Below are 72,089 nucleotides of genomic sequence, written 5' to 3' on the forward strand. Positions count from 1 at the left end.
GAACACACTGTCATCTGTGACATAATGTTCTGTTACTAAGCTGTGTCTGTGACAGATGTAATGTGAATGAATACTTATGTAGCAGTAAGGAGACCAGCCAGGTTAGAACAGTGACTATGTAATGTGAAAATAAAATTAGCTTGGAAGAGAGGAACCAAATTGGGAAACCCTTAAAACCCAATCAGAAGAATCTTATATACAGTAGGAAAGAGGGAGCTATTGAAGGGTTTTGATCAGGAGGCAGATATGGTAAGAGCAATATCTGAAGAAGATCAATGTGACAGTGGTATGTAGGATGGATTGGAATCAAGGAGACTAGATAGATGGTCTCAGACAAGAGTAAGTGTTGATTTTTCTTTTATTCTCATGAGTGGCTAGTTTGGGGTATGAAGGAGATGGATTAAAGATAATCTAAGACTTCTAGTCTGTTTGACTGGGAGAATGATGGGTACAAAGAAAATTAGGAGGGACCTTTGGGTTGCAGGAAAAGAGAAATAATGAATTTGGCTTAAACATATTCAATTTGATGCTGACACAGTGGTGCACACTAGCAATCCCACTGATTTGGGGAACTGAGGCAGGAGGATTTTAATTTTGAAGCCAGCCTCAGCAACTTAGTGAGACCCTGTCTCAAAATAAAAATTAAAGGGTTGGGAATATAGCTCAGTTGGTAGAGTTGCTCAGAACCTTGCTAAGTTGCTGAGGCTGGCTTTGAACTCTTAATCCTTCTGTCTCAGCCTCCTGAGCTGCAGGGATTACAGGTGTCTGCCACTGTGCCCAGCTTAAATTTTGATAATGATAAAATTTTAGAAAGTGTAAGGAGATGAAAATGCTAATTACCCTGATTTGATGAGTACATTGTATATATGTATCAAATTATCACATTGTACCCCATAAATATGTGCAATTATGTGTCAATTAAGAAGACAAAAATTAATAAGAAAGCAGCTGTTCTGACTTTTTGTTGAGACAAGTGAGTGAAATTTGACTAGATTATGTTATGTTCATATATTAATGTGTCACATGAATCTCACTATTATGTTTAATTATAATGTATCAATAAAAATATTAAATAAAAAAGTGAGTGAGTCTTAGGTACAAGCACAGTGCTGGATGTGACAGTATGTTGAAGGTTGAAGTATCAGCAGGGCCTGCAAGATTTAGCTCTTTGGTTTTATTGTCTGTTCCTGTAGTCTAATCTTCATCTCAGAAACCATGGTATCTGGCAAGAAAAGACTGGAAAATATGGTATGGTAAGGGATAGAATCAACTGAGCTATATTTATTTTTCCTTTGTCTCTGTGTGCAATGTGTTATTTATTAATACATTAAATAACCATATTCAGTAGCATGTCTAATAATTCAAAACTCCATCATAGCAATGAATGTGAATAATATTTCAAGATATAAAAATATATGGCTGGGTGCAGTGGCACATGCCTATAATCCCAGCAACTGGGGAAGCTAAGGCAGGAGGATTGCAAGTTCAAGACCCAACCTCAGCAACTTATTGATGCCCTAAGCAATTTAGCAAGACCCTGTCTCAAAAAAAAAAAAAATAAAAATAAAAAGGACTGGGGATGTAGCTCAGTGGCAAAGCAAAGCATCCCAGGGTTCAATCCCCAGTACCATAAATTAATAATAAATAAATAAAATAAAAATTTTAAAATCTGCAATTTCTGTTGCTAGCAAATCACACATACTGAAAATTTCATTTTGGTTCATCGTCCACTGTAATAGTTGAAGGAAGTGCTAAATTTCAGTTAGAGATTGTGGACATGAAAATGTTCATAGAACCCTAAATTTTATCTCTGGACCCCAGATTAAGAAACACTTAATTAGAGGGTAAAATAAATCCCTGAGCAATATTTAAAATCAATCAATTGAGCTGTATTTATTTATTTTTGTTTGTGTGTGCAATATGCTTCTTTATTTATTATAGGAAAATTAATTGATGGCATATAATTTATAACACAATGTATCAAAATATATTAGTATATTTTTCAAAAGAAGAAAGCAATTCTTTCAGCTTTTTCTGAGGTATAATTGGGAAATAAAAATTGTATTCATTTAAGGTGCTCCACATGATATTCTGATGAGTTATTTTTATTACATTCTATTAAATCCTTAATAAAGGGATTGGCTGGATGCACTGTCTTCTTGCAAAACCACCAAATATTTACATGATCAGTCATCTGGAAAAGGAAATAAATAAGGCTGGACACATGGCATATGCCTGTAATCCCAGCTGCTCAGAAGGCTGAGAAAGGAGGATCACCAGTTTAAAGCTAGACTCAGCAACTTAGCAAGGCGCTAAGCAACTAACTCAGTGAGACCCTGTCTCTAACTAAAATACAAAATAGGGCTGGGGATGTGGCTCAGTGGTCGAGTGCCCCTGAGGTCAATCCCTAATACCAAAAAAAAAAAAAAATTCTGCAACAAGTGGCTGCCATCTTATACCAAAGGGCTGCCTGCAACCTTTTCAGTCACACTTGCAGAGAAAGGTTATTGTCATTATTAACAGTATCATTAAGGGGCTGGGGTTGTAGCTTAGAGCACTTATCTATCACATGTGAGGCACTGGGTTCAATCCTCAGCACCACATCAAAATAAATAAATGAAATAAAGTTATTATGTCCGTCTACAAGTAAAAATATTTTAAAAAATAGTGTCATTAAGGGTGAGGTAAGAAATTCTGAATCTGACATCTCTCCTCCAAACCCCTACTGCAAAGGAAAAGAAGAATATGATATTATTTCCATTATTTCTTAAGCAATGCATCATTTTGGAGTTTGACAGCTCATAGTGTCTTGGGATTATTCTTTTTTATAATCTATTGAGCAGAAAGAGCATATGGAAATCACAGTGGAGAGCTGAGTAGGGGTGGTGTGTGGTGTGTGTGTGTGTGTGTGTGTGTGTGTGTGTTTGAAAGAAAGACATAGAGAAAGAAATAGCCAGAATGCAATGCCAATCAAAATCCCAATGGCATTTCTTGTAGAAATAGATAAAGCAATCATGAAATTCATATGGAAAAATAAAAGACCCAGAATAGCAAAAGCAACTCTAAGCAGGAAGTGTGAATCAGGTGGCATAGCGATACCAGATTTCAAACTATATTACAGAGCAATAGTGACAAAAACAGCATGGTACTGGTACCAAAACAGGCGAGTGGACCAATGGTACAGAATGGAGGACACAGAGACTAATCCACAAAATTACAACTATCTTATATTTGATAAAGGGGCTAAAAGCATGCAATGGAGGAAGGATAGCATCTTCAACAAATGGAGCTGGGAAAACTGGAAATCCATATGCAACAAAATGAAACTGAATCCCCTTCTCTCGCCATGCACAAAAGTTAACTCAAAATGGATCAAGGAGCTTGATATCAAATCAGAGACTCTGCATCTGATAGAAGAAAAAGTTGGCTCCGATCTACATATTGTGGGGTCGGGCTCCAAATTCCTAAATAGGACACCCATAGCACAAGAGTTAAAAACGAGAATCAACAAATGGGACTTACTCAAACTAAAGTTTTTTTTTTTCTCAGCAAGAGAAACAATAAGAGAGGTAAATAGGGAGCCTACATCCTGGGAACAAATTTTTACTCCTCACACTTCAGATAGAGCCCTAATATCCAGAGTATACAAAGAATTCAAAAAATTAAACAATAAGATAACAAATAACCCAATCAACAAATGGGCCAAGGACCTGAATAGACACTTCTCAGAGGAGGACATACAATCAATCAACAAGTACATGAAAAAATGCTCACCATCTCTAGCAGTCAGAGAAATGCAAATCAAAACCACCCTAAGATACCATCTCACTCCAGTAAGATTGGCAGCCATTATGAAATCAAACAACAATAAGTGCTGGAGAGGATGTGGGGAAAAGGGCACTCTTGTTCTTTGCTGGTGGGACTGCAAATTGGTGCGGCCAATTTGGAAAGCAGTATGGAGATTCCTTGGAAAGCTGGGAATGGAACCACCATTTGACCCAGCTATTGCCCTTCTCGGTCTATTCCCTAAAGACCTAAAAAGAGCATGCTACAGGGACACTGCCACATCGATGTTCATAGCAGCACAATTCACAATAGCTAGACTGTGGAACCAACCCAGATGCCCTTCAATAGATGAATGGATAAAAAAATGTGGCATCTATACACCATGGAGTATTACGCAGCACTAAAAAATGACAAAATCATGGCATTTGCAGGGAAATGGATGGCACTAGAGCAGATTATGCTAAGTGAAGCTAGCCAATCCCTAAAAAACAAATGCCAAATGTCTTCTTTGATATAACAAGAGCTACTAAGAACAGAGCAGGGAGGAAGAGCAGGAGGAAAAGATTAACATTAAACAGAGATATGAGATGGGAGGGAAAGGGAGAGAAAAGGGAAATTGCATGGAAATGGTGGGAGACCCTCATTGCTATACAAAATTACATATAAGAGGTTGTGAGGGGAATGGGAAAATAAACAAGGAGAGAAATGAATTACAGTAGATGGGGTAGAGAGAGGATGGGAGGGGAGGGGAGGGGGGATAGTAGAGGATAGGAAAGGCAGCAGAATACAACAGTTACTAATAGGGCATTATATAAAAATGTGGATGTGTAACCGATGTGATTCTGCAATCTGTATATGGGGTAAAAATGGGAGTTCATAACCCAATTGAGTCAAATGTATGAAAGATGATATGTCATGAGCTTTGTAATGTTTTGAACAACCAACAATAAAAAAAAAAAAAAGAAATAGCCGGGCACAGGGATGCACACATGTAATCCCAGTGGTCTGGGTGGCTGAGGCAGGAGGATCTGAAATTCAAAGCCAGCCTCAGCAATTTAGTGAGGCCCTAAGCAACTTAATGAGATCCTGTCTCTAAATAAAGTATAAAAAGGGGATGGGATGTGGCTCAGTGGTTAAGCACCCCTGGGTTCAATCCCTGGAGAGAGAGAGAGAGAGTGAGAGAGGAGAGAGAGAGAGAGAGAGAGAGAGAGAGAGAGAGAGAGAGAGAGAGAGAGAGAGGGGAAGGAAGGGGGGAAGGAAGGAAGGAAGGAGGGAGGGAGGGAGGGAGGGAAAGAAAGAAAGAAAGGAAGAGGAAAAAAAGAAAGAAAAGCTCAGAAAGAGACAAACACATAGCTAAGGAGAAAGTAGAAGTGGTCAAAGTGGAAGTTAGAACTTCGCCAACAGCAGCTGACTAGGATAGTGGAAAAAAAAGCACATATCCTGCCACTTTCCCTAATGTGACACAAATGGAAAAAAAAAAAAGCCTGGGAAATAAGCTGGGAAGATCCTTTCACCTGCTCAGCACTGAGATCATATGGTCTCCAAAAGCCAGAACCTATTCTCATGTTTTCTATGTATTCATTAATTCAAAAAACATTTAGTGATCACTTACTATGAGAACAGATTAGTGGAAAAAAATGACAACACTCTCTTCCCTACAGAAGCTCACATTTGGGCTGAGGTTGTGGCTCAGTGGTAGAGCACTTGCCTAGCACGTGTGAGGCACTGGGTTCAATCCTCAGCACCGCATATAAAAAAGTAAACTAATAAAATAAAGTTTAAGAAAGTAAAAAAAAAAAAAAAAGAAGCTCACAACTGCTACAGGGTCTTCACCAGTGAAGGAAAATTACCTGAGCAACATCCAACACATTGGAGAACACATAGTCTAAATCTCTGGACTTGATCTTGGCTGGTTAACGAGGCTTCCTCTGCCAAAAGTCATGTTGCCTGAAGGAGGAACAGGATTCAGCTTGGTGGGGAGAAGGTGGGAGGAGAAGGAATGTGCTCAGCAGAAGTAGGACTACAGGTTGTTTTAATTTTATTTTTATTTTTTATATCTAACAGTGTTTTTAAAATGTTCTTCATCCAACATGAATTACATTTATATAAAAAGAATTATAAAATATGAAGGGTAAGAATGACTCTCAGGTCAACATGGGTGTCTTAATTTGTGTGTGGAAGGTCCATCAGATGCACAAAAGACGTGAAATGGTTTTCCTAAGGTTGCATGATAATTGGATGGCTGAATGGGTTCCAGAAATCTAGTTCAGCATCAGAACTGCTATATCCTGCTTTGCTCTGCTGATACCAACAATGTTTATCTTGTGGTACATCTCCAATTTCTAAAACTCTGACATAAATCTCAATGGTTACTTAAAATTCCCTATAAAATAGCTGGGCACAGTGACCCACACCTATAATTCCAGAGACTTTATACACTTTAGCTTCTGTTGTCCCCACCCCCCCAACCTGGGAAGTTGCTAAAAAAGCAGATTCTAATGCTCTCCTCTCCTGCTCAAATTCGCAGTGGGGCCCTTCAGGTGACTGTAATGCAGGCTCAAAGGTGAGAAACATGTCATTCTAGCAGATTAGCTCAGATGTTTACTAGGGGAGGTTAAAGAAAATCCTTCTGGGGAAAACAAATGAAAAATGGCATACCTCCATTTACTCAGAGAGCATTTTTAGTTGTAGATGGACATGATACCTTTATTTTGTTTATATAGCTTTATTTTTTTAATGTGGTACAGGGGAATTGAACCCAGTGCCTGACTTGTGCTAGGCAAGCATTTTACCACTGAGCCACAACCCCAGCCCTCTGTTTTCTGCCAGGCATGGTGACACTTGCCTATAATCCCAGCTGCTGGGCAGGCTGAGGCAGGAGGATCAAGAACTAAAAGCCAGCCTCAGCAACAGCAAGGTGCTAACCAACTCAGTGAGACCCTGTCTCTAAATAAAATACAAAAAAAGGTCTGGGGATGAGGCTCAGTGGCTAAGCACCTCTGGGTTCAATTTCTGGTACAAAAAAATCCTATAAAATAAAATGGTGGTGAGTTGGGTGCTGAGGTTCCAGGTACTCAGAGGGCTGAGGCAGGAGAATCACTTGAGTCTAGGAGTTCAAGGCCAGCCTGGGCAACATGGCAAGATTCTATCTCAAATAAACAAAACCAAAAATAAACCAAAAAAAATTAATAAAATGGTGCAGTTCTGTGATACAATTTTTATACTAACCACATGGTGATGCTGCAGATAGGCCTAGATGTAGGGATTTGTTGGGGGGGGGTAGAATATTTTTAAAATAAATTATAGTAGAGCTATACAAATAAAGGTTATGGAGCCATTTAAAAGAATGAGGTAGAAGGGGCTGGGGATGTGGCTCAGTGGTAGAGCCCTTTCTAGTAAGTGCTAAGGCCCATGGATTCAATCACCTGCACTGTGATTGAAAAAAAAAAATGAGGTAAAGCTATATGACTTATAAAAAACATCTTAAAGATAGGCCACTAAGTGAGAAAAGCAAATAACTAAGCAATATTAACATGCTCGTATTTGTCTAATTTTAAAAAGGATAAAATGCTGGTGTGTGCATACGTTTTTTCCAAAGAGTACATAAAGAGAAGCTGTTAACAGTTGTTGCTTTGAGGAGAGGGAATGGGATGCAAGGAATGGGAAATGGTGTTTTCTTTTGATTTTATACTTATTTCTTTTTAAAATTAATTTAATTTAATTTTATTTTATTTTATTTTTTTTAGAGAGAATTTTTAATATTTATTTTTTAGTTCTCGGCGGACACAACATCTTTGTTTGTATGTGGTGCTGAGGATCGAACCCGGGCCGCATGCATGCCAGGCGAGCACGCTACCGCTTAAGCCACATCCCCAGCCCCTTAATTTTATTTTTTACATAAATGGAGCACAGCTTTTCATTCCTCTGGTTATTCATGAATTTTATACTTGTTTCTATATTTTTATTTTTGGTGCTGAGGATTGAGCCCAGAGCCTCATACATGATAAACAAGTGATCAACCACTGAACTACGTTTCCAGCACACATACTTTCCAAAATTATTTGATTTTTGAAATGATTTGCCTTAACTAATTTAAAAATCATTATTATAAAAACAATCCATTTGTTATACAAATATAAATACTGCAGAAATTAATATAAGTCCCCCACTTTTTTATTAGAGCTTTATGGTTATACATAGTTTTGGGGTTTTTTTTTGTTGTTTTTTTTAACAAGTTGAATTTTTTTCCTTTTTTTTTAAAAGAGAGAGAGAGGAGAGAGAGAGAGAGAGAGAATTTTTTAATATTTATTTATTTTTTAGTTATTGGCGGACACAACATCTTTGTTTGTATGTGGTGCTGAGGATCGAACCCGGGCCGCACGCATGCCAGGCGAGCGCACTACCGCTTGAGCCACATCCCCAGCCCTAGTTTTGGGTTTTTATGATAAATTTATATGTGCATGGAATTCAATTTCAGTTCATGATCCCCTCTATTCCCTATCTCCTTTTCCTTCCTTCTTCCCCCAATCCCCTTTTCCTTCCCTTCCCCACTTCTTAATCACATCCTCCAAGGACAGGGAATCCCTGATGAGTTCAGGATCCCAGGGTTCAGAGTGTGGTCACCAGTCCAGCAGTGTCACCTGGGAAGTTGCTAAAAAAGCAGATTCTAATGCTTTCCTCTCCTGCTCAGATTTGCAGTGGGGTCCTTCAGGTGATTGTAATGCAGGCTCAAAGGTGAGAAACGTGTCATTTTAGCTGATTAGCTCGGATGTTTTCCCAGGGGAGGTTAAAGAGAATCCTTCTGGGGAAAACAAATGCAAAAACAAAATGGCATACTTCCATTTTCCCAGAGAGCTCCAGCTCAAGGGTTGGCAACCCCTCCACCCCATCTCTCTGTAGGATTTGAGTGGTCACCACACTGTCACAGCCTGAAGGCATTATCCAGAAAAGGAGAAAATGCTAGAAAAGAAAGGGAAGAGAGAGTGTAAGATAAATTAAAAGGAGGATGAGAACATAAAAAAAGAGAGAATGAAAATTAAAAAAATAAAGATCACATGGTAGCAAGTAGATGACACTATTCTCTCACAGCCACTTGTTTATTTAATGTGTTCATCATTTTTCCAGTTTTAATCTCTGCACCTTTAAGTTCATTTATTTTTCCCATCCCTACATTTTATTGTCTATCATTTCCAAAATCCAATAGGCTCAACATTTCTTACACTATTCAGTGCCTTGACATTTAAGGAAGAGTTTGTCAGTGATCCCCTACTCTTTGGTCCAAAATTCTTTGGTCATGAACACTCAAAGTTACTTAAAAGAGTCATATAGTGGTTGAGGCAGGCCTGCTGAGGAGTTTTGTGCACTGAAAAGGTATGAGGTATGGTCAAGAAGCACATGGAAGTGCTTTGGATACAGCAGTATCAGCAAGCGAGTGAACAGATGTGAAGCTTGCATAAGAGAGAATCTCTCCAAATTACTCAAACATGGACCTTGGTCCCATGTGTAGATCTTCCTCTACCACAGAAAGCCCAGGAAAAATTCCTTCAACCTGGGGCAGGGTAATGACATGCAGAAAATGAAAGATCTGAGTGTTTCAAGGGTAAAGCATTAAACAATTGTGAATATGAAACTCGGACCCAACAAAGATTTGAGAATTTTTAGCCTATTTATTCTGACAAAATGTCTACCATGTCCAGAAACATCAGTCTATCTCATGAGGGCACATATACCAGTCAATTTTTTTTCCGGGGGGTGGGGTGGCATAGAGACTGAACCCAGGGGTCCTTAACCACTAGCTACGATCCCAGGCCTTTTTATTTTTTATCTAGAGACAGGGTCTTGCTAAGTTGCTTAGGGCCTCATTGAGTTTGCTGAGGCTGGCTTTGAACTTGTGATCTTCAGTCTCAACCTCCCAATTTACTGGGATTACAGCCATGTGCCACTGTGCCCAGCCTTATTGCAGAGAAACAGAATTTTGTTTTTGTTTGAGTTGAATGCTTACCTAATGAGACTGCTCATATTTTACTGAGTTCCTTTTCAAAAATTATGCTAGGCAAGTACTCTACCACTAAGCTGCATCCGGAGCCCCATCTTTTGTAAATTTGATGACATTTGCAAGAGATAAAGGGCAGCAATATATTAAACCAGGTATCTGACTGTTTGAGACACCTAGTTCCTTATATTTTAAATAAATAAATGAGTGTTTACTTATATAGAACCCTGGAATGGTAAAGCTTTACCATTGAACTACATCCCCAGTCCTTTTTACTTTTCATTTTGAGACAGGGTCTAAGTGGCTGAGGCGGGCCTCACTGGTGATCCTCCTGTGTCAGTCTCTTGAGTCACTGGGATTACAGGGATGCACCACTGTTCCTAGCTGCCTTTGAGGGTTTTGAGATTGCCATGCCGTGTTCTGACTCCAGAGCAATCAAATCAGGATCTCAAAGGATGCGACCAAGAGGCATCTCTATTTTAAAGCTCCACAAGTGATTCCAATGTGTAGCCAGGATCGAGAATCACAGTTCTAGTCTTACTATTTCATTTTATAGATAAGGATACAGAAGCTTAAAGAGATGGAGCAACTTTCTCAAGGTTACGCTTCTAGTAAGTGGTGTCTCATACCCAGCTCTCAGTGAATCTAATATTCTTTCCACTAGGCTCTTTTGTCTTTTCCTCTAGAACATAGAGTTTTGCTGAATATTAAAGTTATGCAACTTGCTTTGAGAGAGAAGGGCCAGAGTCCATCAGTAAGGATTGGTGGGGCAACTTCTGAGGGCTCACCTCAGTCATGCGTTCTTTGATTCAGCACAGCTCTAGCTGAATCTTATTGATGGCGAGGCAGTCAAATGACATCTTGCTTAAAGCAATGACTAATACTGAGTGTATATTAGCCTGTGTTGGGCAAGTCACTTGCTCATGAGTTAGTTTCCCCATCACAGTATTCTCACTTTCAGGAGTTAACCAAGTTAAAGTAAATGATAGTATAGGCAGATCAGTGGTGTTTTTTTTTTTTTTTTTTTTTTTTTTGGTGCTGGGGATTGAACCCAGGGCCTTATGCTTGCCAGACAAGCACTCTACCAACTGAACTATACCCCCAGCCCCCATCAGTGGTTCTTAACATTTGGGTTAGAGTGAGGACTAGGGTGGGGAGTCACAGGTTCCATTAGTTAAAGCTATAAAGTTCCCCAGAAAAATACACATACATAAATGTCACATGTAAGTTCTAGGAATTCACTGAATTCACTGAAGAGCCTTCCCACATTCTAAATCTATGACCAAGCACATTTACAGACCCCAGGTGAAGATCTCCTGAACTAGAGGATTTTGAAGTTGTATTTTAGTGTTTTGCAAAGTGTGGCCCAAGGACAACAACATGAAGACAGTGTTTGTTTAAAGATAATATCAGATTTTTCCTTGTGTGGTGAAGGATGCCTTCCCAGCTAGTTTGGAGGCTGAGACAAGGGGATTACAAGTTAGGGGCCAGCCTCATCAATTTAGCAAGTTATTCTATAATTTAGCAACTTAGACCTTGTCTCAAAATGAAAAGCAAAAAGGACTGGAGGGGTTGGAGTTGTGGCTCAGTGGTAGAGTCCTTGCCTAGCACATGTGAGGCACTGAGTTAGATCCTCATCACCACATAAACATAAATAAATAAAATGAAGATATAAAAAAAAATGGTATTCAGTTTTAATAAAAAAGGACTGGAGATGTAGGTCAGTGGGTTCAATTCCCAGTCCAAAAAAAAAAAGGGGGGGGGGGAAGAAAAAGTAAATAACAGATATGTAGGCCTACCATAGATTTTCTATTTCAGAATCCCTGGGAAATGAGATACTGGTATCAGTTGTTTTTAAAAACATTGAGATGATTCTTTTGAAGACTAACATTTGAGAATCAGCATTTTATTCCAACTTGAGATTTTTAGGGTGTTCGAATGCTTTGATCTGTTGCCTTAGGTTTTGTCTTTTCACTTGGCAAATATACCATTACAGAATACATGTATAGAATGTTAACAGGTCTATCTAGGTAATAATATGAATGATCTTTTTAAAATTTTTTAGCTGTAGTTGGACACAGTATCTTTATTTATTTTTATGTGGTGCTGAGGATCGAACCCAGGGCCTAGCAGTGCTTAGGTGAGCACTCTACCGCTGAGCCACAATCCCAACCCTATGTGAGTGATCTTTAATTAACCCTAACCCTTAATCCTTCTATGTCTCTCTTTTTTTTTTTCTTCCTGTATTTAAAAAAGACAGTTCCCAAGCTGGGTGTGGTGGTTCTTGCCTGCAGTCCTAGAAGCTCTGGAGGCTGAGGCAGGAGAATCGCAACTTCAAAGCCAGTCTCAGCAGAAGCAAGATGCTGAGTAATTCAGTGAAGACCCTGTCTCTAAATAAAAAATTCAAAATAGGGCTGAGGATGTGGCTCAGTGATTGAGTGTCCCTGGGTTCAATTCCCGGTACAAAAAAAGAAGAAGAAAGAAAGAAAGAAAGGAAAAAAAAAAAAAAGACAGTTCCTCTTTCTGAGTTCAATTTCCCCATCCGAAAAACAGGGTGTTGTAACTTGGTGAACTTTAAGACCACGTCCTCCTCTGGTGGTCAGTGACTCCATACTACCCCCTAGCTTCTGGCCCATCTACTAGTATAAACTACATAGTTAACAACAGCGTTTAAAGAATAATCATATATTATTTTGTATGCCTAACACTGCTTTTTGTAAGCAAATCTCTTTTTCTTCCTTAAAGAGCCAGAACAGAAATAATCTCTTATCTACAGTCCTCAAAAGTTCATCCTCTCTCCTTAGCTTTGGAAAATACCGTCCGCGCAAATCTCCTAGTAACTCTAGAACGGTTGTGAACCAAAAAGCCAGGGCGTGGTCGCCCCGCCCACCAGCCCCTACATCACCACCCCTCTCGCCGCTTTCAAGCGTGGGGATTGGCTGAACGCAAGAAAGAGCCCCGCCCCTGGTCTTATGACTCGGGCTGAAGCGGAGATTCTTGGCTCTCACACCGCTGTGGTCGGTGGTCACCCGTGCGCTGTCCCCAGGTCCAGTGAGCCCTTTCGCTGGTGTTGCTGCCCTTGTTGTCACCGCCGCCTCCAGCCCTGTAGGATCATGGTGTACTTCCGTCCCTCCTGGCTTTCAGGCTCCGGGCTCCTGCTGCTCTGTCTCGTCCTGGGTGAGTTGTCCGGGCCCTTGAGATTAGTTTCTCAGTTTGGGCCCGGGGCGCAGGTTCAAAGGCCACAACCTGAAAGACTGGACTGAGGGGGAGGGAGCTGAGAAGCTCAGCAGCTGACACTGGGCGGCGGCAGTTGCCCCTGGGAGACGAGCCATGACCTAGAGAAGGCCTGACCGAGAATGGCGGGGAATAAGGGCCCATGAGGGTAACAAGGGGCAAGTAGGGGTGGGGGGTGGACGTCAAGGGAGCAGGCAGGAAAGAGTGAAGAGTGGAGGAGGTCGGGGTAGAAAGTGTAACTTAGGGAAGACACTGAGGAGTGAGCGCTGGAGGGCGGTACATGCAAATTCTGGGGCGGCAAAGAAAATTAGGGGATTCTTGGTTTCCAAGGATCAGGGAAGACTTTTGAAGATGGTGGAAAAACTATACGGTGAGAAGGAGATTGGGAGGGAAGACACTGTACCTGCGTGAAATAGCTGGCAGCCAGGCTGTGGGGCGGCGGGGAAGTTTGGGTGGGGAGAAGAGAGGAAAGTAGAGCTGGAGGGCAGGGAGCTAGGGGTTTTGTAGGTAGGAATTTGAGGTTGTGGAGTAAAGGGTGAGTGAAGACATGAGGAATGATACTGGATTTGGCTTTTGCTTCTCAGAGTTTTAAGGGTAAAGGGACGTAGGTTGGTTGGGGGCAATTTTCAGGAGAGAAAACTTGGACCAAGACTCAAAGGATGGGTGAGGACTTTGGTGGGGAATGAATATCCGACTTGGAGGTGTTGCGAATGTCGATTTTCTATCAGTTTTGCTACTTCCTCCCAGCCAGACCCTGATCAAAAAATCCCCAGATGCTTCAGTTGGGAAAGCTTCCCAGATGAGAGGTTTTGGTGGTTGTGTATCTAAGTTTTGTATACTACCTTTTTTGCTCTCAGAATCTCTTGTTTTCTTCCTCCCCATCACTCAATTATTCTGCTACCTCTTTTTTGGAGGAAAGGGTAGGTAATTTGGGTTGTTATCAGGTCCTAAGAATGTCTGGGTGAATGAATGTTAGCTGATAGTGCTGTGCCCCAATAGACCTTGGGCCCTTAACAGCTTTAATGCCTAAACGGTGCACTTTGACCAGAATGGCTCTTCCTGACCTGATTTGTACAGAGCTTGTTACCCACTGACTCTTTCTGTTTGTGACTTGAAAGAAAAGAAGGAACAGACCCAGATGGGAGTGGGAAAGAAATAGACCTATTTGGAGGTCTGAGAAGGCAATGAGAGGTAAACATTTTGTAATTCAAATTTTAGTAGAATAAAATCAACACCCTGAAAGAGTGGATTCTCCACCAGGGGATATTTGGCAATATCTGGAGATATTTTTGGTTGTCACAACTGGGGGATTGCTTTTGGCATCTGGTGGATAGAGGCCAAATATGCTGCTAAATTTCCTATAGGCACGGGGCAGCCCTTCTCAACAAAGAATTGTCTGCTTCAAAGTGTTAATAGTATCCAGGTTGAGAAACCCTGCTTCAGAATCATAGCATCAGAAGGAATCTTGCTTATCTAATCCAGTCATTCTCAAGGACCTTTCTTAGGGGTCTCTGAAATCAAAACTTTTCAGAATAATACTAAGAAGGTGTTTGTCCTTTTCACTCTTGTCTTTTCACCAGGGTACAGTGGAGTTTTCCAGAGGCTACCAAAATGTGTGATATCACCATCCTGATGGCTCTAATGTTCTTGTGTATTATTTATTTCTCAATTTTAATTTCTATTACAGTGAATCCCGATAGTTATAAATCACATAATCCAAATCTTTGTGAGGTCCTCCATGGATAGGAAAGTAAAATGTTCCCGAAACCAGAATATTTGCAAATCCTTGATCTAGTCCAGCTGGTCATAGGCTCAGCACCACATACAAATAAATAAAATAAAAAATTTCATCAACAACTAATAAAAAATATTTAAAAAGAGACATTTGTAGAATGGAGGTGCTCCCACCAGTGAAGTACACACTAAGGATATTTATAGATTTTTCTCACCCAGAAGAGCATCAATTCTCAAAGAAAGCCTCACTCGGCCCTGAGAAAAACAGAAGTCAAGCTAGTTATGAGAATCAATAACCAGTGAAAAATTCTGCTTTTTTTCTTACAGCTTTTGCAGGAAACTCCTAGCACTTTTGAAATGGGACCATGACGCTTTGCTTGAATACTTAATTTGAAGCCTTAGCTGTACTGCAAAGCCCTTACTGAGGGCTAACTGACCCTAAGAGTTCCTTGTTTACAATAGAAAGCACCTTATCAGTGACTAGAACACATCTGACCATGACATCTGGTAACCAGAGGTTCCCTGCCAGTTGAATCTGTGCACAAAAACAACATGGCTATTGTTTAGAGAAAGGGAGAAAAAAAGTAATAGTTGTCCTACTTGTTGGCTTTCAAGTCATTAAATATTTTTTTTTTAATGAAAGCTTTTTTTGTTTTGTTTTTATGAAAGCGGTGCTGCTCACTGCAGAAAATAAACAGGCAAAAAGAAGCACATAAAATAACCCATCAGCTCATCTGCTAGTTTGCCATTTATTGATTAGGACTAACTGGATTCATCCTCTTGGAACGTTTCCAAGATTGATTCCCTCCACCTCCCAAGTTTAGAACACTATTTGGAGCAGTAAAAGTTATAATGTAGCTAAATCCCATTTTTAAGGGTTCCAGGATGCAATGGTAAATATCTTTCTGCACAGCTGCTTTTTTTCTTACAGCTTTTGGTTCAGTGTGGAGCTCAAAGCCCTTCCATGTACCTTTTTCTGTTAAGAATTTAGCAAGTCTTTACTTATTTGATGGGTTTTGTACATTATTTTTCTATACCAAAATGGATACCAAGAATAAGTTCTTGATAACTCAATAAATAAATATTAGTAAAGTACTTACTATGTATCTAGTGTTATACCAGGGTACTATAGAGGGTACCATTGTAGGAGAGTCTGTCCTGAATTTATAGTCTCATTAGCATTGGTGTACTAGCTGCCAATTTTACTTTGTAACTTTATAACTATCCCAGCTCTATCAGAAGCCTTTTAAAAATAGCTACTTTAGGACTTGAAAATGTATCTCAGTGGTAGAGCACTTGCTTGATATGCATGAGGCCTTGGGTTCCATCCCTAGCACTGTGGGAAAAAAGCAAAAAAAAAAAGTTGTTTTACAATAAGACTGAAAAATAATTCTTAGTCTATGTATTGATCTTTTTCATAAAAATTCAGTTATGTTGATATTTATTTGAATGAATGATAACTGATCAGAGAACATTCTGGAAACAAACTATGTAACTTAGAGTCATTATAAAAAGGGCAGTGCATGAAAATACTTTCCTAGCACCATTGCTTAATTGTTTCCTTTGTTTCCAAATCAGAGATTTCAGAATTTTTCACTGGTTATTGATTCTCATAACTAGCTTGACTTCTGTTTTTCTCAGGGCCGAGTGAGGCTTTCTTTGAGAATTGATGCTCTTCTGGGTGAGAAAAATCTATAAATATCCTTAGTGTGTACTTCACTGGTGGGAGCACCTCCATTCTACAAATGTCTCTTTTTAAATATTTTTTATTAGTTGTTGATGAAATTTTTTATTTTATTTATTTGTATGTGGTGCTGAGAATCAAACCCAGTGCCTTACACAAGCTAGGCAAGCGCTCTACCTCTAAGTCACAATCCCAGCCCTCCACAAATGTTTTTTGAATGCCTGTTGTGCACCAGCCACTATACTGGGTGAAAGGGAGGGAACAGTAGACAAGACACATGAGGTCCTGCTCTTGTGGGACTTATATTTTAGTAGAGGAACAGAGTCCAATGTGTAAATAATATGATTCCAGATAGTGATCAACACTGTGAAGAAAATAAAGCAGATAATGAGGAAGGAGAATGAACAGATGAGAGGGGTAGGTGATGGGTGTGTTGTCAGAGGGCCATCTGTTGTTGAGTCACATTTGGGCAGAGGCCTAGGTGTTAGAAGGAGGCCAGACAGGTAACCATTTGGGGGAAAAAGAATAAATCTTGTCTTTCTAAAACTCTTAGGTTATTAACACTGGCCTATTTTCTGTTCCTTTTCTCCTCCTAGTTCTAGTCAATCTCTTTTATGGGTATTAGTTTTGGAGAGCAGAGACTATTACGTATGGCTATTTCCCAAGGCCTAGCTAGCACCAGGTCTGGTACATGGTTAACCCTCAGTAAATTCTTGTTGAGGGTATTCATTGGTGGGCACTGGCAAATATGATGGTGAACTAGACCAACTTTGATCTTCTTTCTTTCTGTGAACTTTAGATGATCTTTGCAATAAGTTCTTTTGAGTCTTTGGATTGAGAACTTCAAAATAAATTTTTAAGCATACAAGTAATTATAGACTAAGTTACTAAAGTATAATCCTATCTAATAATGCTAGTCTCTTTCTTGTGCTCCTTTAGATCTACCTGCATAGTCATGAAGGTTGATATGGAGAACTAGAAAGTTCTTGGTGATTTTTTTTTTCAGGGAGAGGGGTACAAGGGCACTCAACCACTGAGCCACATCCCCAGCCCTATTTTTTGTACTTTATTTAGAGACAGGGTCTCACTGAGTTGCTTTTTGCCTTGATTTTGCTGAGGCTGGCTTTGAACTTGAATTTCTCCTGCCTCAGCCTCCTGAGCCACTGGGATTATAGGCATGCTCTACTGTGTACCAGCTGAAAGGTATTTTTTTGTTTTGGTTTGTTTTTGGGGGGTATTGAACCCAGGGGCACTTAACCACTGAGCCACATCCCCAGCCCTTTTTTATATTTTATTTTGAGACAGGGTCTTGCTAAGTTGGTAAGGCTGGCTTTGAACTTGTGATTCTCCTCCCTCAGCCTCCTGAGCTGCTGTGATTACAGGCATGCACCACTGTGCCCGGTGAGAGTTAGGTTTTCACAAGGAGCTAATATTTCCCCTTTTGGAAGCATCTATAAAAGAGAATGCAAGTGCTGAAATTTTTCTTCAGCCTTACCACATTTTGTTTAACTTATAACTTTGACTTCAAGGTTTTGTCAAAATTATTCTAGCTGTAATAGAGATAATTGAAAGGACATACTTGTCATTAGTTCATTAGTTAGTGATTACCACATTTACTAGGATTAGAAATAGTTAGCTATTCCCAAGTGTACAGCTTTCTTCCCCTATATCCTTGGTGGACTTTGTCTATAACCAAGGATTATCTTTCACAGCACTGGAGCTAACTTAAGTGTCCCTTGGTGGTGTGGGAAGGCTGCTCTTCCTTGTATAGTAACAAAAGTTCTCTGATCATAATTTCATATTGAAGTGATCAGAGATCCCCTCAGATCCCAAAATTATTTTATAAGTACTTGTTGGTGTCCTGTGCATTGCAAAACAATGCTGGAGGTCTGCCAAACACTGCTCAGCAATAAGCAGTTTCCATTAGTTGAATAGAGTTGAATTTCGTTTCCTTACCCACTGTCTGACCTTAAAAAATTAAGTCATTTTGTAGGTTAAAACCATATTTTTATTAATTTTTAATGTTCCTTTTCATATGTCCAACATTTGTAGCTTAAAAGCATATTATTACTTTTCCATTTTAAGAGACTTTCCAGAAAGCAAGACTATAAGCAGCTGAATGTAGCAAGTAAACCTATATTAGAAATTGTAAATGAGGAACAATTAATCGACTTAAACCTATGGGGAAACCAAAAGAAAGAGTCAGTAGGTTTGGTATGCCTCTAAGTCCTTTTTTTTTAAAAAGACCTTTTTGCTAATATTCATTCTGAACGGATAAAGTTGAGTATAAGAGTCTGTAACTTAAAATGATGAAAATAAACACAAGCCTAAAAACTGGGAAGGGTCCCTTTAGGTATTGTTTACTAGAAGTGAGACTTGTAACCTGGAATGTCTAACTTCTTGTTTGGCAAAGTTCTCTTAGCTCTGAAACGATAACCTGCTAGAGAAATATGAACTACTATTCTCACAGCTAGTAAGTTGGATCACCAGAGGTACTTAATCCAGAGGTGCTTGACCACTAAGCCACATCCTCAGCCCAATTTTGTATTTTATTTAGAGGCAGGGTCTCACTGAGTTGCTTAGCACCTCGCTTTTGCTGAGGCTGGCTTTGAACTCCCAGTCCTCATCCTTCTGTCTCAGTTTCCCCAGTCACACTGGAATTATAGGCATGCGCCACTATGCCCAGTCTCAGCTGTGGCTTTTTAATGTCATAAAGCCTTTTAAGCAAAAATGATTTGGCTATTCCTATATCAAGCATAGCAATAAGGATAGAAATGGCAATGTGGGGACTTTTTGCCAAAGTGTTTCACCCATAAACTTACCTTGTGTGAAAAGCATTTTTCCTAGCTTGAAATCCATGTCAGAATTTATTGAGGAGAAAACTGACATGAGGTTTGAGGGAGTTTCCAGAAGACTAATAGGTTCATAATTTGGATGTGCTAAAGGACTAGCTTTCCTATAATCAGATTAAGTTGTATTTCAGGTCTTCATTGCTGGGTATTTTCACCTTGATGTAATAAATCAGTATTTATTGAAAATCTAATATGTATTCAGCACTAGTAGGAATGGTAGGAGGTAGAAGAAAAGTAATACACCTCATCTCTTCCTTCATGACACACATGATAGATGACATTCATTTAAAAGGCACACTCCTAGGGGCAGTGGCATAGATAAGATTATCTGATTAAGGGAGCATATTATAATTCAAATGAGCAAGAGAAACACTATCAAAAGGGAGTCTTGAATCTACCAATATATATATCATTCATAAACTTTGGTACTTTTTATTAGTTATGAAATATTTGCTATATAGTATAATTTTCCATGGCACACTAGCTTGCTGTAAAGTAACAGTTGAAAACTGCTGTTTTGGAGCTTTTGACAGTAAGAAAGTCAGGATTAACCAGCGTAAAATAACTTGGAGTAATTTAGGATAGTGTAAAATATACTGAAAAGTGGGGATAAGCATTATGACTGTTCCTCCAGGGATTTTATAGTCAAGAAAGCTTTGTGGAAACAGTGGCTGCTGAAATAATGGATGGCATATCAGTCTAGGTTCTTGATTTCAAGCAAGAGAAATAAAATCTAATTGATTCTAGGCAGAAAGGAAATTAATTTATTACAAAGATACTGGGACATTGCATGCCCTTTGACCCTATAGTTTTATTCATAGATATATACCCAACATGTACACACAAACACACACACACACACACACACACACACACACACACACATGCACGTGTTTACTGGTACATTCAATAATGTTTACAGCAGCATTTGTAATAGAACTAAACTGGAAGCTATCCAAATGTCCATCAGATGAGTAGCACATCAAAAGCTGTGTAGAGCAGGGTGTGGTAGCACATATCTGTAATCCCTGAGGCAGGAGGATTGCAAGTTCAAGGTCTGCCTCAGCAGTTTAGCAAGGTCCTAAGCCATTTAGTGAGACCCTATCTCAAAATAAAAATTAAAAAAAGGTATAGGGATGTGGCTAGTGGTTAAGCACCCCTGGATTCAATTCCTGGTACTGAAAGGAAGGAAGGAAGGAAGGAAAGAAGGGAGGGAGGGAGGGAAAGAGGGAGGGAGGGAAGGAAGAGCTATGCAGCAGTAACATTGAATAAACTACAATTATGTACAACATGGGTGAATCTCACAAAACATAATATTGAGTAAAAGAAGCCAGACACAGAAGAGAGCATAGTGAATGATTCCATTTATATCAAGTTGAAAAGCAAGTCTTTACTGTTAGAAGTCAGTGTGGTAGTTATTCTCAGGAGGGGAATAATAACTTTGAGAGTACAGTTGGCCCTCCTTATGTGTGGGATCCATATCTAGAGATTCAACTAACTGTAGATCTGAAATATTAGGGGAAAATTATATCCATAGTGAATAGACTTTTGTTCTTGTTTTCTAAACAATACAGTATAACAGCCATTTATATAATATTTCCATGTTGTTAGATATTATAAGTAATCTAGGGATGATTTAGAGGATATGGAGGATGTCCAGGTTATATGCAAATTATACACCATTTTATTTGAGCCTTGAGCATCCAAGGATTTTGGTATCCTTAGTGTCCTGGAACCAGTCAGTTCCCTCAGATACTGAGGGATGACTGTATTTGTAATATTCTATTCCTTGACACCTGAGGGTTCAATTTGTGAAAATTCTTTGAGCTATATGCTTTTTCCTTACATATGTTATGTTGTATACTTTTCTGTGTATATGTTACATATCAGTAAGATGTTATGTAACTCAGAATACTGGAGTTCCTGGCTATACATCCCAAAGCCTGATGGATGACCTTAAGTCATACCACTGAATTGCACTACCACCACCACCAAGCTGAAACTTCACATTGCACCACTGGCCACTGCTACCTTGTTGTTGATCCAGCTGCAGCTACTCCCTGGCCCCCAGGGTACTTCTTCCATTCCTGGCTCCATTCTTAGGCTTCTTTGTGTGTGTATATACCTTTGGTTAGATAGAGCCTAACATAAGTTCTTCTTGCTGTAAGGGAAGCTGGGAAAGCAAGTATCCAGTGTTTTCAGATTCTATAGTTGGCAGTGATATTGATCAAAAATTATAACCAGGTTGTGGGGGAAGAAGCTGTTTCAGATTTTGGGCAGCCAAAAAGAGGAACATCTTTGAGGTGAACATTTAAGTCAGCAGAATAAAGTAGATTTCAAGTGTTAGAAACAATAGAAGCCTAGGGGTAGAAGTTGAATGGAGTTAGGTATTTGGGTCCAGGGGAAACAGGTTTAACTGGATTAAAGGGTGTGTTCTGGGAAAGTGGTGTGAGAGACATTGAAGAAATAGGGTGTGACAGGATTAAGGATTGCTTTGAAAGTCAGGCAGAGGAATTTAAATTTAATATGGGAATTTTGGAAGCAGTAAAAAGTTTTGAACCGGAGAATGTTCTGAGAGGAAATTGTATTTAAGGACTAAATTGTATTTAAGGACTAACCTCAACCTGTGTCTTCTGCTTCAGAAAGCTTCAATTTTCCCACCTCAGGAAATCTGGCAGCACTTTCAGGGGCAGCTAGGAGGCATCTATAGTAATTTAGGAGTGGAGTGGTAGATTGGGAGTAGAAATAAAAGGCAAATATTGGATTTAAGAGAGAATTTGAAGCTAGAAGCTGTTTCCTCAAATGCCTGAGTCCTGAGCCCAAGTGCCTGGTCCTGCCTTTCACTTAGAGGAAGCCTGTTTGGAGGAAAAAGTAAGAAGAATGCGTTTTAGTTTTGGAATTGTTGAGTTTGAGATGATGGATATTTGTGCAAAAAATGATTCCTCTGCAGTTGGAGATGGAGAACAAGAGTGAAAAAAAAATCATTCTTTCAGAGAAAGGTGTGAAAGGATTGAAACTGTGTGTTGGGTCTCTTGGGCACATTTCTCTTTTCTTTGTCATGGGCCACCAGGTTAGATAGACTAACTTGAATTTTATTTCAGGTGATAAATGTGAACCTCAACCTGTGTCTTCTGCTTCAGAAAGCTTCAATTTTCCCACTTCAGGATATCTTGATCCTATTACTATTTTACATAATTTTCTGTTACTCTAATATCTTTTTACAGAAGATGATTAATACATGAGATGTTTTTCTTGCTTGTTTTTTTAAATATTTATTTAGTTGTAGATGAACACACAGTATTTTTATTTATTTTTTATGCAGTGCTGAGTATTGAACCCAGTGCCTCACACATGCAAGGCAAGCACTTTACCCGTGAGCTACAGCCCCAGCCATTCTTGGTTATTATTTTTTTTTTTGGTGGACACGATGTCTTTATTTTATATTTATGTGGTGCTGAGGATCTAACCCAGTGCTTCACATATGCTAGGCGAGTGCACTACCTCTGAGCCACAATTCCAGCCCATTGGTTATTTTTAATAGCTTTGAATGCTGTGAATATGAGAAGAATGTGCTAAATTATTTATTTTTTATTTTATTTAGCAAATATAAAACATAATGGACTACCATGTGATGTTTTAATACATGTATAGATTGTATAATGTTTAAATCAGGTTAAACATTTTTTTTTTTTTTTTTTGGTACTAGGGATTGGACCCAAGTGCACTTAACCACTAAGCCACATCCCCATCCCTTTTTTGTATTTTATTTAGTTGCTTAGGTCCTTACTAACTTGTTGAGGCTGGCTTTGATCCTCCTGCCTCCGCTAGCATGCACCACCATGCCCAGCCTCAGGTTAAACATATCTATCTCCTTAAACACTTATTGTTTCTTTATGATGAAAGCTCAAAATAATTTCTTCTAGCTTCTTTTAACATGCAGTATGTTATTGTTGTCTATAGTTCCCCTACTATGCAGCAGCATACCAGAGCTTCTTACTTCTATCTAACTGTAACTTAGTACCCATTGTTTAACACACCAGAGGCTGTTTAACACAGCCTCTGGTAACCACCATTCTACTCCTAGAACACAACAAAAAAGGAAACCAATATTGCTAATGAGCATAGATGCAGAAATTCTCAATAAAATACCTGCAAAGCAAATCCAACAACATATCAAAAAGGTCATTCATCATGCTCAAGTGGGATTTATCCTAGGGATGCAGGATGGCTGAAAGGTGAGGGACTTCAATGCAGACAGAGAGAGAGAACATATGAAAAACAAACCTACAGATGATTAGAAAAGATTGTAATTACCAGCACTTTGGCATACACTTTGTGTATGCCAGCTCCATTTCCATATTGTACTTAGAAAAGAATGAAGGGTAAATAAAAAAAAAAAAAAACAAAGGGATAACATAAAAAAAGAGAGTGGATAGAAAACCTATTTGGGTCTCACAAGTCTTTTTGAGCCTAAGCCAATACATTTAGTCACAGTCAGTAACCACAAGCTTTGGCATACTATTTGGGCTTGCTAAGGCAGCCAGGTTTCCTGAGCATGACGGTAGGCTTTTGTGTACAGCTTGAAAGCTATTGCTGAGGCATGCCTTCTTGGTATTCCTCTGAGGATTTTATTCTCTCTGGTCTAGAACATGTCCCTACCTGTAGATGACACTGGATTGCTCAGCTGTCACTAAAGGGTGTGTAGCCATTTTAATAAGAAATGGGTCACCCCTTGGGTAATGTGTGAGACAGTGAAGAAAAGAATCTTCAAATGGTTGCCCACTATTTACGCTACAGGTGTGTTTGCCTGGAATATTTCCCCTTTCTGCATTAGTAATTTGAGGCCTTGGGCTCTTCAGTTTAGCAGGGAATGTTTCTATGAAGATTAGAGAAAGTTAGCTGTTGGCTGAAAATTCCCAAACCCTTTCTTTATCAATGGCTCTGTAAGTTTTTTTCTGCCTAAAGAAGATGCATATGGTGGGGGTGCAGTTCAGTGGTAGAGCACTTGCCTGTCATGCGTGAGGCCCTGGGTCCCATCCCTAGCACTGCAGAAAAAGGAAAAAAAAAGTAGCAAATAGCAGGTTGAGAATTTAGGAAGTAATTTTGAGTACATGTCAAAAGACTTATCAGACCTTTCCATTTTAAAGTGAAAGTGATGAACTCCACATTTATAAAGATTAACCTTTTTATGAATCTAACAGGCCTTTGCATTACTCCTTCTTTTGGTCATACAATAGCTTAGAAGAGCTATCCCATATCTAAATCACATCAGAATCAAATCATTTGGGAAGAGATCTGTGTGCCCTAGGGCATGTAGCTTGCAACAGACTATGGAGCATGGAGTCTATCATTATTGCAGAGAAAATTTCACCAGCTGATTTGAGAGAAGCAGGAATTCAACATCCCCTTCAGAGGCTTCCCCTTACTTCATTTACTTCAAAATCCCCCAAAAGGCAAACTATAATTGCCTAAGACAGAACTAGCAAGGTGCACAGATGAATATGGAAATGATTATTAGGAGGCAGAAGGTGAATATCACCAGTCTGTACTCAAGCATCCCAAGTCTAGCAACCATTCTCTGGGAAGGGAAATGCTACTTTTTTTGTGTGTGTTTGTGGTATTGGGGATTGAATCCAGGGCTTTGTGCATGCGAGGCGAGCACTCTACCAACAGAGCTATATCCCCAGCCTGGAAATGCTACTTCTATTAAAAATTTATAAAGCAAAGCAATCACCAGGATACTATATATATTTAAAAATACTTTGTTTCATTTTAGAGCTGGTTGAACTTAAGTAGTACCTAGAACTTGTTTTATTTTATATATATGTGTGTGTGTATACATATATCTATATGTATATATAGTAGTATAATTAATTTTTTTTCAATAAATACAGGAGCTGACCAGTCTCATGCCTTGGAATATAATTTGACAGATTCATCAAATGCTACTTGCCTTTATGCAAAGTGGCAGATGAATTTCACAGTAACGTATGAAACTACAAACAAAACTTATGTAAGTAAATATTTTAGTTTTATAGAAGAAATTTAATTCTGACTCCTTTTTTATTTCTTAAGTACATTTATACAAATAAGGTTTCATGTTAACTGACCTAACACTTAAACTCTCCGGAGTATTTTTTAACATTATACTCTTGTAGACTCTTGTAGGTATTCTGTTTAGTGTTGGCATTCATATTTCTTCTAATCAATTAGTTCTTTTTTTTTGTTACCAGGGATTGAACTCAGGGGCACTCAACCACTGAGCCACATCCCCAGCCCTATTTTGTATTTTATTTAGAGACAGGGTCTCACTGAGTTGCTTAGCACCTCGCTGTTGCTGAGGCTGGCTTTGAACCTGGGATCCTCTTGTCTCAGCCTCCTGAGCATCTGGGATTACAGGCGTGCACCACTGTGCTCAGTTTAATCAGTTCTTTAGAGAGTTTTTCTTAGAGATGGTTAAGTGCAAATGATCTGAAGCTACATGATATTCAGGTCTAATTACCTCTGTAATATATTTAAAATATGCTAGAATTAAAGCTTGCCCTTTTTAAAATCTTTTTTTTAAAATATCTTTATTTATTTTTATTTGGTGCGGAGGATCAAACCCATGCCTCACGCATGCTTTACCACTGAGTTATAGCCCCAGCCCCTAAAGCTTGCCCTTTTTAAAAAATAGCTTAATATTAAAATCTTCCTTTTGGGGAATTTATTCTTAACCCTTTTGTCTTATTTTCTTTTGTTAAGGTTCTACCTACTTTAAAGCCTAATTGAAAAATATCAGCTGAGGAGCTGCAGGTAAAGCTCAGTGGTGAACATGTGTGTGGCTGAGGGTTCCATCCCCAGCACTGCCAAACAAACAAACAAAATCAGCTAGAGAACAATAGATCAGGACAGTTTTCCTTTTCTCTTTAGACATACAGGGGACTGAAGTGTAGCTGAAAATCTGAGATTAATTTATGGGGAACACCAGGCAAAGGGCAACCTGGCCATGAAGAATGTGTGACATAGACTGAAGTGGCACACCCAGCTAGTCTCCCCATGTTTGGTGTTCACTGTAACCTGTTCCTCACCCCTAAATTTCTCTTTCTACTAGAAAACGGTAAACATTTCAGACCTAAGCAATGTGACATATGAGGGAAGCACTTGTGGAGATGACCAGAATGGTCCCAGAGTAGCAGTGCAATTTGGATCTGGTTTTTCCTGGATTGTAAACTTCACCAAACATGCTCCTAATTATTTGATCGATACCATCTCGTTTTCCTACAATATTCATAATCACACAACATTTCCTGATGCTGAACATAAAGGTAACTTTAAGAATTGGATTTGTGTTATGTTGTCTTGCTTTTAATTAATAATGTAAGCAACTTAAAAACCATCATTATGCATGTCTTTCTTCCTAACTAGAATGGAAACGTCATGTTCTTTATCTCCTCCTGTAAGCTCATGCATAGCACAGTGTTAGACATAGTAATGATGTTGACTGCATGGCTTGAGAGCTTTACTCTGTACAGTTTATTACCCTGTATTACTTGTGACTTCTCACTTAATCCTTAACAAGAACCTTGGGAAGTTGATATTATCAAAGTTTTACAGGTAAAGGGATCAAGGTTTGATGACATTGACTTTCCCAAAGGTTATAAATCTAGTAGGTGGGCCAGCAGCTGGTTTTCAAACCAAAGTCTGTTCAACTGCAGAATTTGTACACTTATTATTTATTTTATTAAGTAGTAGGCCCTGAACAAATGTTGAATAAATGAGAAAATCCTTTGCTGATAACTATTTTAAATATGTTCAAATTCAGTAACCTGAAGCAAGAGGAAATGCCTCATCTGTAGATGTTTTCACCATTTAAAATGACTAAAAATTAAATGGGATTAAAGTTAAAATGACAAAAGTCAACATTTGCTGCCATTTTGAGACAATTTCAGGTCAAAATGAACTTGGGAAAGTATTGGAAATTAGGTTTATTCTTGTAATTCCCATAACTTAAATGCATATTATTTTTTTTTTAAATTTTTTTTTAGAGAGAGAGAGAGAGAGAGAGAGAGAGAGAGAGAGAGAGAGAGGGAGAGAAAGAGAGAGAGAGAGAATGAATTTTAATATTTATTTTTTTTAGTTTTCGGCAGACACAACATCTTTGTTTGCATGTGGTGCTGAGGATCGAACCCCGGCCGCACGCATGCCAGGCGAGCGCGCTACCGCTTGAGCCACATCCCCAGCCCCTTAAATGCATATTAAAACATCTTGAAGACATGTATAGTGGAGATTTTAATTTTATTTGGAATATAATTCTCTCCTTTCTTCCCCTCTATTGAGGTTATCATGGTGTTTGTAGTGGCATAGCTCTTCCCACAGATAGTGTTTCATTCTGACTTCACAAACAGAGGCAGATAGGCATTAGTTGCTCAGACATGTGATTTTTTTAATCTTTATTTTTATTTATTAACGTGGTGCTGAGGATCGAACCCAGGGCCTCATGCATGCTAGGCAAGTACTTTACCACTGAGCTACAACCCCAGCCCAATCTGAGGATTAATAACTCATATGGACTTACAAATCTCAAAAAACTATATTTTAAAGATCTAGAAGTGTGTGAGTTCACAGAAAACGTGGGAGGTAGCACAGACTAAGACTTAAAAAAATTAAATCCTGGTTTTCTTTTTACTGATATCTTAGTTTGAGAGAATAACTAAGGCAGATTATTGGCTATGTTATTTATTTATCTTAGTGTTCTGCATTGTTTTTGAGAAGTCAGATAAAATTTGTCCCTCATTTCAAGGAACTTAGAAACCAGTGGAGCTGAATTGTGTTCCCAGGTTATATGAATTTGGAAAGCATTGAGCTCAGTCTGATTTTTTTTTAATCTGTTCATGTTTTTGTTTGAGGGGAGAGAGTGTTCATCAATCTTTTCTGACAATGTGAGGCAAGCTTTAGATACTCTCTCAGAAAAGAAAAAGTGCACAGTAAATTCTGCATATGGCATATAGTCCCTGAACCCATCCATGTGGCCAAGAGTGCCAGCTTCAAAAATGTTCTTATCAGTGGTCCTGATTAGGAGCAGAGAGAAAGAAGAGGTCATTAAGCAATAGAGGAGTGAGAAGGCTGGGTGGCCAAGTAGGACCTGAGCTGAAACTGGGCTAGCAGTCAAATTTGAGTAAGCAGAGGATTTTGAGCAGGATGTTTCCAGCAGGGGGAAGCATAGTATGTGCAACAGTAATTGGAGAGCTGCCTGATTAAAATAGAGGCTGTGTGTGTAGCAGAAGGAAAACAAAGTTGGCCAATGCAGTGGGTCTAAATTACAGGGGGCTGTGGAAGCCAGGGAAAGGCATTTAGCTTGATGGGCTAGGCACTGGGGAACCATTGTAGGTTTTTAAAGCCAGAGAAAGATATAACAAAAGCAGAGAGAGTAGTTTATAAAGAATATTCTACAGGATTAATTCAGAAATGAGGAGACTGCAGGCAGCGGTGCCAGCTTCAGAGGCTGTTACAGTTATCAAGGGATGATGTAATAAATGCCTGTGCCACGTAGGCAGTGGTTAAAGGAGAGGTTTAGTCTGATATATTTGGACAGAAAAATTGACATGCTAACATCTATCTCCCCCTTTCATTTTAAAGAAGGGAGGGATTTTTAATTTTGATATCTGAAACTTGTTGGAATTTTAAATGGCTTCCTTAAATGCACTGTTAGTAATTGTTTTTAAAATAATTGAGCGTTTTGAAGTTCTAACTTATTTTTAGGCATCTGATAATTGAAGTGACTTTGAAGCTGTTATTTTCTTTTTAAAAACATTTCTTCATGATTAAAATTTAAAAAATACAGAGAATAATTTAAAAGACCCACAGGTACTCATTACCCATAATTAATAAATGCTGTGTTTCAGTATTTGCTTCATTTTATTTATTTAAAGAGACAAAATTTTACAGATACATTTGAGGTTTCCTTTGTCCTCACTCCCCAACTCCATTTTTCTCCTTGCCTGCTAGGAGGCAGCACTCTCACAACTTTGAGATGTAAACTTCTTGTCTTTGTGCTTATATTTTACTGCATCTGTACCTATTCATAAATAATACATAGTTTTAAAAACTTATAGTTTCATAGTGTAACCCCAATATATCTACAACTTTTTTTTACTCATTTGTTTTTGAGGTCTGTTTTATATGCAGCCAGTTCACATATCTATTCATTTTTGTTAACAGTGAGAAACAGTTTTGGGAAAAATCTTCTAGTTCATTGGTTTAACAATTACTTTTACTATTAGCTAGTGCCAAGGCAGCTACATGATGGAGAGGTACAGAAGGCAGCCTATATTAAGGGCCTTGAATGGAAATATCTTCCTTTCTTGCTACTTCTTCAAAAGAAATGAAGCCATATAGATTTATATGATTGTAGTTTTTTTTTTTTTTTTGAATGGGGGGACTGAGATTGAACTCAGGGGTGAACTCAGGGGTGCTTTACCACTGAGTTACATCCCCATTCCTTTTTTTGTTTTATTTTGAGACAGGTTCTCACTAAGTTTCTCAGGGCCTTGCTAAGTTGCTGAGACTAGCCTTGAAGGTGCGATCCTCTTGCTTCCTGAGTCATTGGGAATACAGGCGGGTCCCACTGTATTGTTGTCTTTGAAATTCTACTCTAGCTATTCTAATAAAACCTGAATAGAATGGTTGCAATGTTACTTTCACCTTCTGAAGATTTCCTGAAATGGAACAGTCTTTAGATTCCATCTAGAAAGAAGCTCTGTAAGCCCATAAAAGTTGATATTACTTTGGGATAGTAGCACAAAAGTAAGGATTTTACTATAAAATCTGTATTAATTCATCTCTCTTCTATATCTATACTCAATAAGTCCTTTTAATTCTACCTTAGGTAGGTATTTTCAATTAGATCTCCTTGTTTTCTTCCTACTCCCCACCTTACCTTTCACCTCCCATTACATTGGCCTTCTAACTGGTTTCCCTCTTAGGTGGCTTCCCTTAAAAGTTTTCTGCTCAGCCTGTCCCCTACAAATTTGCTCTCTCCCTTAAAATAAATTATATGTGTCCTAGTTACTGCTGAAATTAGCCCTCCATTGCCAATAGAGAAAGTCTGTACTGTCCTTAGTTGGTAGAAGATTCCTCAAAATGAGACCACATGCAACTTGTCTTTTCTTCTTAGCCCCCATTACTTCTTCCTTATTCCCTATGTTTCAGCTACAGTGAACTTGTCATTGCCTTCAACATATTGTTATTCCCTTCAACATCCCTTTGTTTACTTCATGCATGAAGTGAGAAGAAAGTTATTACAAATATATTTATATTATCACTCTTTTCTTGCCTTCTTGGAAACAGTCATTGTTAATCTTGTTTTGTAGGAATTATTACCATTGACAATCATGTGGCATTAAAAGTTCCATTGAATGACATCTTTAGATGCAATAGTTTGATAACTATAGAAAAGAATAATGTCACTCAGCACATTTGGAATATTCTTGTACAAGCTTTTGTCCAAAATGGCACGGTGAGCACAAAAGGTGAGTACTTAAAGTATGTTTTTCTATACTAGGATCCTAATTTAAGAGTGGTATTAAATATATTCCATGCTTGTATAATTACATCAAAATGAATTCTACTGTCATGTATAACTAAGAAGAATCAATAAAATAAAAAAGTAGTATATCGGGTGGTATTCATTAAGGTCATTATCTCAAAGCATTTATATTTTAAGACTTGTGGCTTACACACGACCATAATTTTTTTTTTGTAAATAATAGCAGTTTTTGTGGAAATTTTTTAAACTTTAAAAAAAATTTTTTTTAGTCGTAGGTGGACACAATACCTTTATTTATTTATTTTTATGTGGTGCTGAGGATTGAACCCAGGGCCTTGCATGTGCTAGGCGAGTGCTCTACTGCTGAGCTACAACCCGAGCCCCTCTTGTGGAATTTAAAATGTAAAGTTTATGATATACACGTGGAATGATCTTTCAGCAAGTCTTTTTTTTTTTTAATGTGGTGTTGTGGGTCAAAACCAGAATCTCATGCTAGGCATGTGCTCTACCATTGAGCTATATACATTACCAGCTCTGGAATGGTCTTTCAAAAGGCTCTACCTATAATGTTTTCAGCTGATAAAACCTGATTTTTGTTTGATCATATCCTCGAATAGCTTAATCATCCACTCTTTAGCACGTTCCAAGACAAAAGCTTGAAAATTAGATTTTTATTTTCTAACCTTGACTAAAAACACTTTTGTTTATTGTCTTTTGTTTGTTGATTGGTTTTAGAATATCTGTGTGATGAAGACAAACATTCCACAACAGTGGCACCCATCAATCACACCACTGTGCCATCTCCTACTCCAACACCCACTCCAAAGGAAAATCCCTATGTGGGAAACTATTCGGTTCGTGATGGTAATAGCACTTGTCTACTGGCTACCATGGGGCTGCAGCTGAACATCAGTCAAGATAAGGTATGACTGTCTATTTTTATCATTACAGCCTTTTTGTGTTTCCTTCCAAATACTGTGTATCCTACTGTCAGCCCAAGAGTAGTGTTACTAGAATAATTCAGTTTTAAATAGAGATTCAATGTTGACTTTGAGTTTTGATTGGTTACTGTGAGCATGAAGAGTTAATAATTCTTGTAAGGCATTGACTTGGTCAGCAGAAAAATCTATCAGTTCATAGGATTCTTTGGAGTTTAGATTCTGTTTTCCCTTAGTAGGTCAAAGTACACATAGCTGAGTTGTGTTTCAGTAGCTTTAAAATAGCTCAGTGGTAGAACATTTGCCTAGAATGCTTGAGGCCCTGGGTTCCATCCCCAGCACCACCAAAAAATAAACTATAACTCCTTCATACTTTTAACTGAAATGTACAGAAGCTTGTTGTTCAGGAGTAGTGCAGCTTTCTGTTTTTTCCAGCTATTTGATGACTCAGATCGTAAAGACACTTTCAAGTACATGATAGCTTTTCTAGTTGCAGTGTTCCACTTGGGCTCCAGAGGGAGTGCCAGTGAACAAATCTTGTTTCCAGGATCCTGTGATTGAAAGAAACTAGACAGATGGCTCTTGTGCTCCGTAAAAATGTGTGTTTTCATTTGGCTCATTACTGAGGAAGCTTCCCTCTTGTTGTTGTTGTTGTTGTTTTTTAAGTCATCTGAGTCATAGCTTGAGGGTTTGTGCCAAGTTTGTTTGAAAGTAAGACACCATGAATTTAAGTATCCAAACAAAGGAGGTTTTGTTCTGCATTGAAGTTGAGTGTAAGGCTTTGCTGTCAGATTTTATAGTTAATCAGTACCTCCCCTTTCTTCTTTCCCTGAAGGTTTCTTCAGTCATTAACATTAACCCCAATTCAACTGGTGTCACTGGCAGCTGCCATCCTCAGACTGCTCAGCTTAGGCTAAACAGCAGCAACATTAAGTATCTTGACTTCGTCTTTGCTGTCGTAAGTAACAGATTTTTTCTAAAGTTGGGTTCATTCTCTGAGAAATACATCTGAAAGTTTAAACATTTGTGTATGGGGGTGTTCATGTCTTGTTTTATTTTCCATTTCAACACTATTAATTATACAGTGTAGTCCATTGATCCCTCTTCATTCCTCAAACTCTGCTTGGTGTTCTGTGGCTGGACTCTTTTATTAATATTCACCAAGAATGGCCTTTCTATTGTATAGTCTCTAGGGTAGGAGCAAGAATTAACTCACATTAAAAGAAAACTCTCTAATCTCTCCACATATAAATAATTTTCAGGATAATATTTTTTTCTCTTTCTGGTTAGATAACCCTCATGTTTGTGTATTATAATATTTTCAGCCTTTTGGAAGTAATGCCATTTGTAATAGTGTCAATAATAATAATAATAATACATTTGTTGAATATGATAAGGCCTCTGTATCTGTGGGTACAGCTTTCATGGATTCACCAACCTTGGGTCACCAATATTAAGAAAGAAGGGCTGGGGTATAGCTCAGTGGTAGAGTGCTTGCCTAGCATGTGTGAGGCCCTGGATTTCACCCAGTACTACCAAAAATAGAAAAAAAGAGTTATATCTGTACTGAACATGTACAGACTTATGTTCTTGTCACTAATCCCTAAGCAAGATAGTGTAACGATTACTTACATAGCATTTACATTACATTAGGTATTATTAGTAATTTAGAAGTGATTTAAAGTATGTAGGAGGATGTGTGTAGGTTATATGCAAATACTACACCATTTTATAAAAAGGACTTAAACAAACTCAAATTTTGGTATCTGTTGCTGGTCCTGGAACCAATCCTATGAGAATATCAATACTAAGGGATGACTGTACTTTCTATATATAAGAATTGTGTAAGGGCACATATTAACTCATTAAATCAGGATAGCTTAAAATGCCAGCATTAAGTTTGTGCTGTTGTTCACATTTGTATGAAAAGCTGAACCCTGAACAGAAGGTTTCAGGTTACGTATATCTGTCCTACTTCTTGCTAGAATTAATTAGTCATTGGGGACCTTTATTTCTACCTTCTCAGAAGCAATTGTTATCCTCATAATATTTCTGTGAGGGGATATATCTGTATACATATTGTAGCAAATGGAAATGAGCAATAGGGGATAGCTACAGATAAGGGAAAATGAACCACCAATAGTTCTTAAAATAAGAGCTATTATATAATTGGATAAAAACAAGTTCTGCTTTGTAATCAGATTACTGATATATAACATCTGATATGTAGATGAGAGGTATGTTGTAATTTCATATCTGAACTTGGTACCTTGAGTCTAAAGTATTTTTCTCTATAGAATATGTGCTGAGTAATTGAAGATTATATTAGACAATTATATTTTAGAAAGGATTACAAAATTTTTCTTTTTCTTACATTCTAATAATTCCTCTATGACTAGTGAGTCACTGTTAAAAATGTCAGGTAGGCTAGGGTGTTGCTCAGTGGTAGAGCATTGCCTAGCATACATGAGGCCCTGGGTTCCATTTCCAGCACTGTAAAATTAAAAAGAAGAAAGTGTACAAATGTCTAAAACTTGTTTTCTTCAGGCTGAGGGTATAGCTCAGTGGTAAGTACTTGCTTAATGTGCGAGGCCCTGGGTCCCATCCTTAGCAACATACATACATATACACACACATACACACACACCAAAAAAAAAAAAAACTTATCCTCTTCAGTATGGTAAGAGCAGACCTCCCTAGATATATTCTGTTATCTCATAGAAGTTATGGTTAATAAAAATGAGAAAAGTAATATTTGGGGTCATTCCCTTTTGAGTGATACATCTGACCACTGTGGTAGGCTCTTTAACGGAAAATGGCTTCTTCTGATCTTACATGGAAATGTTTAATATTAATAATTATAATATTTGTTTTGCCCTGTAGGCTATTTTAAAATAGAATCCAGCCAGGCAAGGGAGTGAATACCTATAATCCCAGCTATCCTAGAGGCTGAAGCAGGAGGATCACAAAAGTTTGAGGCCAGCCTGCACAATTCAGCAAGACCCTTTCTCCAAATGAAAAAAATAAAAATGGCTAGGAATGTAGCACAGTGGTAGAGCATTCTGTGTTCAATCTCTAATTTCACACATACACACAGGGATAATTAGAACAAATAAAACAAAAACAGGGCTGGGGACATAGCTCAGTTGGTAGAGTGCTTGCCTCGCATGCACAAGGCCCTGGGTTCAATCCCCAATACCACACACACACATAAAGTCTAGGAGTGTAGTTTAGTGGTAGAGCATATGCCTAGTATGCACAAGGTCTTGGTTCCATTTCTAGTACTGCAAAAAAAAAAAAAACTAATAAAATTAAATTATTATTATTTTTTTTTATTGGTCGTTCATAACATTACATAGTTCTTAATACATCATATTACATGGTTTGATTCAAGTGGATTATGAACTCCCGCTTTTACCCCGTATACAAATTGCTGTATCACATCAGTTACCCTTCCATTGATTGACATATTGCCTTTCTAGTGTCTGATGTATTCTGCTGTCTGTCCTATTGTCTACTATCCCCCCTCCCCTCCCCTCCCCTCCCCTCCCCTTTTCTCTCTCTACCCCTTCTACTGTAAATCATTTCTTCCATTTGTATTCTCTTGTCTTACCCCTCCTTTCCTCTTATATGACATTTTGTATAACCCTGAGGATCGCCTTCCATTTCCATGCAATTTCCCTTCTCACTCCCTTTCCCTCCCACCTCTCATCCCTGTTTAATGTAAATATTCTTCTCAAGCTCTTCGTCCCTACCCTGTCCTTGTTTACACCCCTTATATCAAAGGAGTCATTTGGTATTTGTTTTTTAAAGATTGACTAGCTTCACTTAGCATAATCTGCTCTAATGCCATCCATTTCCCTCCAAATTCTATGATTTTGTCATTTTTTAATGCAGAGTAATACTCCATAGTGTATAAATGCCACATTTTTTTTTATCCATTCATCTATTGAAGGGCATCTAGGCTGGTTCCACAGTCTTGCTATCGTGAATTGAGCTGCTATGAACATCGATGTAGCAGTGTCCCTGTAGCATGCTCTTGTTAGGGCTTTAGGGAATAGACCGAGAAGGGGAATAGCTGGGTCAAATGGTGGTTCCATTCCCAGCTTTCCGAGAAATCTCCATACTGCTTTCCAAATTGGCTGCACTAATAAAATTAAATTAAAATCTTAAAATGTAGTAACAATTCCAGCTATCTGGGTAACTGAGGTAAGAGATCACAAGTTCAAGGCCCACCTGGGCAACTTAGCAAGACCCTACCTGAAAATAAAATTTTAAAAAAGGTCTGAGGATATAGCTCACTGATAGAGCTTGCCTAGCATGCATGGGCCATGAGTTCGATTCCCAGCACCAACACCAAAAGAAAAAAAAATGTAATAGCAAGATATCAAACAAACAAAAGAGAATAGCAGGCCTGGGGATATAGCTCAGTTGGTAGAGTGCTTGCTTTGCATGTATCAAGGCCAAGGATTCAATCTCCAGCACGAGAGAGAGAGAGAGAGAGAGAGAGAGAGAGAGAGAGAGAGAGAGAGAGAGAGAGAGAGAGAGAGAGAGAAGCAGTAGAAAGGAAAGAATAGAGCTGGAGTGATTGAAAGGCAGAGAGTCCAGTAAGAGACTGTCATGATCTGGGATAGAAGTGGTGTGGACTCTGAAATCAAGATGAATCACATTGTGTATCCAAGAACCACATGACTACTCTGGTAGTCCACAAGTTGGAAATTAAATGAAGAGAAAAAGAGTTTTGCCACTTTGAGTTCTCTTTGCTTAGTTGCAGTTTTTTATACTAGCCCAGGTCTAATCCATGGTATCCTCTTCTCTGTATTACTCCTAGATCACTTTTCTTCTGTAGATATTAACTTTACCTGTAGACAGTTGTGATATGTTGATTAATTGGATGTTCTCTTTCAAACAGAAAAATGAAAACCGATTCTATCTGAAGGAAGTGAATGTCAGCTTGAATTTGGCTAATGGCTCTGGTAAGCAAAGCATTGGTTTAAGGGAGAAGAGTGTCAGTTATACTGAAGGACTAGAAACTATACACGTCTTATTATCAAAGAGTGCCTTATTCAGTGGAACCTTGTAAAAAGTATACCTTGACCACCACTTAAAATATGTAACTTTGAATATTTGAGTTGTGATATTCTATATGTTGCTATATCTCATCTTTTCAAACATGGTAGTTAATAGTTAAGGATGCAAATGATTTTTAAGCTGTAGAAACATCTATAGAAAGATGAGGGAGGTAGTTTATGACTGTAATCCCAGCTATTTATGTGGCTGAGTCAGTAATATTGCAAGTTTAAGGCCAACTTGGGCAACTTAATAAGACCTCTGTCAAAATTAAAGAGAAAGGGCTAAGGGTTGGGGAGGTAGCTCAGTGGTAGAGCACTTGCCTGGCATATCTGAGGCCCTAGGTTAAAATCTCAGTACTGCCAAAAGAAAAAAAAAATAGTGGTGGTAAGACTTGCTTTTTGTTGGTAGACCATGTTTCCTAAGCTCCCATACTTTACTAAAAAACACTGAGAACTGTCCATTTTTGATGTTGATAGGATAAGAAGTTACTAACCTGTATTTTTTTTTCCTGGAAAGTTTTCAGCATTGCAAATAACAACCTTAGCTACTGGGATGCTCCTCTGGGAAGTTCTTATATGTGCCACAAAGAGCAGACTGTTTCAGTATCTAGAACATTTCAGATAAATACCTTTGAATTAAGAGTTCAGCCTTTCAATGTGATGGAAGGAAAGTATTCTACAGGTAAGAATCAAGCAAGTTTTATTAATAATTATGTTCTTACATTGACTGATAGGTGGCTTTTTCTTTGAGTCATGGAAATTTATATATTTAAATAGAGAAATACGAACTCTCCTCTTCTTGACTCTACGATGTAGAGTTCTTATGGCAATGGACGAGTTGTATAACTATATTTGGCCCATCATTTTGCTCAAGCCAAATGTTTTTTATGATCTGAAAACTATTTGGAGCTTTAAGTGAGCTTACTTAAAATATAGTTGCGTCTTGGTTTCAGTTTGGAAGGGATGGTACCTTGGAGCAGCAGCTTTGAGTATCTTATCTGCCTTCTTGGGGCCATCTTCTCATTGGAAACATTTTCCTACCTGAATGAAAGCAGTTTGGTCTGATCTCAAGAAACAAAAATAAAGAGGGATAGCAAAGCCTCAAATATTGCGAACTATGTTATTAGCAGCCAGAATTGTCTGACGAGTCCTCAAAGCATGTACCAGTGCAAATGAGGCTTTTTGAAAATCAACTCAGGGCTAATGATGGCATTTATAAGATTTTTGATGAAAGTTCTTTGAAGAACTTTCATTATAACATGTTCATGTAAATGTGAAAGATGTATTTGGCATTCACAAGATGAAAATTTGCATAAAGAAAACAAAGTACACAAAATTCCTTAAGTAACTTGTCCTTTTAAACCAATTACTTAAAATTGGAGGTTTGTGCATCACAGATTTGCTGAGCAGAGCTATTCCAGTCATCAATATCCTTTTAAACAATTAATTCTATGGTTTAGAAGGAAATGTAGAAGCAGTGCTTAAAAGTGAATATGCTGGATAGGAATGTGGTTCAGTGGTTAAGCACCCCTGGTTTCAATCCCTGAAACAAACAAACAAACAAAAAAGTGAATATGCTGTGAGCCATTCAACTACTTCTTCAAAGGTGATGAATACCTCGTCAATAAATGGGCTCTTTACCCTGCCATTCTTGTGAGTAGGGGTGTTAATCACAACTTTAAGAGTTATTTTTAAGAATTCATTTTTTCTTTTGTTGGTTTTACTTATGTACTTCATTTTTTGATCCTTTAGTAACTTTATTTTTGGAGTCTTAATCTAGCTCCCCTATATCTTCACTATAATTTTAGATCCAGATTTGTGTTTAGAATTTAAAATCTTTTTCAGTGTTATTATCAGTTAAGGTCTATTTATCTAGTCAGTTATAATATAGATGAGCTGTTCTTTTTCTTTAAATTTCTGGTTTTTATGTGCATAGAATTTAAAATGTCACCCAAAGAGGTATATAGCATTTAATACTATTAAATGCATAATTTATTTGTGGAACTAGGTTCTTGGCTGTGGGTACCTATAAATACAGCACATAGGTAATACTTGAGTGTATATGGGGAGGAAATAGAATTGCAATAAGGTAGAAGAGTGTTGATTGGATTTTGTTGGATCAGACTATTCTCCAGAAATAGAAAAATAGTCCCTGTAGGCTGCTAGCCTGGACCAAATTGATAAGAAAGGTAGTAACCACACTCAGGTTAGTAAGAGGTCCCAGTTTCTTGACTCATGTAGCCACTAAATCATATATTCTCAATCAGAGATCTGAAAACTTTTTCTTAAAAGATCCAGACAGTATTTTTTAGGCTTTGGGGTCACATTGTCTTTGTCTCAACTATTCAATCTGTCATTATAACATGAAAACAGCCATAGGTAATACATAAACAGCTGAGTGTGACTGTGCTCCAATAATGCTTTTTTAATGGACACTAAAATTTGAATTTCATGCAACTTTCATGTGTCACAGAATATATGTCTCTCCCACAACCATTTAGAATTATAAATATGATTTTTAGCTCTTGGGCCAGATTTGGTCATGAACTGTAGTTGACTGACCCAAATATAGAGGAACTCTAAAGCCAGCCTGGTTCTTCTAATCTTGTAATACCCTGCTATCCAGTTTCCCCCAGAGACAATCACAGTACCACTGGGAGTCTAATCTGGCTATGTAGAAATAGGCTAAATTAGCTCTCTTAATTTCTGATAAAGTGATACTCCTGTTTTGGAAAGAACTTGGAATGTAAACAAATACACAACCATACACACACGTATGTATACCGTGTAATCCAGTGTGTGTTTATAGACATAAATGAATTTATACATATTCATGTGTATGAATTCATATATACACATAAGCATAAATATAAAAAGACAAGTTTTAGGATTTTAGTTTTAGAATAGCCCATAATTTTCTGTAGCTTTATCATAAAAATATAACTGTCATAATTAAAATTGATTTTGTAAGCATTTCTGACTTTTGAATCAACATCTTTTACTTTTGAACATTCTTTTTTTGATTATACTCATTATTTGTTACACACTTTTTCTCACCTACAGCCCAGGAATGTTCGCTGGATGATGACACCATTCTAATACCAATTATAGTTGGTGCTGGTCTTTCAGGCTTGATTATCGTTATAGTGATTGCTTACCTAATTGGCAGAAGAAAAAGTTATGCTGGATATCAGACTCTGTAACACTAATCCACATGTGATCTCTGTTATCAAACAATAAAGCAAGTACAAGTTCCAACCTGCAATACTGTTCAATTTAAGGTATATTTAGTTGTAGTCCTGCTCTTAGAATGGGTGGTATGAGAGATTTTTGAACTTAAACAAAAAAATTCTATAAACTATAAATTAGCCATGTGATATTGGTTTCCCAACCAAGGAATAGTTATTTCTATAGTAAAAGACACATGCAAAATCACCTGTATTATAGGTTCTATTTTACTGTCTTGAATTAGTATTTCAGTGTTTTCACTTATGTATATCTGACTAGAAATATACAGCTTAGGAAAAACAATTTTTGAAAAGATATCTTTTCCTTGCATGAGGTTGAGTTGGGACAACATATTCTATAGTGAATTTGTACTTGCTCCTTTTTGCTTTTTTTTTTGTGTGTGATTTTGTTTGCAGGTTAACTTAGCTACTTTGGCATTGCTGCATATTTGATCCATGAAAGAGATGCTAGTAGATTTGAACAGGGCCTAGTATATTATGTTCTTACAAATGAATGCTTTTCTCATGCTTTTTGAATACATTTGTACTTAATGTGGCTGTAATGACAAAAGACACAAAAGCTTTTTCAATTTTAGAATAGGTGTTAATCTTATTGTTTAATGCTTTTTTTTCAAAAAACTGGACGTTTCAATCTTTTAAATTGCAAGATGCAAGACTATTCCAACTGGGCATTTCAATCTATTTTTTAGGTGCTTTAAAGATAATTGCTAGGCAGTGCCAATTGAGGGCATTAGTCTTTTGTACCCGTAAATTGGCCTCTACATGTAGTACTAAAATTAATGTAGATTTCTCTTTAACCTTCCAGTCTTCCTTGTTGGTGGTAATGTATTTTATTCTTTTCTTTTTCTCAAAGAAGAAATGCCAGTATGTCCTAGAACCTAGATCAAGTGCACTTACACTTAGAAAATAACTTGTACTCAACCCAAAAGTCTTGGTCTTCCCTCAGTCTATTAAAATGTTATTCATTTCCAGTTTGCATTGATTGCTACAACATTTAGTAATTTGGCTTTTACATTTAAATGGTTCTGTGCTAATCAAAACTTACATTGTTATTGTTCATTATGGTAGAATCATTATTAATTCATATACTTTGTATTCAGTTTTGTGATGGGAGAGATGTACCAATTGTCTATTTACTGTGCACCACCTAATGCTTATGTAAGAAAGCAAACTTTTTCAGCATATATAGTTAACGCATCAAGTATTCCTTGCAGATTCTGCACGCACATGCGTGAGCACGCTCACACACACACACACAACACACACACACACACACACACACATTGGTATGGCTGAGCAAATTATTTTTTAAAATATCAACGTGCAGCCATATGTGCAAGGTTCCTGTGGTTATTTGGGGAGGGCAGATTATATGCCTCCCCATCAGTAGGAAATGAAGAACTAGTACTGGGATTACTATTCAATGTTGGAGTGCCTGCCTGCATGCACAGGGCCCTGGGTTCTACACACAGTACTGCAAAGACAAAAACAAATAAAAAAATGAGGAACTATCTGGGTTCCAAAATTTTGATGTTGAATACATCAGTACATACATGCACGCATATATAGATAATTGCATGTTAGCATGTTTATGTCTGTAACTGTCATTAGAATGATAAATAATTTCTCTCACTTAAATTTGCTGTCTGTTTAGCCTGAAAATCTTACTGGCTCAGAATCAGATTCCTGATTGACTTAACCCCTCTCCTAGAGCTACTTTGAGCTGAATTGCCAGCTTAAATTGCTTCCTAAAGACTAAATCTGATTTTTAAAAATTATTTTTTTATTTGAAATATGTTTTAGTATAAAATTGTTAATCTTATAAGAGTGGATAATACTTTTAAGAATGTGGGCCTTAGAGATTTTTCATGAGTCAAAACAGCAGTTTTAAAAACAAAAGCAAAAACAAAAACTTAGAAGCACAAGTGGGTGGCATTGGCTTAATGCTGTTAATGTTTCTAAAAGTTTCTACCTTTAGATTATATATCTGATTCATATTAAAATACCTCTAATAAGCACTGTTTTATAGAAAATCTGACTTAAGTGAATATTTTTGTATTCTACATGGGCCAGTTTATATTCTGCTATTTACACTATGATTTCCTATAGCCACACGTTCTCTGTATTTTTTGTAGTGTTGTTGTTTTGTTTTACTGGGTTTGCACCTTGATGCTAAAATTCTATTTGGTTTGGGGTGTTTTTCATGTTAAAGCATTTGTATAAAGAAACTGGTCCATGTAAATACTTTCCATGTTTTTTTTCTCAATGTTTAAACCACTAGCTATTGTATGGTATCTCTCTTTAGATATTTGCCTGTTTGCTCAACATTGCTTCTAAAACAATAAAGATTCTTTTATTTCTTAAGGAAATTTGCTCACATTTTTTCCCGTTGGTTAAAGTCAAGATTTTATATACTACACAATCGCAATTTCTTTCAAAAGAAAAATCTTTGTAAATGCTTAGAAGTAGAAATATTCTGTGTAGTATTCTCTGGAAGAAGGGGCATACACAGGCCTTGACAGATGCTAAACTGGCTACAGAATAAGAATTACCTTGGAATTGTGTTTTTAGTAAAAACACATACTTTATTACAAATACACTTCCCAGGTTTTCCCAGGCTCCAACCCTAGAGTATGTCACTTAGCAGATCTGGGATGAGGGGTGTGTGTGTGTGTATGTGTGTGCGTGTGCGTGCGTGTGCACATTTCCCTGCTGAATCTGATGCATAGTCAGAGAGGGACCCAGAAATCTAGAATATTTATTTCATAGTAAAAGCTTCAGAGTATCTCTTCCTACACTTCTCAATTCCTAAAGTGAGACCAATATTTCATATCTGTACATAGCAGCTTTTCATAGCAGCTATCCAAAGTGAGCTATTGATCTGAACCAAAGTAGGATTGTGTGCAATCCATCTCTTAACTTATCTTAAAATACTTCAATCTTCCAATTTCCAGATAGTTTCCTGGTCACTGTAGTAATCACACAAGAAAACTAAGCTGGTAATTTTTCTCTGGGTTACCCAGTTAAGCCATATGAATGCTGTTAGTCATGGCTCCCAATACTGCTATTAGCTACCATGTGATTTTGGCCAGGTTGCTTCACTCCTGGGATCTCAATTTTCTTCATTTAGGGATTGGGGCTTTAAAATCCTGCTACTTTTATTTCTTTGAGTGATAATTTCCATTTCAAAGAAGATAAATATATATTTGAGTATTTTTAGAAGGAATCTGGTAAGAAGTGACTTGTTGTGTATCAAGATCATACTCTACATTCAATAAAGTATTAACCCCTCAGTGTACAGTGCACCTATCTTATTTCCTGCATTTTTTTTTCCAGGAGGAATTCTTATAAGATCAGATTTGTTTTTCTTTCTTTTGGTACTGGGAATTAAACTCAGGGGCACTTTACCACTGATATACATCCCCCAGCCCTTTTTATTTTTTGAGACAACGTCTAAGATGCTTAGAGACTCGCCAAGTTACTAAGGCTGGCCTCAAACTTGTGATCATTTTAACTTAGCCACCCAAGAGTTAGATTTTTAAGATTAATATCATTTCATCTGATTTTTAAGGTTAGATAATGTCAAATTTTCTTGCATTTGTCTGTCTCACTCATCTCCTTTTAGCTACCATGTCTTACCTTGGTAGCTAATTTTCTGCATCAATAACTGTTATATGTTGTCTTTGAAAAGTATAGACATGCATAAGTGGTAGAAGCTTTAAGTATCCTTTCAGCTTTATGTGATTTACTTTGGTTTCAGTATTGATCTAAAAGGTATATAACAAATATATGTCGCATAAGAATGTGAGTCTTAGAGTAGATTCTTAATGTGTGGTGCTGGGGATTGAATCCTTGGCCTTGGTGCATGCAAGGCAAACACTCTACCAATTGAGCTATATCCCCAGCCCCTCAACTGCTTTTTAAGGGAGTTTTACATTTTGTCATAAATGTATATCTCAGCTTTCCAATTCTTATGCTGAAAATTTTATTTGAAAAATTTCTGAACAGAACATTGAAGATTAACTGTTTATAATCTACTGTTTCAATGAAAGTTTTCATTGAAATTTCATTGGTCATGAAACTTTTAGTCTTAAAAAAATATCCATTGCTTCTGGCTATTAAACTCCTCCATAGATGTACTTTTCCTTTCCCCAGAAATATTTTCAATATGGTATTAAGTGTACATTAGGCAAATAGGTCAGGTCAAAATGACTTTTGGAATGAGAATTTTCTTTTTTCAGGATACAATCCTATTAAATTACTGTTTTCCCAAAATTTCTTTCCATTACCTAAAAAATTTTTAAAGATTGAATTCATAAAATCAATAGTTATTATAAATTAATATTTCACACACTAATTGAGAGCATTTTAAGTAAGTGACAGCATCTGGAAAGATCTTTGTATTAGCGGAATTGCCTTTTTGATCTACTCTGGGAATATTTGTCTTACATGAAAGCCTTATTGGCAGTATTTATGAAAGTCGTTTCAGTACTAGGTCAAATACCCAATTTGGGAAAGAGAGGACTGTGAGTCTGTTGCCAGAATAAGAAATTAATCTACTAATGAATTTTTTAAAATCCAAGAGATATTAAATTCAAAGCATAATACTTTATGATACGTGTCACCTAATAGTTTATAGGCTGAATGGTAATTTGGGAAATTGAAGGGGTGGCACTCACTGAGGACTCTTAACATCATCTATTCACAGCTCACATCTGGCAACCTCAGCTATCTGTATTCTTAACAGAACCAAGTTAAAAAACATCATTGAGCTGGCAGCCAAAGTCAATGTCAAAAAGTCCATAAACTCCGAGGTTGCATCTTGTTCCCAGTTACTGTCCCAGAGGGTTACAGGAAAAGAAAAAGAAAAAAAAAAAGCCTGGCACATTTCTTGAATACAGGCAAACTCAGAATTGCCTTCAGCCTATTCATTCTTATTTTTGACCCAATTCAAATAAACTTAATTGCCTGATTTATCAATCCCTGGTAGATTGCAAGGTAGGAAGAGAACTAGGGCAGTAAGAGGCAAGGAAATGGGAAATAGAAGTGGTAGTTTACCATGTGAGCTCTCTTCTTCCCTTTCCAAGTGTGTGTCCATTTGTACTATTCCTTCCTCTCTCTAGTGTCACTGTAGGTTTTCTTGATTAGTACTTCTGAAATACCATTCCTCTTGCCTCCTAGGAGACCTTATACCAGTCGGCATCTTCAACCTATCATTTGCTAATAGCGCTTTAAACATTTGTCTCATCCTAGAAACATGTAAGTCTCTTCCACTCACCTGCCATCTTTTCTTGTCTTTGTGTCCTCCTTCTAACTACCTCTATATTGCTTCTCTTTTCTTAAATCATTTTAAACTCCTTGAAATGAGCATGTGTTCCTTATCCCATGTTCTCAATTTCCTAACCAATCACTTCCCATTTACTTGTAAATCTTTGGCAATTTGACTCATACCCTTCTACTGTCTATATTCCTAGATTCAATGGACATTTTTCAGACTTCTCTTAAGACTTTGCTATTCTCCTATGCTAATTGAAACTCTCCCTTTCCTTCACTTCAGTGGCACTATTTTCTACCTGTCTTTTCTACTTCTTTTTCCTACTCTGGTCTATCTCTCAAATATGAGTGTTCCCAAGGATTTTGTCTCTGGACCTCTTTATTTGACAAGCTCTCACTGAGAAATTTTGTTGTACATGGTTTTAACTACCACTTGTCATATGACCACTTGGTTTGAACACAGGCATAAATCCAAAATGGAGCGACTCTCTAGCTTATCCTCTCCCAACCCTCCCCCATCAAATAACTACAAATATAACAATACTGAAAGGCATATGTTCTTGAATTATTACCATGATGAATGGCACCAGCATGAACATAATCACTTAAGTGTGGAATTGGAAACTATCCTATTAGCACCTCCTCCTACACCCTCTACATCCATTTGGTCAATTCTGCCTTCTAATTGAATCTCCAGTCTGTCCTTTCTGCATCTTCACTTCATTAATCTAGTTCAGGGACATAATATTGGTCACTTAGACTCTAGTAATAGAGGTGCCGCCTAACTTAACTACCTTTAGGCTTCCTTCTGCCATACCTTCTGAAACAAAAATATCCTGCTTAAAATCTTGATGCTGATATTTTTTTTCTATGAGGATAAGGCCAAACTCTCTAGGAGTATACAGTGATCTTATAAGTTGGTTCTGATACATTTTTCTGCCTCCTGTCCAGTTGATCCATTGTTCTAGCTATGTCAGCTTGCTTGTTGCACCTGAAGTGCCAAGTGTTCTTGTCCTCCATATTTTTGTCTGTGCTGATTCTTATGCCTGGAATATCTTTATATCTTTATCTCATTACCTGTATGGGTAATTCATTTTCATCCTTAAAAACTCAGCTCAATTGTCACCTTTTAAAAAGTGTGTCTTGTGTAACAAGGCTGAATTGAGTGTGCCTCTGAAACACTTCCATTGAAACTTTGTGTATTTCTTGCCTCAACCACAGCATATTTGGAAATTATAACCACTTACTTCCTTGTCTGAGTCTCACACTAGACTGAGCATCTTGAAGCCAACAAGTATGCCACTAGGGCCAGTTTTTATCTTTCTTCCTTATTTAATGACTCCAGATTTCCATGCATTGAGTTCTGTGTCTCTTTTATATAGTTGTCATTAGTTAATACTTAATAGTGTACAGTATTCCAAGCACTGTGCTTCTTTAACATCATAACATTTTGTCTCTGAAGCTCACAGCCTGATCATCAAGGAAAGGTTAATTATATTTATTCACTATCTTCTGTTTAAGAAATCTGAGAAAAATGTGATCATTTTGTATACATTTCATCCAAAATGACTACATTTTTTTGTTATGTAAAAGTGTATGGTTTGGTTATTTGGGAAGTCACTTCTGTGGAACATCTCATTTGCTAATAATATAATGCCAGTGACTTGTTATCTTAATGTGAAAAACAAAATGTGTGTGCTGGGAAGTACTGTCATTTTAACTTAAAATGGACAGATTTGAAATTTTGTCATTGTTTCTGTTCTCAATTGTCCTTTCTCCATATCTAGCTCAAGACTGCAGTGCAGATGACGACAACTTCCTTGTGCCCATAGCGGTGGGAGCAGCCTTGGCAGGAGTACTTATTCTAGTGTTGCTGGCTTATTTTATTGGTCTCAAGCGTCATCATGCTGGATATGAGCAATTTTAGAACCTGCAATCTGATTGATTATATAAAAATACATGCAAATAATAAGGATTTGTTGCCTCTTGGTATATGAAACAATTTTCTTCTTAAAAATGATATATTGAAACCTTAATTCCTAAATCATTCCCAGTATTTTAAGATCAGTCTTTATTAATAAAACTGCTCTCTCTCTGATTAGCTTAAAATTAAAAAAAATGTTTTATTTACTGGTTCTGAGGACAAATTTTGATCCTAACCTAAGATGCCTGAAACTTATTAACATGGCCATTATAAAAACAAAATATGTAGTGTGTTTTAGTGGAATTAATAAATATTGTTTCACTACTGGTGTTCTGTTTCAATGTATAAGAACTATCCTGATTTAAACTCATCACTGTGCCTTTGCATATAGTTCATTAAGTAAATGTTGATGTGGCATAAATGCCTATCACATATGCTTGAACTCGATTTTCAGTGGAATGAAGCAAACACTGTCCTTAGGGCCATCCACATTTTTAAGGTTATGCGACTTTTACTGATTTTTTTTTTTTTTTTAGTTCCAGTAAAGAATTAAATCAGTGCTGGGTGGTAATGTACACCTGTAATTCCAGCAGCTTGGGAGACTGAGGCAAGGGAATTGCAAGGTCAGCCTCAGCAAATTAGAGAGACCCTGTCTCAAAATTTAAAAAAAAAAAATGAAATCAGTATCTCAGGTTTGTGATTTTTTTCCCCCTAGGTAAAAAACAGACCCAAGAGGCTACCACAGAACTTAACCTGGCTCCAGAATTAGAGTTTTTTTTAATACTTATTTTTCAGCAATATAGACTGAAAACATTCAAGTATATTTAACTACTTGCCTTTTATTCCTTGTATTTTGCTCCTCTTTGGATGCCTGATTAGCATTGAAAGATAGAAATATTCTATGAACTAATTAGGACAGATTGTGTTGTGTTTTTCTACCTCATCTTGTTGATCTCTAGAGCATTAAAATCTATTTAGTGTTGTCATCAGACTGGTACTTATGAAATGTAAGCTAACAGCAATCTCAGAAGGGAGGTAGTGAAGCATAGCAACTAGGCTCTTGCTTCTTCAAGACAGCCCCCATGGGGCAGAACATAGATGAGGGTATAGAGAGGCTGTTGGCATTAAAATGAGCTAAATAATCAGCCCTTATTGAAACATTTATGGTATAAGTGGGGCACAGATATTGAATGTATAGATAACTAAGAAGGAAGCTTAATAGATGAGAAGTTTTCATATTGAAGTGAAAGTTTGAATATATATATCAGCTTATTCAGAGTTTCTATAACTTACTGATTAACAATACAGTGTATCTTGGTACCCAGCTTTCAATCCCCAACTGAGGGCTTGCAGTAAAATACAGTAAATCTTTTCAACAAAGGCTAATGTGATTACTGAAATTCACCTTATGTTTTCCAAACCTTTCCAAACTTTTTTTAATGAATGGCAAAACTGTAAGAGGAGGTAAAGTTAAAATTAGAGGGAAAATGCAAGTTATTGCACAATAATAAATCACACCAAATATCACATTTTATTAATTGCCTTAGAATTATGCTGGAAAGTATCTTAAAGATTATTTACTCTAACAACATAATTTTCTGAAAGGGGAGTGATTTCACTGAGGTTACATATCTAGCAGGCAACAAAACCATTGCATTTTGATAAAAACTGCCCCAATGAAATCTAATTATTCAATAGTGTAACAACTGCTGGTTTAAAACTTGAAATAATGAGATCACAGTTGGGCACTTTGAGCTGCTGCTGTATCATTTTGCTTAAGTATTTTTAAAGCATTGAATATTGGCCTTTTCAATAGTACTGTACTGAGACACTCCTATTATGATCTCTGCTTGTTATTACTTCAAACCCTAAACATCTTTGGATGGGATCACAAATATGAGAAGAAAAGAGAAAGGAATGAACACTTGTTGACTGCATGAAGTATACCAGATAATACAATTAGAATGAATCCTTAAATATCTTATAAAACCACAATTACTATTTTCCTTTTATAGGTGAGGAAAGTGAGGCCTAGTTTAAATAACTTGGCAAAGTCCTTCAGCTGGTACTTGAAGGAGTCAGGATTCAAATTCAGTTCTGCCTAAATTCAGAGCTTAAAATTCAAATTTCACCCACTGCCTTCCTGGTGGTCTCTTTTTTTAAGTGTAGATGATTACTCTTTCCCCTAGTGCCATTAGACAATTAAACCTAAAATCTTCTTATATAGGGCAAGCATAATTCTGTATTTTGGACCTTTTCCCATTTTTCCTTTAACTTCTGCTTTTTTGTATTGAAGAATTTGGTGTGATTTTAGATGATTATAATAAGAGATATAGGGTGATCAGTTGCTATGAAATATTTGGATTGATCTTAAGAAATAAGGATAATGCTATAAAAGACTAACCTATTATCAGAATGCTTATTTCTTGTTTGCTTGTTTTGCTTAATTACATTCTTTACTAATTTCCTCTCCTTGCTGTCTGTTCTTTTCTAACAGCTGAAGAATGTTCTGCTGACTCTGACCTCAACTTTCTTATTCCTGTTGCAGTGGGTGTGGCCCTTGGCTTCCTTATAATTGTTGTATTTATCTCTTATATGATTGGAAGAAGGAAAAGTCGCACTGGTTATCAGTCTGTATAGTCACTGAGATCTCATGCTTTTTTTTTCTTTTTGCAATCAAAAGTTATGTTTCCATTGGCTAAAAGCCAGGAAATGCTTTATAGTAGATTGATTAAGATCTATCTCGGACTAACCTCAGTGAGTTGCCAGCTAATTTGGGCATGAGTAGCACCTATTTAAGAAAAAAATGTATTAGGACCATTGTTTCTATTTTTCTTTCCTCCTCTTTTGTTAAAATGTAACTGAAAGAAAAATTATGGCTCAGAATATGTCTTTTTAAAGTAAATAATTATTTTAAGCCTCGGGATCCAATTATGAAAGCATTTCTACTGAAGTATAATTTTATATGTTGCAGTTACTTGTATTTTGCTACTTTGATGTTATTTGCAAAATCAAAGCTGTAAGAGAATTTAATGTGCTTCCGGAAATAAATTCAAGAACATAATGAATTCATTTTCACTGGTGACAAACATAAAATTTGGTTCACAATAAGACTTCCTTTCCCAATTTTCTAATGAGGATTATTAAAATCTGTGTTTTTCTTTTAGTTTTAAAAGAAGGCTGGTAGTGTAGCTCAGAGGTAGAATACTTGCGTAGCATGAATGAGACCATGGGTTTAATCCCCAGTACTGCAATAATGTATTTAATAGCAAAAATCTGGTGGTTTTCTCTATTACCATTAGTGGCTACTATATTTTAACAAGAATGTCTTTTTTTCCTTCCCTTCTGGAGTTTGAAATATATTGATGATTTCAGATTTGACATTTATGCTGAAGGATGAAGTAAGAATTTCAGCTTTTGTAAGGTGTTAATTTAGAACAGACTATTTTTTAAGGTTATGATTTAGAATTTTTTCCCCTCAGAGCCTTAACTTGTTCAGAAAGTTAATTCATCCTGCACTTAAAAAAAAGCCGCCTGTATACTTTTATCATGTGCCTCCTGTACTTTTCTATTCCCTGTATGAATAAGTTCAAATTGATATTTTTAACACATTGATTTCTTTTTTTCTCACAGCAGCAAGTGCTAATTCTAGAGGCTAGTGGGCCCTGACGTATAATCAGTCAATTGGCCGCCTAGCCAAAGCTGGACTGGGATTTGTTCTGTAAATTTGTTGATCCTGATAAAGACTTATATCCCTGTAGGGAACTCTAATGGCTCTGGCATCTGGAGTAAAATACTAGAGACCACTCATCCCTGTGTCTGTTTGATTGGTTCAGCTGCTGAGTTGCCCTTTTATTCAGAAGCACAGTGCTGTGGTTGTGCAGGACCCAAATGGCAGCTTTACACACCTGTCCTCAGCATAAGGCAGATGTTTATTTTACCAACCTATTTTATCTCTACAGTGAACTAAAAGCAAAAATTCTTCAAGATCTGCCTTCACTTCAGAAATTTTCAAAATTAAGGTTAAGCCTAAACAAATTGAGTTTAAACCTTAAAGCTAGTTTGTTATTAAATCCAAGGATTAAGTTCCAGTCTACCTCTCAGCACAATGTAGATGCTCACCACTGTATTGCTGCCGATGTCAAAACTCTGCCAATAACTGGAATTACACATTTTTCTTACAAAGAAAAAGTTAATCAACATCCTTCCTTATGGTCTTATCTATTCACACATTTACTCCAGACTGGAGTAGAAAGTCAGATTGCTCAATTACAACTCCTTTCAAATTCTGTAGCTCCACCTTGCAGATGCAAGTTCTCTGTTTGCTATGGCATATAAGAATGCTTTCTTTTAAAAATGTTCTCCTTTGAAAACATCTGCTTATTGCTTATTTGTTATTTGGTAAAAGGCATTTGGTTAATATGGTACCATAAAGAACAGTGGCTTCATTTCAGTAGATATTTTTGAGATGATTTTCTAAAAGCCATATTCATTACCCTTGCTAATTCTTTGAATGGTATATTCAGATATGTTCAAATTATGAATTCATTTCAAAGTTTTCTATCTTTTAGGTAGGAGACTAGTATCACTGATTCTTCATTAGGTATCATGGCTTTTTCTGAGATAATTAGCAAACATGTTTAATTCCTTGATAATTAAAATACAGAATATTGGGGCTGGAGATATAGCTCAGTTGGTAGAGTGCTTGCCTCATATGCACAAGGCCCTGAATTCAATCAATTCCCAGCACCACACACACACACACACACACAAAAAAAAAAAAACCCTAAAATATTTACCAAGGGTTCATTGCTTCAACTCCAATAAAATATGGGAGTCTCAAAATATATGAACTGAGCACTCAATTAGCTTTTCTCACTGAGTTCATTTTTTTGTTAGTACAACAGTGGATCAAACAGCAGGGCTTTAAACTCATGGATAGAATGAATTGTTTTTCACCTAAGCTTCTTTGGGAGAACTGATATTTGCTGCTACTTAAAGTTTTGTACATAGAAATTTAGAGAACTCATTAATACCTGAAAAATAAAGCAAATTGTGGTACTCCTGTTTGATCTGATAGTGTGATTTTAGATTGATGTATTAAAAATAATAAAGATCATGCATTCCGTGTTATTATGGCTAACTCCATTTTAATTCCATATGCTCAGGTTTAAGAACATAAATTGATTTGTATAATCTAAGTTCCTTAAAAATCTATTCTCTTGAATTGTCAGTCGGAATCATGATCTCATAGGTCTGCAGCTTACTAAGTCCCATCATTAGGAAGACAGTAGAACCTCTTATACAGACATTTCAAATATGGGGGCCTACATGGTCATGAAATTTCCAAGAAAACGCTAAAAACAAAATGTGGAAGTCTAATGATTATATGAGTTTCATGATAAATATACTTTTAGCAATTGTCTATCTGCATTGATGACCTGTACTCTTGCATTTGTGGGACTAGTGGCAGGGGTCTCAATAGAAACTGTTTTTCTTGTCATAGCTCCTTCATTGAATAAGTTCACAGCTCTGTGCCTCCCTTTAAGATTACTGCTTGCAAGAAGAGTGGTTCTGTGTATGTTTCTTGTGAGAGTTACCATGTATCTTAAAAAGTCAATTTGAAGGTTCATCTTTAAGTTAAATATGTCTACTTTCTGAATGCAAGTATTGCCTTTAGAACTCCAAGGAAATGTTTTTCTTTCCCTTTGCTTTTATTGTCTGTATTTTGATGGCACTATGAATTTGGGTTGCTTTCTTTCAAGATGTATGTACAATGAGTAACAAATTTTGATATACATGTATTTTTAGGAGAAAGCAGCTATAGTTTTATTGAGTGGTCCCAGTGCTATGTACTTCACACACATTATTTAATAATCACAGCAACTCTCTGAGGTCAAGTGGTATTCCCAATTTACAGATGAGATAACTGAGGCTTAAGTTGGTTACTTAACTAAAGTGACAGAAGTAGCAAAAGTGACATTTGAACCAGCTTGGTCTGCCTCCAAAGACCATGCTCTTAACCACTATACATCTTGCCTTTCTAGGAAACAGTAGATTTACAAAAGCATATGCCTTACATTAAAACAGTTATAGAAATCTAGCTTCTGTACTTTACTATCTTATATGTAGTCACTTTATAAATGTTTTCAATATTCTTAAAACAATTTGAATTTTGTCCAACCCACTTGAAGGGCAGGCGGATGTTGTGGCAGCATGACTTGAAAAATTGAAACCAAGGCCAGTTTCAACTGTACCTCGTCAATAGTGTTGAACCCTGAGTGTCACTTTTTTCAGAGTAGCCTCAGCTTGTTATTCTGATCACGTATCATTATCATTCTGCCCTCAAACTCTTCTGCACCATGAATCATTCTGACTGTGCATTAGTGTGTTTAAGAGACTAAATGGAACTGTCTCTCCTCACATTCCTTAAATTAATGCCATCTCTACCCTTGCTCCCAGTCATCCCTTGGCTTCAAGTGCAGTGTAGACATGACACTCAGCAGCCCCTACTAGGTAGTTATGAACCCCAATACACAGTTTCTACTCAAATCTAGAGCCTTTTTGAAAGGGTTTCAAAAAATTTTTTAACTGGGCTAGGGTTGTGGTTTAGTGGTAGAGCACTTGCTTAGCATGAGGGAGGCACTGGGTACAATCCTTAGCACCACATTAAAAAAGAGATAAAAAAAAAAGACCTGCCAGGCATGGTGGCACACACCTGTAATCCCAGCAACTCTGGAGACTGAGGCAGGAGAATCGGGAGTTCAAAGCCAGCCTCAGCAAAAGTGAGGTGCTAAGCAACTCAGTGAGACCCTGTCTCTAAATAAAATACAAAATAGGGCTGAGGATGTGGCTCAGTGGTCAAGTGCCCCTGAGTTCAATCCTCAATACCCCCCCCCGCCCCAAAAGTCCTTACCTGCATATTTCAAGTTCTCCCTTCATAGTCTTTACCCCCACCTTACTTTGCCTACTACTTTCTTGTACTCTGCACTTCAGCCATACTAGCCCCCTTGCCACTCTTGAAAGACTCTAAGGGTGCTCTCATGGTCAAGGCCCTTATACTTGCTGTGCCTTGCACCTGGAAAGGTCTTCCTCCAGCTCTCTTCATGGCTCTCCCTTTCACTCCTTTCACCCCAGCCAAGTTCCTTGTCGAATGAATATTCCATGACCACCCTGTTTAGGATAGCACTCCCAGCCACTTTCCATTCACCTTATCCCTTTTCATTTATCATTATCTGACATTGTTAATCTATGTTTTTCACATTTCCCACTAAAAGGTAAACTTCATGAGTAGGATTTGTTTCTTTACTTACTACTCTGTCCCAGTTCCTAGAACAGTGCTTGGCACATAGTTCATAGGACAAATATTTTCTGAATGAATAACTCATCATCTCATTTAAAAACTAGACATTTATTAAGCACTTAATGCCTTATTTCATCAAATCTAAAATTCCATCAATTGTAAGATTAATACTGCCAATTAAACTGTAGTCATGGAAGGCCTACTGATTTCAAAGATGTTAAAAATGTGAAAAAAAATGTGCATTTTGGAATTGCTATGTACCAGGAACTGTGGAGAGTGTTGTACATGGATATCATCTACTATCAATAATTAATTACTGATCAATTAACTAATAACTGATCATATATCATCCAAGCAGTCCAGCCAATGCCTTTAAGCCTTCTTTTAGTATAACTGATTCTTGTGTCATTTTCAATTCCAAAAATAAGCCAAGTGCTATATAGTATAGCATGGTGGGTATGTCAAAACAGAATTTGAATCTTGGCTCTCTCAAATATTGCAGTGTTTTGTGACATTAGACAAGATATTTAACCTATCTAAGCCTAGGTTTCCCCATCTCTAAATGAGAACACTATTTTCTATATTGTAGGATTTTAAAGAGAATTAAGATACTGCTACCAAGTACACAGTAAGCAATAAATGTTAGCTTTTAAATAATATCAATCTGAATCTTATTCCTAAAGATGATAAATATCAGATGTTTAGATAATATCATAGAAGAACAAAGTGGAGAGAGAGTGTAGGGCTCAGATAAAACCTTAAGGAACAGAAAGCTACTCAAACTAGGTTAAAAGAATAAACTGTTAAGTTACAGGGTAGTCTCACAGAATCTAGTTGAAGGAAGCACATCTGGGACTCAAAGGAATAGAGAATTAAATTTTGAGAGAGAGTATACAGGTGATGACTACCAAAAAAGTTCAGAAAAATATGAATAATGATGAAACCACAGCTAGAATGGCTGTATAAAAAGTCAATAACAAATTCTGGCAAAGGATGTAAAGAAAGGGGAATTCTCATATACTATTGATGGGAATATAAATTAGTACAGCCATTATGGAAAGCAGTATGGAGGTTGCTTGAACAACTATCAATAGATCAACTAGATGATCCAGCAAATCCACTATGGGGTATATATTCGAAGGGAATGAAATCAGTATATCAAGGAGACATATGACCTCCAATGTTCATTGCAACACTATTCACAATAGCCAAGAAATGTTCATCAGCTGATGAATGGATAAAGAAAATATGGTCCATGTACACAATAGAATATTATCCAACTTATTTTTAAAAATATGAAATTCTGTCATTTGCAGCAATATGGATGGAACTAAAGGACATTGTATTAAGTAAAATAAAATAGACACAGAGAGACAAGTACCATGTGTTCTCACCAGCATGTGAAAGCTAAAAAGTTTATCTAATAGAAGTAGGAAATAGAATAGTGGCTACCAGAGCCTGGGAAGGATGTGGGGAATGGGAAGATAGAGAATGGTTAACGGGTACAGGGGTGCAGTTGGATAGGAGGAATAACCTCTAATGTTCTATAGCATAGTAGATTAGCTATAATTGACAACAATTAATTGAATATTTCAAGATAGCTAATAGGATTTTGGATGTTCTTAACACAAAAATGATGCATGAGGTGATTGGTATGCCAATTACCCTGATTTGATCACTACATACTGTATAGTAAAATGTATTAAAATGTAATACTGTATCCTATAAATATTTACAATTGTATGTCAATTAAAAAATTTTAAATAAAATGTGTTCTTAAGATTAAGAAAAAGATGAATAGTGAGTACTAACTTGCACTGCATTTACTCAAAAAGCTGGAAACAGCCGGGTGCAGTGGCACATACCTATAATCCCAGCAGCTCGGGAGGCTGAGACAGGAGGATCTCAAGTTCAAAGCCAGCCTCAGCAACAGCAAGGTGCTAAGTAACTCAATGAGACCCTATCTCTAAATAAAATACAAAATCTGGCTGGGGATGTGGCTCAGAGGTTGGGTGCCCCTGAGTTCAATCCCCAGTAACCGCCCCCCCCGAAAAGGTGGAAACAAATATTAGGTGGGTATAAGAATACCAACAGCTCACAGGGTAAAACAGTATATACACATATATACTGTGTGTGTGTGTGTGTGTTTGTCCAGTATTTGTTAAAGATGTTTTTTCAGATCAGTGGAGAAAGAATGGAATATTAAAAAATGATGCCGAGATACTAAGATACTAGATTAATTATTTAGTGAAAAAATACATTTAGACACCTACCTGTCAACACCAAAATAAGTTCAAGTATGATTAAAGAATTAAATTTTTAAGGTATAAATATAATAGACTCAAATATAGATGGCTGTATATATTATTTCCAGGAAGACCTATGGATAAAAGGAAAAGAAATAACAGTTGAAAAGATTTTAATATGTAAAAATTAATATTTCTAGCCATTATAATGCCATCAGACACAAATTTAAAAACAAATGTAAAAACAAGAAAAAAATACTTGTATCTTAAGTATGACAAAGGGTTAGGATAATACCCTATCAAATACTGACAAAACAAGATAAGATGAATATTCCATGAATGACCTAGAATAGAGGTTTTAATAGATAAAAGAAATACAGATGGATAAGCAATGTGAAAAATGTTTTGTCTTCCTAATAAACAAAAGCAAATTAAAATAAGATACCTTTCAAACCAGCTAACGTATTTTTAATGATATAATATTCACTCTTGGCCATGGTACAGAAAACTGTGTGTTAATATAATTTTGAGAGTGAAAATGAAAATTTGGATACAGTTAAAATGCCCAATTGGATAGAACTAGTTAACTATATTATAAAACATTGACATGACAGAATGTTACACAGTCACTTAAAATCACATTCTCAAGAATATGAGAACACTGTCATGTCTTACTGTTAAGTTAAAAAAATGAACATTGAAAAGATATATGTCCCATTCTGGTTTTGGTAAGTAAAACTCTGTCTCTACCCCTGTCCTCCTCCTGTATTATAGTTTGGATATGAGTTGTTCCACAAAAGCTCCTCCTAATGCTGGATTATTCAGAGGTGAAATCTTGAAAGGATGACTGGGTGGTAAATGTTGGTAAGTGGAGCATGACTAGAGGAGGTGTCACTGGGGTCATGCCCTGGAAGGGTGCATCTTCCCTGTGCCTCCTTATCCCCACTCCTCTGTCTCTGCTTCATGGCTGCCTTGAGGTGAACTGCTTTTCTCCAATGCATCCTTCAGCCATGATGCTCTACCTCATCCTGGGCCCGAGAGCAATGGAGTCAGCCATCTATGGACTGAGAACTATTAAACTGTGAGCCCCAAATAAACTTTTCCTCCTCTAAGTTGTTTTTGTCGAATATTTGTGTCACAGTGATGAAAAAGTTAACACCCTGCCTCTCTATATAACTGCTCTACCATCAGAAAAGTGTTTCTCCCTATGCCTATACTTTCCTACATGCTGGGTAGAGTTCACTACTGGAGGTTCCAGATTGGAGCCAGTACATTTGAGGCATCTATAAAAGAATTTATTCTTTTTTAAAAAAATTATTTGGGGCTAGGGATGTGGCTCAAGCGGTAGCACGCTTGCCTGGCATGTGTGCGGCCTGGGTTTGATCCTCAGCACCACATACAAACAAAGATGTTGTGCCTGCCGAAAACTAAAAAATAAATATTAAAAAATTCTCTCTCTCAAAAAAATAAAAAAATTATTTGTATACATATTTTTAGTTGTTGATGGACCCTATTTTATTCATTTATTTATATGTGATGTTGAGGATCAAACCCAGTGCCTCATACATGCTGGGCAAGCACTCTACCATGTATCCACAACCCCAGCCCAAGAATTTATTCTTTATTCTGTCTTTTGTGTGTATATATATATATATATATATATATATATATATATGTAGATTTTATATGTAAAAAGTAAATACATCAAAGTACAAACAGCAGTCACATCCAGGTTTTCAATTTATGGGTGGTTTTAACTGCTTTTCATAGTTCTGTATTACTGAATCCAGTTTGCTTTGATAATCAGAAAGTTCTTAGGACAATGATTTCTTTAGAGTGGGTTTTGAATCTCCTTGGTTCGTTCTTGCATTCTTCACATGAGTAAGAGTTGCCTCAGGAAAGAACAAAGTCTTCACTTCTACCTGATATCAAGACAGTCTTCATTTGAAACATGTTTTTATCAAGAAAAAAATTCTGGGGCTGAGGCTGTAGTCAGTGGTAGAGCACTTGCCTAGCATGTGTGAGGCACTGGGTTCAACTCTCAGCACCACATATAAATGAATAAAATAAAAATAAAGCTCCATCAACATCTAAAAAAATATTTTTAAAAAAGTAAAAAAGTCCTTTGTTTTACATGGATTATTAGTACAGTCACCTGGCCCTAATCCTGTATAGTCCTCACCCTGAAGAGATGCAGAAGCACACATTTTTGGTCTATTGTTGCGTTCTATGACAGGTAAGAGGTGCTTCTCATCCTTACACCTTTCCATATGTTGTCTGTGGATGCCTTTACAAGAAGGGTCTAGGTTGGAGCCAGTACTTGAAGTTGTGAGAGACAAACAGGAGTGGAATTGTTGATGGCAAGGGCCTCCATGGGGGTGTGGGTAGGGAACATGCCAACCGCCACATGTTTCTCTGCCTCTTAATTTCTGTATCTGAAGGTTTTGCAAGGCCAACACCCCTAATAGTCATGTGCGCAATTCTCCTTGCACCACTTATGTCCTTTTCTGGTACCAACTCTAGCAACGAAGCTTGATGCTTTCACCACCTCCACTCACTTCCCTTTTCACCAGAAGATTCTCTGCAACTCAAAGTCCTTCCACTATTTTCACAACTGTGGGTCAAGGTATTTATTGGCAGACACTGTTAACTGTTATTAATTATTAAGGGTAAAAAGTTAAGGCATTGTGCTATAGTAGAAAGAGCATGGAGTTCAATACCAGGCAAGTTGGGATTGGAATCCAGGCTTCACTAACTCTCAACTTTGGATAAGTGTTTGAGTTGCATATCTGTAAAATGGAGTCAAATATTTTTCCTGAAGAACTTTGTGGGGGTATCTATTATACTTATAACTTATGTAGCTGTGGAGATCACTGTATGACTTCATTTTTGCAGTGTTACAATGATATGCTTGAGGCAAGCAAACTTTATAAAGAAAATAAGTTTATTTAGCTCTCAGTTTTGGAGTTTCAAGGGCATGGCACTGACATCTGTTCAGCTCTGGTTAGGGCCCCGTTGGCTGCATTACTTGGCTGGAGCACTTGTGTGAGGAAGAAATCTCATCTTGAAACAGGAAGCTAGAGAGTGACTCGGGCTCAGGCTCAGGCTTCTATAACAAATTGCTCTGGCAAGAACTCCAGGAAACCAGTATCCCTTTCTGAGGGTGATTCCCCCAGTGGTCAAAGGACCTCCCACTAGGCCACCTCTTAAAGGTTCCACCACCTCTCAATATTGCAACCCTGGGTACCAAGCTTTTAACACATTAACCTTTGTGGGGACAAACAACGCCCAAGCCTTAGCAGTCACCAAAAGGATATCTGCCATAAAGTCTCACATAGTAGACACTCAATGATATGAGTAGGCCCTCAGTGAATACCACTATATCCATTACCTCATCATTACAGAACAGAACCCAGAGGGCAGGGAAAGGAGCCAACACTTGTGGGGGCTTGGAAAAATTCAGTAACTTGTTTGAGGTCACACAGCTAGTGAATAGCAGAGCAGGTGTCTGAACCAAGTTCTCTGGATTCAAAACCCAGGCTCTTCCAACAGACATCTCACTGTCCTTACCTTCTTGTGCTCAACCCAGAATTAAGGGAGAATCAGGCAGTTTACCATGAAATATGTCTTCATACAAAATTGGGTAATCTCATCAAACTATATACAAGTTAATACACAGAACTACAGACATTCTAGTGGACATCAGAGTGTATCGTGAAACCCTAAATAAGCCAACCAGAATGAGATCTAGGGTGATTTGTTCACATTACACTAGGGATTAAAGCAAAGGTCCTGGTGGGGAGGCTGAGTTGTGGCTCAGCGGTAGAATGCTTACCTAGCACATGCAAAGTGCTGGGTTCGATCCTCAGCACCACTTTAAAAAAAATAAACAAATAAAATAAAGGTATTGTGCCCAACTATAACTAAAAATAAAAATTTTTTTTAAAAAAGATCCTCAAATTTCAGCTAAGCCCAATTTCCAGCACTGCTAGAGACAGAAGAGGAGGAGCCTGAGAATTTGCATTCATAACGAGTTCCCAAGTGATCCTGATGCTGCTGGGCCATTAAAAACCACATTAAAATGTACCATAATACTCTCAAATATCATCTGTGTCTCATCTTCCTCAAATTCCAATGAACTATCAGTACATACAAGAATATCACAAGGGCTGGGGTTGTAGCTCAGTGGTAGAGTGCCCGCCTCTTCACATGTGAAGCTTTGGGTTCAATCCTCAGCACCACATAAAAATAAATAAAAATATTGTGTTCAACTACAACTAAAAAATTTTTTTAAAAGGATATCACAAAAACATACCCTAATTCAGAAGATCTAGCTTTAAGATCTGATGTTCCTGATGGACCCTTTTGTCTATAACACTCCCCTCCCAAGTAACCAAGGCCCTTTCAATATCACAACTCTGAGGAAAGTGAGAATGTTGTTGAGGTAGGATCACTTTTTATTCTCTTCCCCCATTCCTGTCCCTATTCCAAGTAGGTAACCAGCATCTAACCCTTTTTGCCTCATGAAATTTTTATCTTGTGACAGTCTAGAATTAAGAGCACTTTGATAGGATTATACATAGGATGGAGGGGATGGTCATGCCTTGGAGGGCAGAAAGGCAGGAAGGAAATTTCTGTGCATGAGATATCAAGGGACATTGGGGAAACAAGGCTTCAGGAAAATGACTTCTGCATACAGAGGGAAGCTATAGGCTTTAATGATCAAGTTACACACAGAACTACAGACAGGTAAGACAGACAGTAACTCCCTAGGCTTTAGGGATCAAGCTTAAGCAGAAGCAGCACCCTCCCACCTAAGTCCCCTTTCCCCCCACATGCCCCACCAGTCCTGCAGCAGCAGACATGCCCACCTGAAGGGACCATGTGGACTTGGATAGTGAAGGCCTCAAAGAGGTGCCTCCAATTCTTGGGTGACTGGCAAGAAGAGAAGGGGCCCTCTAATAGGAAATGAGATTGAAATTCCCTTCACCTTACTCAGATGGAAGGAAGGATTTAATCTTCCACCTCCCACAAGCCTTCTATACACACTACACAGAAGACATGAGACAAATATAAACTCTTTATTACTAGTTAGGATCAGAAAACCCCCAACAATGGTTGATCTTGGCGAGCTGTGCTGGATCTCCAGGGGACCTCTGGGAAACCTGTTCAGAATGGCACCTCCCACTCCCTGGGCTCTACCCTGGCTCCTCCTTGCTTTGCAGCTGTCTTGGTGAAGCAAAGAATCTGCAGATAACAGTGGCAGGCAAGGGGCCCAGGGGCATTCTGGAGATTGCTGGCCTCCTCCAGTTCTATTTATAGTCCAATTAGTCCTTCCAAGAGAAGCACCATACACACATAGTACCGCAGCCCTGAAGTCTGTCTTTGGAATGCATTTTGTTTTTCATCCACTGTTCATTGGAAAGGAACCTGGGATGGGGATAGTCGGGGGCTGAGGACTAGAGTATGTAGCAAATACTTCCCCCAGTACTGTCTTTTTACAACACAGCCTAGTGATCTTTCAGGCAGGCTGCATTGCAGCCAGGAAAAATAGATGAGCCTCAAGAAAGGAAATCAGCAGAGGATCAGAAAAGCCCTGCCTGTCTTTTTGCCAGGATACTTTCCTGATTTTTTGCCACTGCTCATTCATCTTCTTTGGGATTAATGTGATAAACAATTGGTCACTCAAGCCCTTTCATGAAAGTGTCTTTGACATGCCCCCAGAACCACAAAAGTGAAACCTTTTTTTTTTTTATCCAAAATTGGATCTTGATGTTATTTCAATTGGGTTTATCCAAAGGTCACATTTCATGCAAGACAAAGGGGACAACCTGATCCACATATCTCAAATTAGGCTCGCTTTTGTCATCTAACCAATCTCACCCAACGGATTATAATGTGTACACTAGATATTAACATAGTTATAGTTTCTAACACATACTAGGCCATTGGTAACTTTTTGTTCAATAAACTAATGAACGAAATTAAACAAATTTGCTACAATCTCTAAGATTACCATTCTTCTCTCAATTGGACTCTGCAATGTCAACCCTTTTCTCCAACAGAAGGATTGAGTTCTAACAAAATTGGTCTGCTCTGTCTTGTTCCAAAATGTGTGCCAGAATGTGTCCTTCTCCATGATGCCTTCGTTCTCTTTTTAGCTCCAGCCAGTTGAGGTCATAGGTGAAGCCTGCTGAGAGCCAGAAGTGTATATCATGAGGAGTCACACACTGGGAGCCAGAGCTTCTTCAGCTTCACCCAAAGTTCCTGGAGCTTAGAGACACAAAAAACAGACACTATGAATGTTATAAAAACAAACTGAGAAAAAAAATGTGAACACTGCTCCAATCTACAGTACAACAATAACATTGTCAGGAAAAAAAAAAAAACAACACCAGTGTTCCTAGAACATAATGTATCTTATGTTCTGAAAACATTGTTATTCCCAGCAGAAGACCTGGTGTTATGGAAGAAGGAGGTTAAGGAGAGTACAGAAAGGAGAAAAAGAGAGTGTTCTACAATATTAGCTTCTTCAGAATGTTAACCAACAGCAGCCATCCAGAGTCCACCTGTGAACTTAAATGCAATTGGAGAAATTTTCCTTTCAAAGATTAATTAACATATTTAGCAGAATCTCATATTTTTCAAAAATAATACAAATTATATACACACATGTATGATATTAAACTCTCTCCAGTTCGTATTAATGTGTTAAAAATGGTTATTGCAGGTTGGTGATGTAGGCAAGTGGTAGAGTGCTTGCCTAGAATTTGGGATGCCCTGAGTTCGATTTCCAGCACTGAAATAAATACTAGTACTGCTTGATGGTGGGATAATGAAATTTTTGTTTGGGTTTTAACCTTTTTTATGATGTAAATAAAGGAGATCTTTTTATTTGAAAGGAGCCTCCAAAAATTGATTTATCTTTGGAATATATCTCCATTCTTTTTCTACCTCCTTGAATTCAGTAGGGAACTTGTTTTGGTGAAGGCTTCCCACCTCACTGGTTATCTAGGTTTTTTTCTTACATTTATAGCAGGCCAAATATCAGGAAAAATGAATCATACTTTACATCTCAGGCAGTCCCAAACCCTCCTTCTGATGTCTGAACAAGTTTCTCCTCTTGCTGGGTTTCAAAGGCTTTCTTATCTTTTGGCATTCTGGCCATCTGTCCCTAAGGCTGTTGTTTCCTTGGCTTCAGTTAAGCTCAGAGAAGTCTACAGAAGTGAGGCCTCACAGGACTTTCCTCCTGGGTTTAGTACCCTGAGGCTTCACAGGACTACTCCCTGACCTTGGCTCCTCTGATCCCACCACTAAACTTAAGTCCCGAATGAGCCGACTGTGGGCCAGGTGAATAGATGAACCCACTGGGCATCTGGACTGCAGCTCCAGCCACTTCTATTGAGATTAGTCTGGGTGGGGAGGTGTTGGTCCTGGGAATGCCAATGGGAATGGTGTGAAGAATGGCACTGGGACTGGGTGCGGTGGTGTACACCTGTGATCCCAGCGGCTTGGGAGGTGGAGGCAGGAGTTCAAAGCTAGCCTCCGCAATTTAGAAGGGACTAATCAACTCAGTGAGACAATATCTCTAAATAAAATACAAAACAGGGCTGGGGATATGGCTCAGTGGTTGAGTGCCCCTGAGTTCAATCCCCAGTACCAAAAATAAATAAATAAATAAACCAAAAACAAAGAATGCATTGACAGAGGGGGGTTGAGCAACCTGGGCCCAAGTACAATGGAGTGCCATACCTGCTGGGGATGCCATCTGGGCCTCAGACTCCACATCCTGCGTACCCTGCGACCCTGTGGCAAGCGCCTCTCTCCGTCCCCCTGCATCCACAGGCCATGCCCCAATCCTATGCTGCTCATCTGGCGACTCAGGAGCGACTTCCTGGGACAGCTCCAACTGGATCAGCCTCTCACGCAGGGCGTCGCGCTCCCCCAGCGCTTGCTTCAGGTCATCTCTGGCGCTATGCAACTGAGAAACCACGTCGTCCCTCTCCTCACGCAGCCGCTGCAGTTCCGAGGCCAGAGCCCAGGCGGCTCCTTCACACTCCTCCACCTGCCCCCTCAGCCGCCTGACCCGTCGCGCCTGCTGCTCCCGCTGCCTCGCGGCCACTCGCACCCCAAGGGCCAGGGCACTCCAGGCGCACGCCCTCTTAATGGCGCGCGGCACCTGAGGGTCGGCCACGACGGACTGCAGTTTGTCTTCCACCTCGTTCCAGGGCCGTGAACGGAAGGTCAGGTAGAAGTCTGGGCTACCACCATTACTGAGCACCTCTTCATTGATAAACACCACCACCTCGCTGTGGCGGAAACCGCTCCTGGGGTCTCTGAAGTCGACGGCCATGGCCGCTGTGGCCTAGTCAGCAGAGCTGCCTCCTCTACTGTAGTAAGCCTTGGGCTACCAACTGGCCCACCTCTCAATTCCTCTCTCTGTGGTGTTTCAGTCCCTGCCCAATCCTATAGCCTCTTCCTTAACCTCCTACCCCCTGCTTTCTCTACACAAAGCCCCAAGCCTTAAAACCAGTTCTCTCTCACATCAACCCCTTAGGCGCTAAAGCGTCAACGACTTAGCACGTCACAGATAATGGATACTGAGGCTGGCCGCAAGGCCTGCTGGGACCAACATTCCTTGGCAGAGCTCTTCCTGTCAGTCTGGTATTTGGGCTGCTGCTCTACGGGGCAAGCTACATGGGGCACTGCGGAGAGTGCAGAGAGGACCCCTGTTTCCAAGAGTTTCTGAAGGACAACACGCAGCTACATAGTATGGATTTCTAACCTGGTGAGGTAGGAGAGTGCACGGGTGCACTCTTTGGCTCAACTCCCTCTCCCATTACTCTCAGTTGCTCTATCAAACCTTCTATACAGTCTCGAGCTGTGTGCACTGTTCCCTTCTCATCTTAAGCAAATGACCTTGGAGTATTGCTTGTCAAGAAAATCAAGGGAATGAGCTATGAAGGCCTCCAGCTTTCCTTGCTAAGCCCTATCTCCAATGCTCCAGATGTCAGTACTTCCTGTTCTATTTTCTCAGGGGTTTTAATGCATCTATTTCCCTCTTGACTTTCCTGCATTTCCCTCATGTCCTGTGTTACTAGATATGCCATACAGTAAATCTGTTATAGTTCCTTCCATTCTTAAAATAATTTCCTCCCTCTAGCCCATGTCTTGCTTTTCTCATCACCACCTTTTTATTTTCATTAGGAGAATTGTCTGTGCTATGTCCACTTCACTATGTTCCCTCCACCATTCAACCTACTGCACTTTAGTTTTCACCCCCAATGCTCTAGTGAAAATTCTAAAGGTCTTCAGCAGTTCCAACTTTAGTAGATACACTAGTGGATACTTTGAAAGTTAGTTCTCATATCATCTTTTAGCAGAGTGCAGTGGTGTTGAACATTCCCTCCATTACACTCTATCCTGTCTTAGTTTCTGCAACATCAAATTCTACTGATGTTCTTCCTTTGCCTCTGGCTTATCTTTCTCAGTTTCTTTGAACTCCTTGTTCTTCTACCCAAGGCTCCAATTTTGGTTTTCTCCAGTATCATCTTCAGATCCCTCTTCTTTTCATTCTCTGTGTTGTCCTTAGATGTGCTTATTCACTCCTGTAATTTAAAATGCTACCTCTATCACAACTCTGTATTTCCAATTTAGACTACTTTCTTGGTTATCAGATCCATAATCTTTTGTTCCTTTGGCAGACAGTTATTGAACACATAATAATTTTGCTTGAAAAAAGTGGTGAAAAATATTGAAAAATCCCTAACCCTCATGCTATTATATCCTATTGATGAAATAATAAATGAAAAAAGCCAAACAAGTAAGCAAGATATTTATAAATTGTTATGAGTGCTGAGAAGTTAATATACAAGGTGATGTGAAAGATTAGGACTCCACAGGGGTTTGAGATTGTTGTGTGTACATAAGAAGTTCAGAGGAGCTGCAGTTGTAGCTCAGTGGTAGAGCACTTGCCTAGCTTGTGTGAGGCACTGGGTTTGATCCTCAGCACCACATAAAAATAAATAAATAGGTCTGGGGATATAGATCAGTTGGTAGAATCCTTGCCTCACATGCAAAAGGCCCTGGGTTCAATTACCAGCACCACAAAATTAATTAATTAATTAATTAATTAATTGTATCATGTCCATCCACAATTTAATTTTTTTTAAAAAGGTTAGAGAAGGTCTCTGAGAAGATGACATATTATATGAGATCTATAATTCCAGTGTCAAAAGTCTTTGTGCAGAAAAAGCTTCACACATGCCAGTGAGACCAAAGCATGATAAGTTAGGGAGAAAGCCAGGCATGATGGTATACACTCTGTAATCCCAACATCTTGGGAGGCTGAGGCAGAAGGATCACAAGTTCGAAGGTAGTTTCAGCAATTTAGGGAAACCCTGTCTCAAAAAATGAAAAACGTGCTGTGGATGTAGCTCAGTGGGAGAGCACTTTTGGGTTCAAACCCCAGTAACAAGCAAACACACACACACACAAACACACACACACACACACACACACACACACGGAGAGAATGGAATGAGATGCTATTGGAAACAAAGGTGTCATCTCACATGGCCTCAAAAGCAATATTAAGGTGATTTAATTTTATTCTAAGTGTGAGAAGCTGAAACTATAGTGTTTCTATTGGTAGTATCATTAGATCTGAAAAATTTTACTCTGGATTTTGCATGAAAAAGAGATTATATGGTGTCCAGAGCTACAACCTGCAGTAGCTGTTTCAGAGACATGGTCTGTGATGTCTCATAACAACCAGGATGGTGATATCAAGTAGAACTTCTGGGACATATAGTTCTGGAGCACAGAAGAGAAATTGGGTTGGAAATATAAATTCTGGAGTCAGTAATGAATTAGTGGTGTTTGCCAGTCATAAACCTAAATGAGAACCACTAGGGAGAAGAAAGTCATTTAGAGATAAGTAGAAAACAATGGACTCAGTCCTGGAGCATTGCAAATTTTAGAAACACAGAGTACAGAAGCACAAAAATGATTCTGTGTTAATTCCTATGTAACTGTGTGTGTGTGAGTGTATTACCTTTATTTTATTTCTTTTTTTATATGATGCTAAGGATCAAACCCAGCGCTAGGCAATTGCTCGATCATTGAGCTACAACCCCAGCCCCCCTATTTAACCTTTAAAATCAGATAATTATGGTGATATATGCTATTTCAACCACAGAACAATATGAAAAGCTCTGCAGATTATTTTGTGTAGCCATTTTAATAATCAATGACAAAAATATATTCTCCTAAAGAATGCTATTGACCCATTTCATTTATAAATATTGCTGCAAAGAGATTACACTGGCATTTCTGTGTCACTTTTGGTTAATGTAAGAGTAATTCCTTGTTGTGATTTATTTTTTTAATTTTCTTGCAGAGCTAGAGATTGAACCCAGGGTCTTGTACCTGCTAGGCAGGCAAGCACTCCCAGCTCTTGTGGTGTGATTCTTGCATTATACATGAAGTAGAATAAGATTTGAAGATGTATTATGATAAGTTAAAAATGCATATGATAAGTTGAAGATGTTTATTCCATGCCATAGAAAAAGACGGACAGTTCCCCAGTTCATTTTTGTGAAGTCAACAAAATTTTGATAGCCAATAAGAAAAATAGTGTATACAATAATATAGTTTACAAATACTGACAAATATAGTTTACAAATATCTGCAAAAATTTTACATAAAATATCCAAAAAGGTACTGTACCAGTGTTCCTGTGGCAGATATTCTTTGTTAAATCAATAGAAAAGTTTTCACTTTTTTGCTAATGTAACCACTACATTGCCCAGACAGTGATATGGCAAGTCCTGCATAGTGTCTCATGGCAAATTTTAGCCAATCTTGTTCCCATTTTGTCAGTGATGGGCTTAGAGTTGGGCATGTAACCCTGTGATGGTCAATGAAGTCTATCAGGAAACTTTCTAGGGGTTTAAGAAAAATATTTTCCTTTGTGATTAGGTAGAGGACCAATAGAGTGAAATCCTTTTACCACGAGCTGCCATGTTTTTTTGTTTAGGATGCTGGTATGAAGATGTGTTGTTTGTAGCTTCAGTAATTACCTTGAAGCCATGAGAAGAGATGTGGAAGATATATTTTGACCATCATGCAGAAACAGGGTGAATCCCCCACCCAATTTTTTTTGGAGGTCAAGATTGATGATAGCATATGCACACTGATTATGAAAATGTTTCTTTTTTTTTTTCCACTAGTAGGGTTTGAACAGAAGGTAACTCTGCCACTGAGCTACATCCCCTGCTCCCCTCCTTTTGGTACTGGGCATTGAACCCAGGGATGTTTAACCGCTGAGCCACATCCCAAGCCCTTTTTTTTTTTTTTTTTTTTTTGAGACATGGTCATGCTAAGTTGTCCAGGCTGGCCTCAAACTTGTGACCCTCCTGCCTCAGTCTCCTGACTAGTTGGGATTACAGGCATGCAACACTTCATGAGGCCAAAAATGTTTATTACTTACATAATGAAGATTCTGAAGAGAGCAGCTAGGCCTCACAAGTTAGTCCAAAAATGGCTTAAGAAATTAAGGAGAGGAGATTTGCTTGGAATTTTAATTGTGGTTAGGGGTGGGGTTGGGATGAGGGTTTCTATGTGTGGATAGGGGCTGGTATAGTTTGAAACTGCTGCTGACACCAAAGGAGGAAACATTAAGGTTTTCTTATCAGCTTGCCCAGATATGGTACTCAAGGGGAGAGTGAAGGGTGAAGCTTAAAAGCTGTTAGTAGTCAAAAATAAAAAAAATGGAGTCATGGGGCTAGGGGTGTAGTTTAGTGGTTGAGCATGTACTTAGCATGTGCAAAGCCCTGGGTTCAGTCCCCAGCACATACCCTTCCCCAGTGGAGTCAGATTTTTTCATTATAATTTATCTCTGATGTCTAAATGATGACAAAAATGTACCATGCTTCATTTAATTGAATTTAAACTTATTTAAATAAACCATTTTGGCACTCTATGAGGCCTGCAGCCTGCAGCCTGTAAGAAAGGTAAAGGTTCCATTGAATTCTTTCTTCAAGAACCCAGTATTACACATTCTGAGAAATGAAATTAAGTACCTTGGTTACTATCAGTAGTGTCTGGAATTCCAAAGGGGATAAGGAGTATCTGGGTGACCTTGATTTATATTTTACCCAAAATATAAGTCTATGAAGCAGTAGATTTTAGAGTTCTTAACTCAGAGGGAAATCTTGGAGTAGAAATTATTATTGTTGCTATCATCTAGATCAAAGAGCTAGATCATTGACAATGGCCCAAATAGTCTATAAAATGGTGCAGATGGAAACTGATATTCAGTTAGGAAAAACAGTGTTAAGAGACCTGCATGAAGTTTGGCTGATTATGTTGACCCTTGGGTCCTATTCTTTATCCGGGATGTCCTTTTTAAGGAATGAAAAGTTACTCTCAAGTGAGCTCCATATGGTGAACAGCTGTAAAGTATACATACATATTGTTCACTCAGTTTAGTTCAGAGAGCTCCTCAGATATCAAGGGACCTTTTGGAGGGGTGTCTTAGTTCATTTTGTGTTGCTATAACAAAATTCCCAAGACCAGATACTTTATAAGGAAAGAGGTTTATTTTGCCTTATGATTTTAGAAGCTGAAAAGTCCAAATTTGGATGGCCACATCTGATGAGGGCCTCAGGCTGTGTCATAGCATGGTAGGTACCATCACATGGTGGAAGCACCTGTGAAAGCAGTGAGCAGACACATGCAGAAGTGGTCAAACATATGAGGTATCCTTGTTTATAACAGCCTACTCTTGTGATAACTAATCTAGTCCCATGAGACCTAATCCAATCCCATGAGTTAGACATTAATTCCTTCTGAGGATGCTGCCACCATGACCTAGTTATCTCCCTGTGGACTCCACCACCTCTTAATACCATTACACTGGTTGGAGACTAAGCATCCAGCACATGAAACTTTGGGGGAATAATCCGTATCCAAACCATAGCAAAGGATGACCTCCTCCAGCACCATGACATCTGGCAAGGAACTGAGGACAAGGGAGACCACACCTCCTACAGGTAGGATATGCCAGAGGCCCTAGGTTTGATTTCATCCTGTAGTAAGGAGATATGGTGACCATGGCATGTTTGTGGGGTACTGTTTATTTATTTTTTAGCTGTGAATGGACACAATACCTTTATTTTATTTATTTATTTTTATGTGGTGCTAAGGATTGAACCCAGGGCCTCACATGTGCTAGGTGAGTGCTCTACCGCTGAGCCACAACCTCAGCCCTGTGGAGTACTGTTTCTGTGACCAATGCACAGTGAGCATCTGGCTATTTTAAGGGCAATGGGCTCAAGGGCATAATAAACCTGTATTTATAGAAAATTTCAGTATGCAGCCAACAGTTGCCGCTCTAAAGACATACAGTATATAAGATCACATGATGATCAGAAAGCAGAGAGAGTGAATCCACTTGCTAGGTACAAAATATAAATTTGCTTATGAGTTACTGAGTTGCTGAGTCTGGTTTCAAACTTGCAATCCTACTGTCTCAGCCTCGCAAGCAGTAGGGATTACAGACATGAGCCACTGTGCTCAGCTGCTTGTTCTATTGTTTTTTAATTTTTTTAAAAAAATTTCTTTTGTAGTTGTAGATGGATAGATGCCTTTATTTTATTTGTTTTATTATTTTTTAATGTAGTGCTGAGGTTTGAACCCAGTGCCTCACGCATGCTAAGCAAGTGCTCTGCCACTGAGCTACAGCCCCAGCCCTGCTTGTTCTATTTTATGTTAAATAACTGCACAATATTTTAGGGGTTGTGTTGTTCAGATTTAGAAGGATTCCTGAAGTATTATTGTAATTTGAACCCAAGTATTGGTTAAAGTTGTGAAGGTTTGTCAATTGCTGCATTTCAGCAGTATTAATGTTAATTCAGAAGTTATGTTTTAGAGATGCAAAAGCAATTCAGCACATTTATCTTTCTATTTTAAAATTCTTATGTGTTTCCAGTTAAATCAAATTGTAGGTCTCTGTTTCAGTATTTTTTTCCTCCTCTGTATCCAGATTTCTCCCTCTCTCCTTCCTTGCCTTCCTGCCTTCTTTTCTGCCTGCCTTTCTGTCATTCTGTCTTTTCTTTCCTTTTTGTAATTACTGAATATACTCTAGGAAGGTTCTTTTTTAAAATATTTTTTTTTAGTTTTAGATGGACACAATACCTTTATTTTATTTATTTATGTGGTGCTGATGATGGAACCCTGTGCCTCAGGCATGCGAGGCAAGCACTCTATCA

General features: G+C 38.0%; 2 protein-coding genes across 2 annotated transcripts; one reads left to right on the forward strand and one right to left on the reverse strand.

Moving 5' to 3' along the window:
* The first annotated feature begins 12,624 nt into the window (after positions 1–12,624).
* On the forward strand, positions 12,625–49,823 carry Lamp2 (lysosomal associated membrane protein 2). Its single transcript, XM_026379552.2, has 9 exons — positions 12,625–12,955; positions 25,177–25,295; positions 26,376–26,589; positions 30,634–30,792; positions 31,545–31,732; positions 32,583–32,705; positions 36,660–36,723; positions 37,337–37,501; positions 47,129–49,823. The coding sequence occupies exons 1-9, from the start codon at positions 12,751–12,753 to the stop codon at positions 47,266–47,268; spliced, it is 1,377 nt and encodes a 458-aa protein (XP_026235337.2). The 5' UTR covers positions 12,625–12,750; the 3' UTR covers positions 47,269–49,823.
* Positions 49,824–62,891: 13,068 nt separating this feature from the next.
* On the reverse strand, positions 62,892–65,167 carry LOC113175286 (testis-expressed protein 13C-1-like). The gene is made up of 2 exons (XM_077793610.1): positions 64,567–65,167; positions 62,892–63,004 (listed from the first exon to the last, which is right to left on the reverse strand). Exons 1-2 carry the CDS (start codon positions 65,165–65,167, stop codon positions 62,892–62,894), a joined length of 714 nt encoding a protein of 237 aa, XP_077649736.1.
* Positions 65,168–72,089: the final 6,922 nt, after the last annotated feature.

Source organism: Urocitellus parryii, chromosome X (genome assembly GCF_045843805.1).
Source record: "Urocitellus parryii isolate mUroPar1 chromosome X, mUroPar1.hap1, whole genome shotgun sequence".
Lineage (NCBI taxonomy): Eukaryota > Metazoa > Chordata > Mammalia > Rodentia > Sciuridae > Urocitellus > Urocitellus parryii.

What these genes read in the sequence shown, in the direction of transcription:
- Lamp2 (XM_026379552.2), top strand. Translation starts at nt 12,751, where the DNA reads ATGACTCGGGCTGAAGCGGAGATTCTTGGCTCTCACACCGCTGTGGTC. An exon ending in AAACTACAAACAAAACTTAT is followed by an intron (nt 25,296 to 26,375) that starts GTAAGTAAATAT and finishes TCTTTCTACTAG; the next exon opens with AAAACGGTAAACATTTCAGA. An exon ending in TCCTGATGCTGAACATAAAG is followed by an intron (nt 26,590 to 30,633) that starts GTAACTTTAAGA and finishes CTTGTTTTGTAG; the next exon opens with GAATTATTACCATTGACAAT.
- LOC113175286 (XM_077793610.1), bottom strand. Translation starts at nt 65,167, where the DNA reads ATGGCCGTCGACTTCAGAGACCCCAGGAGCGGTTTCCGCCACAGCGAG. An exon ending in CCAGATGGCATCCCCAGCAG is followed by an intron (nt 63,005 to 64,566) that starts GTATGGCACTCC and finishes GGCTCTCAGCAG; the next exon opens with GCTTCACCTATGACCTCAAC.